The sequence below is a fragment of the Uloborus diversus genome, unplaced genomic scaffold (assembly GCF_026930045.1).
Source record: "Uloborus diversus isolate 005 unplaced genomic scaffold, Udiv.v.3.1 scaffold_1119, whole genome shotgun sequence".
Classification (NCBI taxonomy): domain Eukaryota; kingdom Metazoa; phylum Arthropoda; class Arachnida; order Araneae; family Uloboridae; genus Uloborus; species Uloborus diversus.
The window spans coordinates 1-63382 of NW_026557787.1; the positions used below are offsets into that span (position 1 = coordinate 1).

At 32.7% G+C, this 63382-nt stretch overlaps 1 protein-coding gene across 1 annotated transcript; it reads left to right on the top strand.

Moving 5' to 3' along the window:
- The first annotated feature begins 35237 nt into the window (after window positions 1-35237).
- LOC129232254 (alpha-glucosidase-like) lies at window positions 35238-57072 on the top strand. The gene is made up of 5 exons (XM_054866461.1): window positions 35238-35470; window positions 36590-36899; window positions 39272-39577; window positions 42434-43078; window positions 55679-57072. Exons 1-5 carry the CDS (start codon window positions 35238-35240, stop codon window positions 56156-56158), a joined length of 1974 nt encoding a protein of 657 aa, XP_054722436.1. The 3' UTR covers window positions 56159-57072.
- The last annotated feature ends 6310 nt before the right edge of the window (window positions 57073-63382 follow it).

Below are 63382 nucleotides of genomic sequence, written 5' to 3' on the forward strand. Positions count from 1 at the left end.
TACTCGTTCACGTTATGTTAATTTGCTCGTTCACGTTATGTTAATTTCCTCGGTAAAATTTTCTTAAAATTGGAATAAAAAAAAGAAAAAATCAATTTTGAAAAAATTCGCTTCAAGGTGCTAACCTCCTATGCTACGAACTAATTTTGTGACAAATTTCTTGAAAATCGGACGAACGGTGTATGTGCTATGCGCATAACAGACATCCAGAGAGACTGATCCAGAGACAGATTTTCAGCTTTATTATTAATAAAGATCTTTCACTTCTTCCTATGTACTCTGTAATGATTTAACATTTTTTTTAAAAAGTTTAGTTGGAATAACAATAATTCCATTAATACATATGTATTGCTATAGTATGAGCTTTAAATCCAATAAATACGTGATGTTTTATTTTTAATCCTTTACTTTTTCCTATGTAATGATTTAACATTTTTTTTTTTCAGCTTAGTTGGAACAACAATAATTCAGTTAATACATATGCATTGCTATAGCATGAGCTTTAAATCCAATGACTAACTTTAAAATGATTACAAAAGTCAAAAATTTATGCAATTCCTCCGCCGTAACAAAACTTCAAAGAGAAAAGTGAAAATGCGCAGTTGAGAAAAATTTAATTTTCTTTCTGATTACTTTCTGAAAAACACGGCGAAATGAAAACGTAGAAATAACACTTTAAGAAATAAATTCAAAAGGCAAAGTTTAAGGTACCTACTTCGAATTTGTAAAATGAAACTTCTGAAACTTTTCCATCACAGTTCGTTGAAATAAACAACTGCTTCAAAGATGAAACAACGAAAAAACAAATTAGAAAGAACGAAGACGCTTTTTTCCCCCTTTCCTTTCTACTCCCACTTTCTTCAAAAGATTTAATGTTTCTTCTTTAAAAGGCAAAGCAAACGTCAACTCTTTTATTTTTTGTTCCTTGCAGAACATTGTTTTATAGAAAAACTGCTTAATGATTAAAACAGTTCTTCTAGTAATGATTTTTTTTCAACTTAATCATGTGTTGATTCATGTACGAACACGATTTTGAAAATGGATTCGATAAATAAAGCGTGCGTAATTTTTTTCTTAAGAAAGCGTTTTTCTGTCAAATCAATATGCGTCGTAAGGATCTTTAACCTTCAAAATTTTCGATTTTCTGGAAAAAATGTGTGTCATGCATAGTTTAATTCTGAACAATTTGATACCTTATTTATTACCATACGCCAAAAACTTTTCAAGTTATCGTAAAAATACGTATACTTTCCCCATAGAGATTTATTTTAACAGCAGCTGTTTAAGCCTCTTTTTCTCATGTGATGATTTCTTCAGTTTTCTCGCTTTGTGCGCATGATATCTCAGAAAGCTTCTTATATATTTCCGAAAAAATTTTCATGCACCGTTTGTCTGGTATATTTTTTATGATCTGAACCCAAATTTCAACAAAAAAATGAAAGTTAATATTTACAAAAAATATATATATTTGCCCAAAATTTTGGAAATCTTCGATATTAACTTATGAAATTTCAAATAAATATATAAATAATTAAAAAAATAAATAAATTTAGGTTCAGGCCATAAATATAAACCAGATAAACATACATTAAAAGTTTTACGGAAATATATAAGAAACATTCTGAGATATCATGCGCGCAAAAACGAGAAAGCCGAAGAAACCGGCACCTGAGAAAAAGAGGCTTAAACAGCTGCTGTTAAAATAAATCTCTGTGGGGAATGTTTTCGCATTTTTACGATACCTCGAAAAAAATTTGGCGTATGGTAATAAGTAAGGTATCAAATTGTTCAGAAATAAACTATGCATAACATATATTTTTTCCAGAAAATCGAAAGTTTTAAAGATTAAAAGTCCTTAGACCCCTTAAGAATGCAAACGCAAAATACATTTTTTTAATAAAGTGAACATCTTACCCAACTTATATTACTAAAACGTGTTAGATGCTTTGCAATAAATTACTTAATTTATTTAAATAAATAACTTTAAGTACCAAAAGCATCTTTCACCATCTTCCAAGGTCTTATGCAATCTTTTAGCCAGAATCCGCGTTGATAATTATTTTGTTACGATTATTTATAACTAGAAATTCGCCCGTAAAGGTATGTCAGATGAAAATTGCTTCTACATTTGAACGAAGCAATTTCCTGTTTAGAGATATTTTGATCGTTGAAATTGTAACCCTAAACTCCAGTGGATAGCGTACATAGTTGATCATTTTTACTTCCTTTTACAAAAAATGAAGTATTGTATTCGCGAAATAATTTTCACTCAAAATCGGCCTTAATTTCTATTTTGCTCACCTCCGAATGAATGTTGAGTTTATTTTTCAACCCGACCACACGTGGATATATGCGTAGGAACGTACAGACACCCGAAATATCCATTTTGACGATCCCCGAGTTAATTACAACGAGTTTTTCGCGTGACGTCTGTATGTACGTATGTATGTGCGTATGTGTGTATGTGTCTATGTATGTCGCATAACTAAAGAACGGAATGTCCTAGAAATTGAAATTTCGTACTTAGACTCCTAGTGGGATCTTGTTGTGCTAGTTTGTGTTAGTGGGATCCTTCCTTTTTTGTTGCAGTCGGATACCTCAAAGGGGTCTTTTGCCCCTTTTTGGGGGAAATCATTGTTAATTTCAATGTAAACTCAAGTGGTGTTAAATTGGCGGGACACTTGGCGATATATAGCCAGTTTTTTTTGGTCACTAAGTTTTATCGCCAAACTTGGCGATAAATTTGGTGATTTTTTTTTTTTAAATCTGGTTTTAATTTGGCCACTGTTGGTGATATTTAGAGAGTAAACTATTGAATCACATTAAAACTACCAATAATGAGAAAATAACATTAAATGGAAGTAAAACGAAGTCATGTGATGCACACATCAGCTCGTTTCGTTTCGTCATTTCTCTGAAATGACAGTCTTACCAGTAAAACAGTTAAGATACCAGATCGAGTTCAGCCTTGTCACAATAAAACCTTTTCATGCATGTTAAACATTAACAAAACATATTATCAAATTATCATGCCGTGACGCGAGTTTTATTGTTGAAACACGCGGGGTTACTCGATCATCGGCTATTATATATAAGAGGATAATAACCGTAACTATCATAAAATATAATATAAATGTCCTAAAAAGTTTTATCTTGCAGTGTCGAGGTCCACCCTACCTTCATCTTTCGAGCGACTAGTGCTTGTGGCACTTTAAGCTCGGCGGTATTATGACTCAACTCAAGAAGCAAAAAGTCTCTAATTAATTTTGTTAAAGTCCGTAGTGACCTGATCAGTAACGCGTCGGACTCGTAACTGAAGGGTCCCGAGTTCGATGCCTACCGGTCGAAGATCCCTCGTGCTCGAAAACGGGGACTGGAGTACGTTAAATATGTCGTAGTCTCAAAAACCTCCAAATGAATCAAAACCTCTGGGGGTGCTGGATCGGCTATTGCTTTACTCTGGTCTTGATCAAAAACGCAGGGCTGTTTCTGTGCCCGAGCCGTTTAAACCACAAAGAGTGGCAGGTACGGGGATCCTTGGAGTGTAACATTTTTTTTTAAACATGATTACCAGTTTAAGTTTGACTACTAGTTTTTAACACGGTCACTTCCATACCTCATATCCGGATTCAATGTTTTTATGGGGCAATCAGCCCGAAATACTGCATTTGTTAATGGTTAACTTCCAGGGCCGACGGGAGGACATATCAGCCAAGTCGAAAATTAAGCACCCTTTTTTAGGGGCCCGGCTTGAAACTCGAGAAGTAATAATTTGACAAGTTTTATGTGGAGAGGAGGGGACAGCGACCAAACTCACTAGGGACCCCCCCCCCCCTTGACTCTTGGTAATCCTGTTAACTTCCGCTATTCACGTAAGATAACATATGTTGCGAAAATCTACATAAATGTCAAATATTGCAAAGAGTTTGACTCAGTCTAGTAAAAAAAATTAAGAGTGAATAAATAGTTGAGCTTTGCTCACTATTTACTCGTAACTACAGAATGTAGACAATTGCCTTTGTGCCGAATGCAGACTTGAACGAAAGTAAAAATTAAGGCACAAATTTACCATCAAAACATTAATAACTTAAATACTTTTCGACAAAATTATATTAAAGCATGCATATACTCATTGACAAATCGAAAAGGTTTTTCTCCCAACTAAACTTGCCATGAATAGTCTTTATAAATGCTTTTAACGGCTCTATCAGCATATTTCTTCCTTTGTAAAACGATTACAATCCACAAAGTTTAGTCAAACGAGTTGTCAGGCTTGAATTTTAAATAACAATTATCGTGAAAAAAAATGGTATTCGAAAGACATTACATTTGTTGTTTTCTAAACACAAAATGCCAAAGTTTAGAACTGAAAGTACATTTCGTTGCATTCTAAATGAACGATTCATTTGACATTTCAGTGCATGCAGATCTCTACTTCAGTTAGAAGAATAGCTGAGCAATTAAATTTTTCTTTGTACGAAATCTACACGAACCACAGTTGTTGGTGCTGAACATAACGCGAAACATAACGAACAAGAAAAACTATAGTTTCTAAAAGTTGTTTCGAAACTTTGCTTCAAATCTTCTCGGCATAATTTCATAGCAAAGAATAGTCTCTGAAAATGGACTTGAAAATTTTTATAAGGTCAAAGCATCAAATTTGCATACGAGAAAAGTGCTTTCGCGATAGAAATACAAGTTTCCGAGTTCAAATCACGAGCACAAAGAAAAAAAACTTACTTCGGAATAAAACCGGAACTGAGAGGCATTGTTAAAATGTTTTACCACAAACGAAACAGTAAAATATTTCTGTATATTTCCAAAAGACGGCAAACAAAGTAATATATTTGCCCTATGTTTTTATTAATACTGCATAATCAATGTGAAAGAAAATTGATTCCGTATTCGTTCCGTTCAATTAAGTATTTGTGACTAAATTTTCGAAACTTAATCAACGCATTGTGCTTTAGGGAACGTTTAAATCACAAGTTCCCAAACTTTTTTCATTCCATGGACTACTTCCCGGGTTTTCTTTTTTTCTTTTTTCTTTTTTTTTTTTTTTTTTGGATCCTCTACCCCAGGGTTAGTTCAAAAATTAGTAAGGCCGTTTGATTTGCATGCAATACGAGCTTTTCAAAACGGAGGGAATCAGATACTTTTACTCTAGGTATTCTAAAATTTTTAGATAAAAGAAAAATGTATAGAAATGTCTCAGGACAAATTAAAAATTTAACTGACAGTGAAAGTTTACATTAAGAGTTTTTGAATTATCTTAATTTTTTTATAATCAACTTTAAGCACATTTTTTTAAGAATGACAAAAGATAGTTTTACGGTTTATTGTAGAATGGAGAAATAAAAGAAAAAAAAACAACGAAACTTTTTATCCACTTTTATTAATATTAAAATAAAACGGCAAACAATGCTGATAATATTTTTGCATTAAATAGAATCCAAAAAATGTTTTTAATGGCAAGGATGAAATTGATGTTTTCCATTTTTATATTTGTGAAGGCTTAACAGGTCACATTGCCTGCATAATCTGTTTATGTTAAAGTTAAATGATTTGGCGTTGAAAAGTTAGAATCTATTTATCATAATTTTAAGTATACATACTTGTTTAGCAATTAATGGCTTATTTTAAATGATTAATAATATTGCCCATAAAAAATAATATTTTATTTTCAATCAAAAAATCCTAAACTTTTTTTTCATTTTCCATGTGTTTTCGAAATGTCTCTCTGTCTCCGTAAAATGACCACAACCACCAACACAATAAGTATGCACAGTCTATTGCTTAAGCACTTGATAGAAAATATTTTGCATGCAACCTCGCTAAAATAATTTACAAGAATTCTTTCATGTATTTTGTTTAACATACTTTAACATTATACATATTGCTTAGATATACGCTATTAACTAAAATTCGAACGAAATTCGATGTCTTATTCAAAATAACAAAAGTACCGTACGGTTTGGACCAAAAAAATAAGTATTTACTATTTTTATTTATTATTTTGAAGAAGTATATATACACAAACTTTTCTATGAAGATACATGTATTGAATGAATGACAATTTAGATAAAATTTTCTCTTGCAAAAAGAGCAATGGAGAAAGAGCGAGTTGCATGCATTATAATCGGATTTAACATTTGTCAGAAACATTGCACCTCAACTCTTCTTTAATTGGATTTCGTAGGAAAGCCATGCCGAAGTATAGCTTGGATCATGTTCCTGTGACTGGTGTCGTATTTTCCTTTTGTAATCGGATTCAGTGTTTGAGAAGTTGAAAATTCTCTTTTAAACTGAGTTAAAAGAAATACATACGTAAATTATTCAAACACAATTAGAAAGACTCAATGTATATTGTGTGTATTTTTCCAATCCATAACATACGAAAAACAATGAATGTAAAACAAAAACAAAAGTTAAGGTTTAGAATTACATTTCAAACTTTATTGATAAAACATATCCGGTATAAATCTCTTACTATTGACTATGCATAACATCATCATTATCAACTTATATGAGTCTACTGTTAATGTTGTCGAATATTATTATTACGATCATTTAACAATACAATTTATCAGAAGGTTGTATTAGATTAAAAACGTAAGGCTGCAGAAATAAAAACACATAAAAACATTTCTTTACATTATGAAATGACAAAAAAATGGTATTTTCATTAATCTAAAATATTCATGAAATTAGAAGTTAAAGTTTTTTTTTCTTTGCTTCTCGTAACTGATAAAAGCATAAACGTCTGCAAGACGTACTGTACAAAACCTTACTCAATGGAATCAGTGAGTGCCTCCACTGCTCTAGAGTAACTTAATTGATATAACTGGTGTAAAGTTACACCTCGCTTGTGGAAGGTTACACCATGGTGATTTTATTATAGCGTAACGTTTCAACACATTTTTATGTAAGGTGACACCAGAATTTTCTGTATGCTTACAGAAAAATTGCTTGAAAGTTTACACATTACCAAAAATTACGCTTTCATCAGACTTTCTTAAGCGATTTAACAAGTTCCTGCTTTTCAACAACCAATATACACCAATTATTTTAATATACAATATTTATTTATTTTAACATACAAATGAGACATTTTTTTACTACACTGAGGGAGGGAATGACCCGAGTCAGGTTTGAACCCAGAATGCAAATCTCACAGACTCACACAGAGAGAGCTTTACGGCTCGGCTACCAAGGTCGGTGCACGTCCAATCAGAGTTGCAAATTTCACAGTCTCTCACAGAGAGAGCTTCACGGCTCGGCTACCAAGGTCAGTGTACGTCCAATAGGAGTTGCAAATCTCACAGACTCTCACAGAGAGAGCTTTACGGCTCGGCAACCAAGGTCAGTGTACGTCCAATAGGAGTTGCAAATCTCACAGACTCACACAGAGAGAGCTTTACCGCTCGGCTACCAAGGTCAGTGTACGTCCAATCAGAGTTGCAAATCTCACAGACTCACACAGAGAGAACTTTACCGCTCGGCTACCAAGGTCGGTGTACGTCCAATCAGAGTTGCAAATCTCACAGACTCACACAGAGAGAGCTTTACCGCTCGGCTACCAAGGTCGGTGTACGTCCAATCAGAGTTGCAAATTTCACAGACTCGCACAGAGAGAGCTTTACGGGTCGGCTACCAAGGTCGGTGTACGTCCAATCACAGTTTTCTTGCTCTGTGCCGATTCTGATCCTTCCGCATGCGCTTTGAATTCTATTGAAACCATAGTGTAAGGTTCCTCCAACAGTCAACAATGATGCTATACACTTCAAAATTCGTGTAACGTTACACCTATTAATACTCTGGTAACCTTACACATATTTTTTTTACAGTGCGTCGATGCATTGGTTAAGGCAACGGAAGATTTTCCTATCTGCTACATCCATTACCAGAATAAAACAGCAAATGATTTCAGATTATTCCAATTTTACTTGTTTTTAAAATTGCTTTCCGTTTTGGTAATATGAATCTGGTAATCAACGACAGTGTTGTCTCTTCCTTGGTTTTATCTTGTCTCAACCGAGTATCTAATGAGTAAAAAATCGACTAATAATTGTCCTTATTTTTATTTATTAACTCTGGCCAACTCTTTTGATATAAGTGCACATGTACGACAAAACAGAACCTCTTTTTAAAAAAATCAAGAATGTTCAAAACACATATATTAGTTCCTTACACCGTTTTTGCATGCATATGTACGTTTCCTATTTCCCAAAAAATAATTGTCTAAACTCCCCTAGTGCTGTCTAAAATACATAGAAAGGGTGACCGAAAGCGGGTGGGTTTTCGAAGAACTCTCGAAAATTGTAGTTTTCGGATTTCTAAAGCAACAATTTCGCTTTTATTTCCTAGCAGGGTTCTTGAACTTCAAAATAAAAAGTTACTTTGGTACTATCTCAAAGTCAATATTTATTTATTATCAATATAAATATTTCAAAAACCCGCTTTGCCCTACCAGGAAGCCCAAAGCGGGTAAGCTTAACTAATTGGTTTGGTACATTTGCCAATCAAATATGAAGTTATAAATGATTAAAATAGTTGATTAGCCACCGGCCCATTTTACAAAAATATATAAAACAGTTGTACTTATCCAATTTAAAGTCAGTACATTTGTTTATACAACAAAAAGAAATAACTGATTAAATTAATATACTAATTAATTCCCATCATAAAAAATAAACTTTTAAAGTTATACTTTTCCCATTGAAAATGAAAATCTAAGTCAGCGCACAGGTCAAGAAATTATAAATAAGCATAAGATTAAATACTATTGCCGCTTTGCCCAAAGGTACGTTTTCTATTTCAATAATTATAACCTTAAATTTAAAAAAGAAACAAACGAAATGGCTATCGTAGTTTGTAGGTGGATAGTGTCAGAATAACGTAATATTAATGACAACCAAACAAAAAAGCTGGTCTTCGACTAATCACACGTTACAAAAGTTCTTTTTTCCAAAATGTATCATTTTTAAAAATTTTAAGCCTGGTTGCACCATGCCGCTTCACTGCTGCTTCGCCAGGACTGATTAGAACTCGGGGGTGTTCATGTAAACACGACATACGTACGCATTGCCACTTACGCACCATGGGGGGGGGCATACGAAGGCCTACCCACTTTGGGTGACCTACCCGCTTTGGGCCACCCTCCCTCCCCTATTTAATTTTACAATTGAATGTTTTTTTTTTTTTTCATAAATACAATACTTCCATGACTTCGTACAAGGAAGCAAAAAATGACTAGCATATCATGAACGCACGTGTACATTTACAGCAAAAAAATAAAGGCCTTTAAGTTACTATATTTATCCGTTATATTTTTTTGAGAAAAAAAATATATGAAGAAAATATATTTGTGTATATTTCCACAGAAAAAAATGTAATTTTTGGTTTTGTTAAAGCTACTATAATGTAATGAAACTGATCAAAAGCAAATAATTCTACTCTTTACTTTATAAATCTTAAGAGCTGCAGACAAAATCTTCTTGAGAGCAAAACTTCAAAGATTCCTTCCTTCCTTGAGTAAAGAAATTCGAGGATCGGTTGATACTACAACTTCAACTTTTCCAATAAAAAGCACGTTTTTCTTTCCTTTTTTTCCTCCGAGATATTTTCATTCAATGTATTTCATTTCATGATATTGACTTGATTTTCTTTTCTTTCTGTATCAGCATGTTCTTTGATGAAATCCGAAATCCTTGGATTTCGTCCAGAAAGGTAATAATTCGTAATAATTCATTTTTGAAGCCTTTAATATTATTTATTTCTTAGAATTTAATCTAAGGACGCAATTCCTCATATTTCTGCGGTAAGAAAAATGTTTAGTTTTGTTTAAGAGAATCATATTTTTCCATGAACGAATACTAGAAAAAAGTGGCAGTAGACGAAGTGGCTTACAGAAGCTCCGATATAGTTGAATAACATGAGCTTACAAAATTGTGATGTTGATATTTTTGAATGGATAATTTTAACTGCATTAACTGAATCGATCTGCTGTTTCAATACACTTTCAGCATTGTAAACCAATATCGTTCAATAAAAGCATAAACTATTAAAAAATCCTATTTAACTGTAAAAATTTATAGCAGAATGAACGAGAGTGAAAAAACGCAGAAGGAGAACAGCAGGTTCGATTTCAGGACCTTCGGATTGGCAGGCGGCTTTGTTGTCCACCATACGAGTTCGGATACATCGTGTGAGGGGAGCTACGGTTTTATCTGCTTCGCACTGTAAGTCAAGTGATGTATCAATTGGGACTTTTCTTCAATCGTTTCTTTTCTTTTTTTTCCTAACAGTTTACGGTGAATTTTTTTCTGTAATGTAAACATTCCATTTTACAGTAATATTTACCATAAAAGTTTCATTAATTTTTATCAGTGTAACTCTACATGAAATACACCAACCGCATCATTTATTCCAGCCAAGTGCTGAAAAAGCACCAAACTGTAGTAAAGGGTGTCCCAAAATTAACGCAAGATTTGAATTTGCTACAATTTTTGCTGTGAATTGTTGGCAGCCACGGAAAAAGAATAATTTGACAGCTGGGAGTTTAGGGTTAGTAAAAATGGAGTGCTATGCTATTATACAGCCAGCGAAACAATTCAATCACTGCATAAGGAATTTTCTGTTCGTGTACTCTCTCGTTTCGGTGATATGAATTGTACAATAGATCGTGTGATTTTACATCATTAGACTTCTCCCTATGGGGTTATTTGAAGTCAAACATCTACGCCAGCAATCCCACTACCACCTGCGCATTACCTAATTGCGATATCGAGCGCCAATAACAGTAAACTGCTTGACCCGCCCAAACTTCCATTATTTTTCAAATAATTGTTCGATAATGAAAACGCATTATAGAATAGAAAACGCTCCATTTGTAATAACCCTAGACCTCAGCTGCCAAATTGTTCTTTTTTCAAGATTGCCCACAATTTATTGCAAAAATGGCGGCAAATTCAAATCTTGCGTTAATTTTGGGACACCCTTTACTAGCTGGAATGACTGAGCTGGTGGTGTATTTCATGTAATTCAGCCTTAACGCTGGCTATAAGGCAGTAACTACTCGGCCAAATTTTAATCAGATACACTGTTAAAACTACAGGTTGCGTTTGGCACCTTTCAGTGGTGAAACGCTTGTTCACCAGCGACACCCGATAGAGAGGCCGAAATTGCACCCTTAGCAAGGGTGAAAAACTGGCTCCCTTCACCCAACGTGCACCGTAGGTGAAAGATGGTACTCTAGGTGAGAAAAATGGCACCTTTATTGCTTCCTAGAGAGATCCCCCCCCCCCGTGTTGTTTGCGTTTTTTAATACAATGTGTTTTATTTATTTTGATTTATATATACGAAGGCATTTGATCACATTTCAACTTTCGAACATAGTTTAGAAATGTTGATGACTTTAATTTGTCTGTTCGTGCACTAACTTTCTTATATTTACACTTGGATTCCTCAGTAATGAATATGTTGTTGACAACATTTACTGCATGATCCGTACTGAAAATGAATAGGGAAGGTAGTTATCAATCATTTGTCGGAACAACCAGAAATATTAGGTAACATTAGATTAGAATCATGGGAAAATAAAAGCGTTCATAAACGATTAAAATTTTAATCGAGCGTAACATATCAATACTTAGTATAAGATTTGATATTTGAGTATCCTTATGCGTACAAGATAAATACTGATTTAAAAGCCCTTCTTTCCAATGTCAAGTTTTCCGTCAGATTAAAAATAAAAACGAGTAGATAACTACATTCGCTTCATGCAATAACGCCTAAGAAAGATACGTTAACCAAAACACGATGTGAAACTCATGAGTCAAACGCTGAGTGAGAAATATTTCTTTTCAAGCGGTTTTTTTTTTTTTTTCCCCGCCTTTGCTGCTTTGTTCGTTTCCACTACGTAGTTATTTCATTTGAGAAGAAATAGATATTGGTATATTGGCTGCTCACGTCGATGCATTTTTATTCCGGAATTAGCAATTCAATTATCAGCTGATTTAAGCGTTTTTATTTTTAATGTTGTTGTTGTTCAAGATAGTACTGATAGATAGTTTTAGGTAACAGATTTGCAGGATATAAATAGCAAGATATTAAATATTTAATAAGGTAAACGGAACAATAAGCAGTTGTCAACATACTTTAAATATGTTCGAAAGCTCTAAGTGCTACAATATGATCAAATGCCTTTACTTACGCGATATTTCGAAGATTAATCCACGAAATTTTCAGTTATGTGCTTCATTCAATGTGAAAGCAAATTTCGTTGCAACTTCCTTCGTTCGCCATTCAAACTGAAGTTGTCGTTGGACGATTAGTCACAGCGCATGCGCAATGAGTCGCTCTCCTATTGAATCACTTTTGTTAACGTCGTTCACCCACTGAGGAACCAAAAGCACCTTGACGACACTTCCTAGCCTCCGTTTCACCCCGCGGCACTGTTTTTTCACCCTAGGATGAAATTCTTTACACCTGTGGCACTCCTGGTTTTAACAGTGTACTCGGCCAATGCCGAGTAGTTGTAAAAAATTGAATATTGTTCAAAGCAGATTTTACAATTAATAAAAAAGTGAAAGCATATAATATACTGAAATCATTTACAATTCAAATTTAAAAGACAAATTCAAGTTTTGAGAATAATGAAGTTTGTTATGCTTCAATGGAGCAAATCTTATAATTTAATGCCCCAAAGTTGATGAAACTTATTTATTAAAAATGGGGCAAAAAAAAAGTAAGTACAGAAAATATGAAATTTTATATTATTAAATGGATTTTTGAAGCATAAAAAAAACCTTTTTCTTAAAAAATAAAACAACGTTAAAAGCACAAATGTGCAGGAACACTGCAGACACGCGTTTTGGCATTACAAGAAATACTTTTTTCAATGCACAAAATGTGAGCTTATGGATTTAATGACATCGGACAAAAGTCGAATTTTTTTATATTTATTAGCTCGCATTTTATGCACTGAAAAAGATGTTCCTTGTAGTGCAGAAACACGTGTCTGCAGTGCTCCTGCACATTTGTGCTTTTAACGTTGTTCCATTTGCTTTTAAAAATTATTCACGTTTAGCGGACTAGAAGTATAGATTGATATAATTTGTTTTAATTCCAACTTGAGTAATCCTACTTTTTATGTATTTTGTTTATTTTTAGTTTAAAAAATGACTTTTTTTGTAAAATTATTGACACACAAACAAAATCTTTTCAAGAATTTCGTAATTAAATTTCGGCTGGAATTTTGCTTTAAAAACCATAATTTGGACACGTAGGTCTATACTACTATTCCAATGAGTTCAAAATTCGTCATGTGCGTCTCGTGGTTCTTCTTAAAACATAATTGGAACTCGGTACTCGGTCGGGTAGTGAAAGGTCGCGTACTTGGTACTCGGCTATTCGGCCAAAGTGCTACTCGATACGTCTTTAATTTCAACCACTAATCATTCGGTCAACAGTCGAACGCGCAAACCGATTTCGCTTCAGAGGCTTCGCTACAGAAGATTTATTAAACGTTTTTAATATAAACAAAGCTCTGCGCATGCATGTCGAAGACATCAAGTGGAACGTTTTTTTATAATGTTTTTCACCAATTCACTCCATACAGCTTTCGATAAAAAGCACAGCTTTAAACATTCGCTTTCCGTGTCATTAGACTTTTTATTGCCCCCCAACTCGTTCATAACTAAAACCAGCATATTTATAGCAAGTTTCGTACTAAAAGTAACTAACTTATTCAATTTTAGTACAATTCAGAATTTTACTGAACTAAAAATATTTTACATTTTTGTTTTTTAGTAGAGCTTAAAAATGAAGTTATTTTCTATTTTTCTCTTTATGTGTGCATGTGAAAAACGGAATATAAATGATCGTGTATATGAACATAATGCAAATTTAAAAACAAGAAGTTCTGTCTAGAACTAGATGAGCCTAACTTCCCGTATACCCATACTACTTTCTAGTACCTGATCAATATGCTCAAAAATAGCTAAAATCGCAAATTTTTTTCAAACATATTTTTAAAATACTTTAAGCTGATTTCTAGGAATAAAATATTCCCCACTCATCTAAAAAAAATTTTATGCGTAAAAAAAAAAAAAAAAAGAGTAGCAACTTTTAAACAAAGCAGCCAATACATTTTTTTCCATTAAAAAAAAACTTTAACAGCTTTTAAAACGAGAAAATAATAATTAAAATTAATCAGCTCATTAAAATAAATACATCATATAAAAAAAAATCGTTTCTTTTACCCTGTTGCCAAAAAACATTTTTTTAAATGAATTAATGCACTTACCAAAAAAAAAAACAATAAAATGTCAACTTAAAGAAATAATTTTCTTTGTCAAAAAAAAAAAAAAATCGTCTGCGCATATCTTTATGTAGAAACATAAATGACTTCGAGTTTATTCGCCAAAAACTGAGTACCTAAATTGAAACTTTAGCGTAAAAATAAAAACAATTCATATCAACAATAATTATTTCACAGTTAAAACCATAGCTGCGGAGTCGGAGTCAATCTCATTTTGAGATAAAGGAGTCGGAGTAAATATGTAAGAATCGGAGTCAGTCATTTGTCCACCGTGTATAAATTTTTGCCAAAACTGCGAAGTCAGAGTCAAAGTCGGGGAGTCGGAGTCCGATTAATTGTCGGCACAGGAATCGGAGTCGGAGTCAAGTGCCCCTAAATTCTCGGAGTCGAAGTCTGGAGTTTGGCGTCAAGAGTTATTTCCAATAAAATTTGTTTGAAGTAAATCCGCCTTCAAGTACGGAATCTACATTGACTTTCAGTTTCCCCGTAGGCACTATTGTTAAGGGGTTTGAACTGTTCAAAATTGAACGGAAAATTGTTCAAATCAAAAAGATAGTTTATACACAAGTTTTTCATCAAAATCTTTTTCCTACAAAGCTTGTTTGAAGCAAATTCGCCTCACAGTTCGGAATTGCCTTGAATTTCCCCGTAGGCTCTAATGTTAAGTTTTTTTGAACTGTTCAAAATTGAACAAAAAATAGTTCAAATCAAAAAGTGAAATATGGGAATGAGGTGTCCTCGCCGAGATCGTTCGAACAAAAAAAAGTTTGTTCGAATCGGACTATTCATTCAAAAGTTATTAGGGGGGGGGACAGACAGACAAACCGACAGACAGACCGACAGACAGACAGACCGACAGACATTTTTCCCCATCTCAATACCCTACTTTCCAATTTTTAATTTTTCAATATTTATTTAATTATTTTATTCATTTTTGACTTTTTTTTTGTTTTTCACGATTTTTTTAAGATGCATTAAGCCTTCTTTCATGCTTTTTTCTTCTTTTTCTGACTTTTACTGGGAAAGTAGGCTAAAAAAAAGAATCGACTTCATGCAGAATGCTTTGTTGGGTGAAAAACTATTTCATTTTTTTTTAAATAATAATTTGTGTTTTGTATTCTAAATTCTTGTTTAAGAAAATTAAAAGCATCAGTAAACATGGCAATACGTAATTGAAAGCCAGTAACCAACCTTTAATGGCATGCTACATTTAATGCAAATAATTTATCGTGTATTTCTCTTTCCTAAATTTATACACCAATAAGTTAAGTTTCCAAGTATTCAGTTTGGCGAACATTCAAAGAGGTTGTTTAAAATATTCATTTGTTAGAAAAAGAGATGTAGTTTGTCGAGTCCGATAAGAAATTTAACATTTTCTTGTAAATGAAGTCAACTACAACGGAACACCTAAGGGCAATTGACATTTAGGAAAATTTTAAACCATATTTGATAAGTACTATCTTTAGTTTTTCCCTTAATCCCTAATTTTTAAGCTTGGAATTACTACGGACTTAAGAAGCCCGGTGATGGTCACGTGGTTCCATGTTTTTCAGCAGAAAGCTGAATCAATTTAGGTCTGAAGGAAGTACATAGCAATATTTTATTATTAATATTAGCCTGCGTGCCCGGCGTTGCACGGGCTACTTAAAAAATGAAAGAGCTGTTCAATTGATGTTTTTGTATTATTCTGACATCAGTTTCTAAAGCGCTAAGGAGTAAATAATTACGCGTAATGCAAGGTTTGCAAAACACCAGTAGAGCATATTTTTGGCAAAAACCTCTTTAACGTTAATCATATTTATCAATAATACAAGTTATGAGTATTTTCAATTAGCACAAAAGATGAAAATATATGCATTATCAACTATAATCTCTGGTCACTTTAAACTGAATTAAATCTGATGGACTATATCTGAAATATTTATGTACAATTACGATCATCTTTTTACATAAAATGACACACACATTTGGATTGATTATGTGAAACTAAAGCACCAAGACTAAATAAATACCAATAAGCATTAATTAAATACCAAGTCATCAGATTCCAAGATAGCTTTAGTTAAAATCCTTAAAAACAATTTTTTTGTTCAACTCTGTTTCACTTAAAGAAATCCAAACAATCTTAATTTAACATGTTCTTTTAACGACACAAACTGTATTTCAAAAATAGAAACAGGAAAGAAAAAGAAAGTTATTGCAATTCGAAAACTCACCCATGTGACGGGAAAAAGTCCAACAAAATAAACATAATTAGTCGCACATTCTAAATGTATCAAAATATGAGGCCGGTGAATGATAAACTTACACTACAATCAATAAACATAGCTAAAGAAACAACTTTTACATGAGGAAAAGAGTTAAGAACGTTGAATGTAAAAAATAAAAAAAGGGCAGACGATAAAATAAAGGCTATATCCGAATAGAGCAACCAATTTTAAACTAATTTGAAATGAAATTCTGGATGGAAACGTTGTTTTAAGATTTGGACAGCAGCCAAAAAAAATCTCTTTTAAAACAATTATTAGAATTTTATTTGCTCATACGCAAAATGGCAACAGGAAAGAAATAAAAATTCCTGAATAACGTTATGCTAATTAACGTTTTAATTAATATCTCCGCTAATTAAAGTCGTACAATTATGAGATCGGTCCTATTGTTTTCTTTGGAAAACTTCGAATTGATCGGTATCTCGTTCGACTCTCGATTCGCAGCGGTTCTCGAGGAGATCGATCTTCAGACAGACAGACAGACAGACGGACGCGAACAGATTTTAATATTATAGTGGATTAGAGTTGTACATGCATTTCACAGTAAGAGAGAGTGCGCGCTGGTACTTGTTAATTTTAGAACTTGAGGGGGAAAAAAAGCAAATTTAACTTTTTATATATTTTTTCCTATAAAATTTCTCTGCTTAAATGTGTTATATCATGTAGTTTTTTTTTTTCAGATTATTAAAATTTAGTTAAAACTGAATTTTTGATCAAAGTTTGCATAAAAAATGTTACAAGCTTTTTAATAATCGATATTTGTTGTGTCGCGTTAACATTTTAAAATTCCAAAGACCCATTAAAATTTCTATTTAAGTAACCTCTTAATTTAGTATGTTTAGAACGAATTATTCAACTGAAAAGACACTAAAAGTGGTATGAATATCCCAAACACAATCACGTATTTTGAACTACAAGTAAATACCCGACAATCTTGGAACAGTCAAGGTATGGGAAATATGTGTCAAACACGTGTTAACTTAGGCAGTAAGAAACTGGCCGAAAATGAAATGATGTATGATTAAGGTGAAAAAACAACGTAAATAAAGCACAAATATTCGAGAAAACACAGCCTATAGCTATTTCAAGGCTACAATGGAGCCTCTTCATCAGTGCAAAAAGCTCACCAACACAACCAGAAGTTGCGACAGAACTGGCAAAAAACCAGGTGGACACCGGTATTTATACCAAAGAGGGCCAACCAATAAGAATACAGGGACATGACATCAAACAACCAATCAGCGAACAGCATGTAACTCCGGGCCCAAAGAAAGGCAAGAGACAACCAATCAGAAGTCAGGAGACTAAAATCAGAAGTCATGAGCCTTGCTTTGAGCCCGGAGTGTACATGCTGTTCGCTGATTGATTGTTTGATGTCATGTTCCTGTATTCTTATTGGTTGGCCCTCTTTGGTATAAATACCGGTGTCCACCTGGTTTTTGTCCTGTCTCTCGCAACTTCTGGTTTTGTTGGTGAGCTTTTTGCACTGATGAAGAGGCTCCATTGTAGCCTTGAAATAGCTATATGCTGTATTTTCTCGAATAGAAGTGCTTTACTTACGTTGTTTTTTTACCTTAATCATATTGTAGCGCAAAGCTTATATGATAATTTTTCATTTAAATGATGTATCAATAAACTTGAGGATGGAATGTCAAACATAATTTCATGCTAAATGCGTAAAAACAGCAAACAACAATAACAGATAGTTCATTACCTTCTCGAAACACTAATGTTAAACCGTAAGAGAAGTAATAGAAGTACTGTCGAGTCCGCTTATTGGAATAAAGGTTAAAAGAATATTCCGCTTAGTACAATACATTTTCAATGTACCAAACCAATGTAATGTGTTATTTTGATTCCGTTGATGGAATATCCCGCTAATTAGAAAAATGTTTCGTGGCAAAATGGCCATTCCATTAAACGGGTTCGATTGTATCAAAATTATGATAATAAGTATTGACTTTTACCAACTGAAATTCGCGTAAGCGGTTTAACTGCATTTTTGGACATTAAAGATTTTGGATTTTTTTAATGTGTATAAGAATGCATTTAAATATAAGACGGTGTGGGAAAACTTGTAAATTTAAACCATGTTAGAGGATGATTGGCCATTTTAGCAAATTCTCCTGAAACAATACCTAACATAAATAATTTAATGCATCTGCAGGAATCTTTACTAATAATAAAGCTGAAAGTCTCTCTGTCAGGATCTCTGTGACGTGCATAGCGCCTAGACAGTTCGGCCGATTTTCATGAAATTTGGCACAGAATTAGTTTGTAGCATGGGGGTGTGCACCTTGAAGCTATTTTTCGAATTTTCGATTTCGTTCTTTTTCTATTCCAATTGTAAGAACATTTTCCCGAGCAAAATTTTTATAAGATTGACGAGTAAATTACCAAGTTATCATAACGTGGAACCATAACATGGGCAAGTCAATTGGCGAGAAATTCACCATACATTATTTGTAAATATACAGGCGAACCAAAAGACCTTTTAATTTTCTACTACGGGCAAAGCCGTGCGGGTGCCACTAGTAGAGAAATAAAGTACGATATATCTCACTTCAGCACCGTTGCCAAACCGCAAAAGCCTAATAAAAATATCAAAAGTTGTAATTAGTATCGATTTCTAACGCTTCTGAAATTTTCTCATTTCAAAGGAAAAAAAATAATTTATTAGTGTCAAAGAAAAATTTATTCAAAATGCAACATATTCTCAATAAAACTTTTGCTAATCAAGTTTCGTGACGGACATATTTTAAACAACTTAGGTGTTGACAGGAAAGAAAACATCTCATTAACATAGCATGACCAGACTGTCATCCAAAGATTCTGTAAGGAATTGATTTCTAAATAAAAAAGTGTAATGGTGTATTAGAAGTTTTATTTTAGCAGTAAATACGTCTTCTTACTCAATTTTTACTATCATATTTAATTAAGATTAATGGAGTTCAAAAATTGAGCTTGAAAGAGAATATAGTTTTTATCTATAAAATTATTATACTCTATTAGTTGTGTTGACGATGTGCCTAAATATATTTATTGGTTTACCACCTAATGGGGTTGATTCCAGTCTAGTCAAAATTACTACTTTTAGTCACTGAAGTTGATAGAATGAGCAAAAAATAGCATGGAGCTAGAAAAATCGTTTATTTTCAAAACGTTTATTATTTTTTTTTTTAATTTCTGACTTTTCAAACAAACCGTGGTCTTTATGACGTCACAAGTGATGAAATTTGGAGCGCATTCCACTCGCACGCTGAATGTTTGCGCTTGCTGTCTACCATTTGCAGATTATGATAGTTCAGAAGCGAATTAAATATTTCGCTCTGCGGGAATGGCATCATTGAATGGGATTCGTATTTATCCGTTCAAAAGAAATATTTTTTCTCGATATCATCTTCAATTTAAGGTCATCATGAGGATCGATCGTTAACAACGCCATCATTTTTATTCATGCGGGTTTGATGCAACCATTTCGATCCGCAGAAGTTTGATAGAATTTTCCTATTGGCTTTCGTATTCAAAAAGCCATTGGTAGAAGAAAAAAAAACCAGTGGGGTCCTGTCGGCAATTCGTGATTGCGAAACACATAATTTGAATTCCTCATCATCATCATCATCTTCATGGATTAGACTTTCAGCCTGTTCCGGCTTCCTGATTTGCCCACCGCTTTATAGATCGACCGCGGTCTCGTTTGTCCTGGGGATTCAAGGCGTCAAAATTCAATTTTTTTTGGCCTAAAAATGCCGTTAGTTCCATCTTTAAAATGAGAAATGCATTTTATTGAAAGGTTAACTTTATGTGGCGGTCTGAAAACATTTGTATAGTTTCTGATTTTAAGTTATTTCATCAATTGCCGGCTGGTGGCGTGATGGTTAGGCGCTGGCCTTCTACGCCTGGGAACCCAGGTTCTGACCTGGAGGCCAGTCGATGGATTTTCGGGATACAGAAAATCTTCAGCGCCCATGTCGTATGATTATGCGGCAAGTAAAAGATCCCTTGGGTATTCGTTTGGCTTAGAATATCCCTCTGCTAAATTAAATTCCTAGTGCAGTTTCGCATAAAAGGATGGCCAAGGTGCCTCCATCTGGTGGAAACTGGGCGTCAAAAACACTACTGTATCATGCATCAGCGCCTTAATGGTGACACTCGAAAGAGTGATGCATTGTTGGGGAGCGCACCCAGACGCCTCTTGAGGTGGGTCTCTTATACAGCCCCATTGGAAAGAAAAGAACGATTTCACTTTCATTTTTCAGTTGCACGTGAATTTCACAACAACTGAATTCTTTGTAATATATTTTGACGCTTATAACGACTATTATATATCTATTTAGTTTTCTTTATATGATCCAGTATCAAAAAATTATCCGGTACCAAAACTTTCTTCACAACACTGCGTCTTATGATGCATCTTGTAAATTATGCGTGTCATGTAGAATTTGACGTATGGTATAAAATTCACTGTCATCTTAAAAGTCTTTTTTTTAACATCGGTATTCTTCACTTTCTTATGAATTATTTTCCTCGGCGTCACTCCCCCCTCCACTCCTTATACTTAGGACTTGAAGAAAGAGTCCTCATTAAATAATCTTCACTTATTTTTACCTGGTGTATTTTTGTTTCCATGAGTTAGATGACATTTTCTATTTCTTATTTCCTAGTTGTTTGTGGGTATCATTCCAGTGAATTTGAACAGGGCACTTCACTGTTAAAAAAAGTCCTGAAATTTTAAGGTAAAAGTTACAGGCATCCATGTTGCCAGTAACTTTTACCGTAAAATCCAATTTTACTGTAAAATTTTACGGTAGAATAAACGGGAGTTAAAAAACGCAAAATCCGATCCGCTGGTTTTATCTCAGGACCTTCGGACAGGCTGGTGGCTTTGCTACCCACCATACGAGTTCGGGCACATCGATTGGGGGGAAATATGGTCTTATCTGCATTGCACTTTAAGTCACGTGATATATCAATTCGCGTTTATTTCTCTCGGTACAATTTACTGTATTTTTTTTATGCTCTGAAAACACTATATTTTACAGTAAAATATTTCACGTAAAAGTTTCCTGAATTTTTAACAGTGTTCTGTTGTTAAAAATTATTAAACCGTTTTCTTTTTTTCTTTTTTTTTTTTTTTTTTTTTTGCGGAAAAACCTTGAAGATTACAAATAAAAGAACCTGGTTTTAAATCTTAAATTAGTGTTGTATACTGAATTTTGGAATGCTTCATGTTTGAAACATCTTTTTCCAATGCAGATGTATATAAACATAATCAAGTTAAATAACTCGAAGCAAGCTAGCATTTAGTGCAAGCTCAAAAATGCTTTGCACTAAACTAAGAGTAGAAATATGAAAAAACACAAAGCATCAAATTGTGCTTCGTTTTCGTTCTTTTTTTCCGTTTCAATAGCATTTGAAGAGGTTGGTATTACATCTTTATCTTCTTTACTAATAACTAGTGGTACCCGCACGGCTTCGCCCGTAACAGAAAAATTAAAAGGTCTTTTGGTTCGCCTGTATTTACAAATAATGTATTGTAAATTTTCTCGTCAATTGGCTAGTGCCCATGTTACGGTTACACATTATGATAATTTCGTAATTTACCCGACCATCTTATGATAGTTTTGTTCTTAAATTTGGAATAGAAAAAGAACCACATCGAATTTTCGAAAAACCGCTTCGAGGTGCACCCCCCCATGCTACATACTAACTTTGTGCCAAATTTCATGAAAATCGGCCGAACGGTTTAGGCGCTATGCGCGTCACAGACATCCTACAGACATCCAGACATCCTCCGGACAGAGAGACTTTCAGCTTTATTATTAGTAAAGAAGATAAAGATAAAGATTCTTTCCCATTTTATTAAATTTCTGTGAAAAATGGGCTTAAAATTGGAATAGAAAAAGAACAAAATCGAATATTCGAAAAATCGCTTCGAGGTGCACACCTTCATGCTACGAACTAACTTCGTGCCAAATTTCATGAAAATCGGACGAACGGTCTAGGCGCTATGCGCGTCACAGACATCCAACAGACATCCAGACATCTAGACATCCTCCGGACAGAGAGACTTTCAGCTTTATTATTAGTAAAGAAGATAAAGATAAAGATTCTTTCCCGTTTTATTAAATTTCTGTGAAAAATGGGCTTAAAATTGGAATAGAAAAAGAACAAAATCGAATATTCGAAAAATCGCTTCGAGGTGCACACCTTCATGCTACGAACTAACTTCGTGCCAAATTTCATGAAAATCGGCCGAACGGTCTAGGCGCTATGCGCGTCACAGACATCCAACAGATATCCAGACATCTAGACATCCTCCGGACAGAGAGACTTTCAGCTTTATTATTAGTAAAGATAAAGCGGAAAGTCTCTCTGAATGGATGTCTGTAGGATGTCTGTGACGCGCATAGCGCCTTGACCCTTCGGCCGATTTTCATGAAGTTTGGCACAAAGTTAGTTTGTAGCATGAGGACGTGCACCTCGAAGCGATTTTTCGCAAATACGATTTTATTTTTTTCTATTTCAATTTTAAGTACATTTTCCGGAGAAAAATTATCATAAGATGGACGGGTAAATTACAAAATTATCATGACGTGGAATGGGAGAGCGAATGAACATAGCCAATTGGTGAGAAATTCGTCATCCATAATTTGTAAATATACAGGCGAACCGAATGACCTTTTAATTTTCAACTACGCGCAAAGCCGTGGGGTTACCACTAGTAGGAAATAAAGGAGAGACAGATTAGAGCAAATGCTGTTACGCTAATTTAGGTAATCATAGGTGCTTTCATATTTGAAAAATACTGCAGGAGAATTAACTCTCAATCAAAAATAATAATACATTTTCCGTTGAGAAAGGAGATATTTTGATAAAATTTTCATAGCATCCATTCATCCGGGCGGTATTTTTTATGCACAATCATTCGACTGTCATTTAGAAATTATGTCACAAAATGATGTTGCAGTGTACAACTCATTTAGAATGTTTGTAACTTTCGAGTCTGTAAATTTCAAACCCCTGCTCCCACTGCCTTAAATAGGAAACCATATGATATATATTGTATATATTTTTTAAAACTTCCCTTTACGAAGTACAGAAAGTATTGTATTCGCGAAAAAAATGTCACCCAAAAATCGGTCTTAATTTCCCTTTTTCTCACCCCCCCCCCTCCAATTAATATGGAGTTTTTTTTTCAACCCGACCACACGTGGATATATGCCTAAGAACTTATAGACACCCGAAATATCCATTTTGACAATCCCCAAGTTACTTATAACGAGTGTTATCGTGACGTCTGTATGTACGTGTGCATGTGCGTATGTGTGTATGTATGTATATGCGTATGTGTGTATGTGCGTATGTATATAGCATAACTCTAAAACGGTATGTCCTAGAATGTTAAAATTAGGTAAGTAGACACCTAGTGGTGTCTAGTTGTGCACCTCTCCTTTTGGTTGCATTCTGATGTTCCAAAGGGGGTCTTTTACACTTTTCGGGGGAAAATTATAGTTAAGTTTAATGCAAACTTAAGTGGTGTTATAATTCGGCAAACACTTGGCAATATATTGTCAAGTTTTTGGTCGCCAAGTTTTTTCACCTTGGAGACCAATTTGGCGGTTTTTTTTTTTTTTTTTTTTTAATCTGATTTTATTTTGGCCACTATTGGCGATATTTAGAGAGTTAACCATTGAATCACATTAAAATGTCAAATATTGGGAAAATTAATCTGTATAAAACGTTTTTTTTTTTGCTTCAGTTCGCAACAAACTTGGGGTGAAAATATTTAAAAATTATTTGCTAACTCCAATGCACTTGGACCATTAAATTGGCGTAAAAGTGTGATGCACATATCAGATCGTTTTAAGTACACATAATGGCAAAAGGCAAAGATAAATCCAAAGCTTAAAGGGAATTCGAAAATGGACAAAGTGTAACCCAGGTCATTGCCTTAGACGTCCTGTGTAAGGAGCTTTATGTAACAACCTTTATTGTATTTTAAATGCATTACGCGACTATTATTCAAAATGCTTTATTAAGATTAGTTCGTAAAGCTTGAATAGCATATTTCATCATTTTCATTCCACCGAAAAAGGTGTACGTAAGCGATATTTTGAATAAAAAAATGTTTTGTAATTGCATAAAGAGCAACTTCTTGCAAAAATATTTAAAAACAAGCTGATGTGTGCATCACGTGATTTCCTTTTACTCCAATTAAATGTCATTTCCCCATTATTGGCAGTTTTACTGTGATTCAATAGTTTATTCTCTAAATATCACCAACAGCGGTCAAATTGAAACCAGATTAAAAAATAAATAATTAAATAAATAAAATCGTCAAATTTGTCACCAAGTTGGCGGCAAAACTTGGCGATCAAAAGACCGGCGATATATCGCCAAGTGCCCGCCAAATTATAACACCAATTGAGTTTACATCGAAATTAACAATGATTCCCCCCCCCCCAAAGGAGCAAAAGACCCAAGACCCCTTTAGAAACACCCAAATGCAACCAAACTGGGAGCTGCACAACTAGACCCCACTAGGAGTCTACGTACCAAATTTCAACTTTCTAGGACATACCGTTTTTGATTTATGCGACATACATCCGCACATACGCACATACATACATAAGTATACACAGACGTCACAAAAAAATTCGTTGTAATTAACTCGGGAATCATCATTATGGATATTTAGCGTGGCTATACGTTCTTAGGCACGTATCCACGTGTGGTCGAGTAGAAAAAAAAAATACTCAATATTCATTCGGGGGTGGGTAAAATGGAAATGAAGGTCGATTTTTGAGTGAAAATGTTTTCATGAATATATTACTTCCTTTTTTGTTAAAGGAAGTAAAATGTAAATAATAATTCGTTCATGACACATTTTTAGACTGAACTTCCAAGACGTTTTGAGTAAATTACAGACTTATTAATAAAAAGAAGAATACACTTTTTCTTTAGCTTTTTTTTAAGTTTATTTTTCTCTGTTTTAAGGCAAGTGGATAATAGAAAAAAAAAACTCAAACCCTTCTCATTGTAAGAAATTATACTCCTTTTTTGGAAAAAGTCCAAAATACCAAAGTTTAGTTTTGTAGAGGAAAGGAAAAACGTTTTTGACACAATAAGTGGAAGGCACAGCTAAGAAAAAATCTTTCTAACAAAAGAAGTTAGAGATCCTAAGAAAAAAGTAATAAATAAGAAAATACTTGTATCTTATGGGATAGCTTTGAAATTCGAGATCAATACTTAAGATTCAGTGCAAAGAGTTGGATGGAAATGTTTGAGGGTTTGGTTTTTTTTATTACCTTGTGGATCCAAGAGTAAAATTCTGAACAGTTCTTTAACTTATTTGAACAGATTCTTTCGAAGAAGAAAAAGCAACCCTTCTAAACTTAATGTTAGGTTCACTTCAGATTTGTGGGGCTCTATGTTGCTTTGAACAACGGTAACATAAGTTATATGGTGTTTTAGTAAAATATTATTGAAGGATAAAAGGAAAAAAAAAATGCTCTTTTTATTCGAATGAAGTAGTTAAACGATCAAAGAAAAAGTATGTAATATTGAGAATACACAGAATTAAAGTTCTTCTTAAAAATCTAGTCATACATTCTTAATAGTTGATCAATAATGTACCTGACCGCAAGCAATAAACATAAAACTATATGCAGGGAAATATGGGCAAAGTCAAACGGTAATATATTTTACCCCACTTCCAAGCGCCACCTATCTGAACGTATTTTAACTATGTAATGAAACATATAGTTGGTTCCACTTCAAAATATTTTACCTCTGAAGATCAAGATGTATAGTAGTGTAAGCCATTTTCAAACTCTGCAACTTAAACTGTGATAGTTTGTGGTATGTGAAAAATAATTTTAGTTATTATAAAGCAATGAAGTTATTTTTATTAACGTTCAGTAAAGTAATTGAGATTTGCTATTCATCAATACATCAGTTTTTTTAGAATAGACAATGCAATGATCTGATTTTACGTGTAGAACAGACTCTAACGTGCAGGCGGGGAAACACAGTCATTCAGTCCTTTACTCTATGTATTTATTACTTTACTAGTGGTACCCGCAAGGCTTTGCCCGCAATAGAAAAATTGAAAGGTCTTTTGGTTCGCCTGTATATTTACAAATAATGTATGGTGAATTTTCTCGCCAATTGGCTTGTACCCATGTTACGGTTCCACGTTATGATAATTTCGTATCTCGCCAATAGGCTTGTGCCCATATTACGATTCCACGTTATGATAATTTCGTATCTCGCCAATTGGCTTGTGCCCATGTTACGGTTCCACGTTATGATAATTTCGTAATTTACATGTCCGTTTTACGATATTTTTGTTCTTAAAATTGGAATAGAAAAAGAGATACATCGAATTTTCGAAAAATCGCTTCAAGGTGCACACCCCCATGCTACAAACTAACTTTGTGTCAAATTTCATGAAAATCGGCCGAACGGTCTAGGCGCTATGCGCGTCACAGAGATCTGGACAGAGAGAGATCCTGACAGACAGAGATCCCGACAGAGAGACTTTCAGCTTTATTATTACTAAAGATTAATTTTCTCATCACTTAATTTATTTATTCATTCAAAGAAAAATATTTTTTAAATCAAATAATAGCTATTTCCTTAGAAAAATCTTTTCCTTATTATTTCTTTTTGAAAGTACAGATTTACTCCAAAAATGAACAAAAGAAACATAAATAATAACAAATTCTTCTTCGAAGTACAACGCTCTACCTTCATGTATTCTAATTTTCAAAACCAGTTTCTAATTTCTAAATTTAAAAAAAAAATGGAAATTATCTCAACTCCTTAATTTTCCATATTTTCTCCTACTTTTACATTTAAGTAACGATAATTATTATTCCACACCGCAAATTGTGATATTCCAAAACAAAAGTTAGTTCTTGAAATTTTGGTACACTATTTATTTACTTTGGGGGACATCATTCTGAAATTACTGTTCGAACAATAAATACTTTTACTACCCATTTGTCTCTCAATTTTGAGATAAGATTTGATGCAAAATCTCAACCCTACTGATAGCGCAAAAGTACGAAAGTATTGCTTTCATTTGAGTGACCTAAAATATTTATATTTTATTCATTTAAACTAAATTAACCAAAGGAAAATGACTCTTTTTTGCGAAGGAAAAATGTTCTAAAGAGGCTGTCTCAAAATTAAAACATAAATATAATAAAATATTTCAAACTAAATTAATTGAGTTTTAGCAGTTCGGATTACAAGAATTTGGGCAATTTGAGCTTTCGAAGTTGGTGCGGTTGATTAAGAAAATGTTTCAGGATACAAGTACACTTAAAACTTTTTGTGCGGTGAATAGAAATCGCATAACAAATCGCATAAAACAATCGTTCGAAACTTCACGAGTGGTTACAAAAAAAAAAAAAATCTTGCAACCCAGTTTAAAAAAAAAAAAAATGCGGCGGATAGGGACCGCATAAAAAAGTTTTACGTGGAAAATAGCCCAAAAATTAACAAAATAACTAGGCATTGCTTCTTTAAGGGGAATTAGTACCCCTTATATCGTCAATGTCAATTTGCACATGTTCATGTACCTTTTTCTGAAAATCTATTAAAGATGCAATTCTGAAATTTTTCCTGTACCTTAAGTACACTTTTTCCTATACTGAAGAAAAATGTTATAGAAAGAAAGTTTAGGGTTTTTTTTTAATTCTAATGTATAAGTCATTGTATTTTTTCAAAAAATGCCATTTTGCAACACAAAATCAGCTCTATAAAAAAATCGAATATGAGAAAAAATTTACTTCAGTATATGCAGTGAGATGTATGGAATAGGTGGTAAAAATTTCAAAGCCTAACACAATTTAGTTTCTGAGAAAAAGAAACATTTTGTTTCAAAAATACCATTTCGAGGTATTTCGATTTTCAAGGGGAAAATCATACCTCATCAAAATAGATTTTACATTTTTTGAAGCTTATTTTAACTTATTTCCAATAATGATCACGATCAAGAAGTTTATATCATTTTAAAGGAATTGAAATGGAGTTTCAAAATAAATAAAAATCAAAAAATCGATTTTTTAAAAGTATTTAGGGTACTGACTCCCCTTACGCGAAATCAAAATAAACCAAGTAATGATAATTTTGCCAAACAGTCGAACAAAATTTCCCGAATAAGGAAATTTCTAGGACGTCACAGTAACCTCTCATCGCGGTGAACATGTCGTTTCTTGAAGATACTACCCCCCCCCCCCGCCACTTGTTTTATAAATAATTTCTTCATTTAAGTCCCACTTTGATTGAAATTGTCACGTACCACACAAAACAAATTCGCACAAAAACCGGTTTGAGTGTATAATGATCTGGTTCGCGTCAGGGACCTATATACGATAATGAATATGTTCCTGCAAAATAACAGACTTGTGTACCAATATTCAAGTATTGCTAATATATCGTTCTTGATGCTCCGGATTTTGTACAATAATATATGTATATATATATATATATATATATATATATATATATATATATATATATATATATATATATATATATATATATAGATAGATAGATAGATAGATAGATAGATAGATAGATAGATAGATAGATAGATAGATACACAAAAAATATCTTAAGCAAGGCAAAGGAATGGAGAAACAGAAAAAAAAAATCTTTTATTTTAGATCCCACAGCTTGTTTTTCATAATAAAAGATGAAAGGTTTTCGCTCACGTTTCTCCTGTCCTGAGAAATGATAAATCGCTCTTCCAATACAAAAGCAGATATGCATTGAGGGTTTTTTATTCCTATAATTAGATATTCCAAAGATAAAGAAGATGAGAAAAATGTGTGGAGAAATGTATGGTGAATAAGAAATGAAAGCTTATCTTTTTTTATTTCTGTTCACTAAATCGGAAGAAATGTATGATATTTCTTTTGTCATTCCATAAAAACTACGTTGAAACTTTGACTTAAGTTTCAGATTATGGAGTATTAGAAAACAAGTCACTTTTTAGTTTATTCACACATTTTTAAAAGAATGTTTTAGAGAAATTACATTTAATTTACGCAAGAAATAAAAATGTTATTTGGTTTTAAAGTAAACAAAAGCCGAACAATTTGTTTAATGTGGTGGATATATTTTAGAACTTTGATCGGTAATTTATTGAAAGGAATTATTTTTTTTTTTCAAACAAGTGCGAAATGTAAATCAAATATCATTTTTGTTCAAAACATTTTATGAAACACAATTCATGCATGTTAAATGTGTATTATGTACACACACAAAACTATATGTATATTAGAGAAAAGCAAATGGCGAAAAACGAAAAAAAAAAAAAAGCATAACAACAAACATAATAGTAGACCTAAAGTTTGAAGGAAAAACGAAAAAACAAGTGTAACTTTAAAAAACAGTCTACAAAGATTAAACAGCCAATATTCGTTGTTATGAAAGTAAATTCTCTGGAGCATATTTTTAACTATTGCCCAAGTTTTGATTTTTATTACTGTTAAATAGCAACAGAATTATTAATATATATATATTTTTTTCCCTAACATTCACCATTTTTCTTAAGCTTTTCTATTTTTCTTTTATTTTAAACTTTATACAGTGCCCGCCGCTTATTAAAATCACATTCGTTCGGTGGACACTTGATTTTATAAAGCGGCTGATTTTATTGACCGGCATTCAAAAAAAATGGAAGGTTTTGAAGTTTAAATACTCTAAAAATGAATTGAATTACTTCATTTATTTCTGTTTTAAGTATTTCAAAATACAGTTATCATTTTAACTAAACATGAGGTACATTTTTTTTATAATTATTTGCACTAGGATCTTAAAATGTTGGTGTATTGTTGTTTGCTTAACAGGATTGGGAGAACCAAGATTCAATATCGCTTGAGACTTTACAAAGTGTTTTGTAACGTTTAACATATTTTCCTTTTTGTTCTGAAGTGCATCGTACTAGATCAAGCGCTTTTCTTACATCTATTGAAAATGAAGAGGCAAATTTGACTCTGAGATATTCTCATCTTATGAAAAGCCGATTCCTTCACTTCTTTGTGGCGTTTAAACAATTTTTTTACGTATGATGTCCAAAAGTTTGATTTTATCAAACGGCGATAGTGATTTTATTAAAAGATGGTTTTAACATGTTTTGGTATTGCAATGATTCTGTTCTTCCAGATTTGGTTTTAAAAAGCGGCTGATTTTATAATCCAGTGATTTTATTAGTGGCGGGTACGGTAACTACTAAATTGAACACATAAGGTAAACACACCAGTAGTGTCCAGTGCTTAGTACAAGGTTTCTCCCAAAAGTAATGAGCCTCATTTTTTTGCAGTTCAAATATACCACGCACACCTGCGCGACCGGTTGTAAATGGTGGAAAGGACTCTAAACTTACCAGAGACAACAAGTTCAGTTGTCTACGAGTTTTCAGAGCTGTGGGAGGTCAATTTTAGTGAACCTCCGCACAGAGCCTCGTCATGAATAAAACTTTGGAGCAATGCTATGCGATAAAATTTGCGTCAAACTGCAAAAGACGAGGAAGAAAACGTTTGATTTGTTCACTCAGATCTTCAAGGATGATCGCTTGTTGTACTCGCAGGTCAAAAAGTGGCACAGGTCGTTTACGGAAGGCCGGGAGGAAGTGGCCAATGAGGCTCCATCATCATCGCGAACAGAAGATAATGTCCCTCGTGCGCGGGATTTGCTGAACAAAAGCCGCCAAATGAGTGTTCGTTTGATGTCAGAACAGTTAAATTTGTCGAAAACAGATGTTCATCGAATTGTTACGGAGGACTTGGCCATGCGTAACATTTGCGCGAAACTTGTGCCAAAAGTCTTGTCTGACCGCCTCCGTTGCCAACTCCTATCTCACCCGGACTGTTGTTTTAATGGTGCCACGGGTCCCCTATAGCCATGCTAGAATTCTTCTTGATCCCAAGAGTGAAAAGGAATCAGGAATGATAGAAGTCTTCTTGATCCCAAGAGTGAAAAGGAATCAGGAATGATAGAAGTCTTCTTGATCCCAAGAGTGAAAAGGAATCGGAAATGAAAGAATCTGGAAACCCTGAACAACATTCGTAAGACCACGACGAGTTCTCTGCGCTGAGGTTCACTAAAAACGATCTCCCATCGATTCGAGAGTTCGCAGGCGATTGAACCGGGCATCTTTGGAAAGCTTAGAGTCTCCTCCACCACTTCCAACTGGTTGCGCAGGTGTGCGTGGTATCGCTTGGCACAAAAATGAGGCTCATAACTTTTGGGACAAAACCTGTAGTGCTTCAATAGTGTCCCCTTAAAGGTTAAAACTTGAAAATGTGGATTCTAAGTTTTCCAATGGATTCAAAAGTGCATCAAACGTGCAGGAGGTATTACCTCATGCACGCTTAAATCCATTGGGAAACCTGGAATCCACTTTTTCAAACATAAACCTGGAAGTGGCCACTACAGAAGCGCTACTAAGCACTGGCCACTACTGGTGTGATTACCTTAATATTTGTAAAAATAAAATGGTTTGTTTCCTTCACGATATATATTTAAATATACTATGTTACAAAAGCAACAAATTTAGAGTAAAGAGAAATATTTTATTCATTTAGATTTAATTTTTTAAAACTGTTATGTAAACGAGTCAGTGTCATTCGTTCTTTAAATAATTTGACCTTCCCCCGACTTCTAAGGGGACACTGGACCTTGAAAACAAACTTTTTTAATAATTGATGGATTTGCATGAAATTTTAACCATATACTTTAAACACTGGTACAAGCATAATTATAAAATTTCATTAAAAAATTTTAATTAGAAGACCATTTATATAAAAAAATGTATATAACCTTAACGATAATTATCAAAACTTTGAAAAGTCCCTTGCGTAATTATTTTGATTTCACAACACTGAAACTTATTTTAAGTCATTCTCTATACTATAATAAATAAAACAAAATTTACAAAATTGTCCTCATATTCAAATAAATTCAAAAAATAAAATTTCAAAAATGCCCAAAAATTTGACAAAAATTTCTTCCTTTTGAACGTCTAGTGTCCCCTTTTAAATGCTACCACAATCGTGCAGCAATACAACTCAAACCAAATAACTATGCAACCTACATCGAAAGTAAATGGTCCAATCATAACAGCGGTTTAGAAACATCGAACATAACTTTCCCCGAAGCTAAGTAAAGCTATTGGATCGAAACAGCAAAGATGCCTAGGAGTGAATGGCGGAAAGCTTCTGTTAATGAAAGTCATTAATCACATTTCCGTAATTAATTATAACCTAGAGCAGATTTAATGAGAAAGTGCAACAGCGATTATTCGTTTTTAGCTGTCGAGTTTTTGTCTCTTTTTGTTGAAGGCACGAGCCGTTAAATAGCTGTGAGCATAACGACGGAATTCATTAATGGAGTGGTGTTGAGTTGTATAGCTTTTGTTCAAATTGTGATTTCATGCTTTGGTTTGTAATTATTAGACGGTACGCACATTAGTAAAGAAGGGTTGAATTTGATCTCAACGAAGATTAATGTAGGAAAGAAATGTTTGTTGTATTTAATGTAATGGCTAATTATTTTTACAGCAAGATTGATTTAATGGAAAATCTAAACGTAAGCGTAAATTTCCCCCATGCAAAGCCATCCAAAATTACCAAAATTTGTTGATCCAAAGATTTTTTTTTTTGTTAAATTACCCAAAAGCCAATAGTGGTGAAACTCTAATATATTCATTCATAAATCAATTTTCCAAGTATAAGTCGATATATAGGGAAGAGTGTTGTATCTTCGGACGGTTTGTACCTTGGGACACTGCTAATTTCTAAAAAAAAAATATTTTTTTTGCAACCATGTTTTTGTAATCTCTAATAGTAACCTTCACTACTAAATGGTACCATAGTAAAAACCAGAAGCAAATGAGAAAATTTGACGAATTTGAGAGATAAAGAAAATTTTATGACTCCAAAGTAAATATTTTCTACATTTTTAATTCATTTTCTGTCTTTGTATTTGTAAATTTAATGAACTGAATTTTATTTTGTTATAAATGAGTAGTACTTTAAATATTTTACTTATGAGAAAATAATGATACTGCATCCTGATTGACCATCACTTTGGTTTTTCATAAACAACGTGGTGATCGTACCTTAAGACAGCCAAACATATTGTACCTTAGGACACGTTCCAAAGTACAACATATGCATGGTTCTTAAATATTAAGATATGTTTAGGAGCATGGAACAATGTTCTAATTTTATGTAGTCTTTTAAACACATTTAATGTTACACAATACTTCATAATTCATTATTCTAATTTAGTTTATAACCATGGATTTTTTTTTTTTTTTTTTTTTGATTTTCTGGTGCAAAATTGGTTTAAATGTATGGCTGTTTCCTGAATCATGAATATTTTCCAATAGTACAACAGGATGTGTCTCAAAGTAGATTAGGATGATGTATCTTGGGACAGCTTGGAGCTTTTATTTAAATGGCTGTCAATATTCGATTTTCAAATTGTCTGAATTAAAAAAGAAAAGCATTGAATTACATTGGGGTATTTTAATGGGCTTTTAGATTTTAAATTTGATTCAAATAATTGACGTTAAAAATTTAAATATGAAAAGTGTCCCAAGATTACTCGCTCCCCTAAACACTTTCACGACATCATTGTTGCAGCATTTTTCTCATCTTGTATATGACATTACTTAAAAATGGTACAATAACTTGAAAAATGGCTGTTTAAAATCAACACTTTTTCATCAGGAACACATTTTTAATCTATGATATGAGTAACATAAACTCAAGATTTAAATTGAGATGATTATATGTTTTACTGTATTTATACCTGGAAAATTAAAAGATTTTCCTCACAAACTTAGCCAAACAGCAAGATAAGAGAGCAAGATGAGATTTAAATTATACAGAACCAATAGCTTGGTTAAAGTTTTTGTGACATGGATTCAGTCGTAGTCATAATCGGTTTGAATCAGCAAAAGGTTTTGTACTAAACATCTGAAATAGGGGAAGAAGGTCATCAAGTAAAATTAATAGTATTGTTTTTCAAATCGGTAATGTTTAAGTCGTGTGTGTTTTATCGTGTACGTTCGTGTTTTCGGAGAACTGTTTTAAGGCCAATGCTTTGAATCATCTAACTTTTTTTTCCGAGAATAAAACTTTAATCCCAAACTCAGTCACATTCTTAAACCTCCATTTATGAGCAAATTCAACGGCTATTTTCAGTTAAACACAGAACAGAAAGTTTATATAGTAAGCCAACAGCTCTCTATGACTCTTGAGCCACTTAGAGCAGCTTTTTCTTTTTTTTTGGTGAACCTTAAAGAAAAACATAATGATGCCCAATTTTTAAACGCTCACACATTGGCCGAGTTATGCATCCATACACCTCAAGTTTTCTGAGAAATAATGCTTTTTGTGGAAACATTGCACCTTTTACGGCATGACATGTGATAAACATGACATGATACAACATTAAATACTATAAATAACCGTTTGACAATGTGACTTTTGTTTTTCAGTGGCCATGAAGAACCCTAAATGGTATCCATCAGAATAAAGCTAAAAAATGAAATATGGTTAACGGTAGTTCTAATCGACTAATACGAGCCGTTTGAAACTTCAACACTAAAAATGACGTCGATGCTTCCAACGTTAGAAGACCTTCATAAAAAGGCAAGACTATCTCAAGTAATACATCCTAACCAGTACGTATCATTGGACACACGACTTTACCCGCAAACACCAGGGCAGACGTTAGCTAATGAAGACCAGAGAATACCTCCTGTGACAGTGACTCAAGAACAAGATGAGCATCGTAGGCCTGGGCTGCTACGAGACTGTACTACAGTGTTTGGGTGCGGCAGGTATGTTATAAAGCCTTTATTTTTTGAGAGTAAAATGGATAATATTTTAGATGATTGGTGCTTCAAGTACATTTCTGAAAAAGAAGCAATTTCTAAATGAAAAATTATCATATAAGCTTTGTGCTACAATATGATTAAAGTGAATAAACTAACGTAAATACATATAGCTAAATCAAGACTACAATAGAGCCTCTTCGTCAGTGCAAAAAGCTCACCAACACAACCAGAAGTTGCACCCCCTGCTTTGAGCCCGGAGTGTACATGCTGTTCGCTGATTAGTTGTTTGATGTCTGGTGTTCTGAATTCTTATTGGTTGGTCCTCTTTGGTATAAATACCGGTGTCCACTTGGTTGTTGTTAGTTCTCTTGCAACTTCTGGTTGTGTTGGTGAGCTTTTTGCACTGATGAAGAGGCTCCATTGTAGCCTTAAAATAGCTATATGCTGTATTTTCTTCAATATTTGTGCTTTATTTACGTTGGTTTTTTCACTTTAATCAAGCAATTTCTAGTTTAGTGCTTTATTTGACGCTCTGAATGAAATTCGAGGCCTCTCTGTACTGATACTGTATGTTCTGTTCTGAGTGTTTATAAAAAACTTCGTTGTTAGGAAGCAAAGTTTTTAATTTTCAATGCAATAAGGAAATTAGATTAATGTTATTTATATGTACCTAATGGGTAATTTTTCAAGGTTTTTAACATTTAGTAGTTTTTAATTTATGGCGTTGCGTGAATTTAAACGGTAATCGATTTCAATGTTTAGAGCATTTTTTTTAAAGAAGAGATTATCCTTTGCTTTAGGAGGTTTACATTCTGAATTTTCCTGTCATAAAAAGAATACGTAACGTGCACCCATAAAAGTGTATCATGGAGATAAATCCAGACTTCTTGGAGACCAAGAAATAAAACGTGGCCTCCTAGTTCACTTGTTACCGAGTCGAGTATCCAAGACTACCTCTTTACATAGTGTTAAAAAACAAAACAAATTGTAACTTGTGCGCTTGATAAACATTTTTTTTATCATTAACTTACCTGATCTCGTACCATTAATTTGATTTTTTTTTCAAAGCTCCGGAGATCTTTAATAGACACCGTGTATTTACTTTTCAACTTGTATTTGCAGGTTCAAAACGGATTATCCTAGCTATCGCCCGATTCACCGGCAGATGTCAAACAGCCACGCTGCCTCTTCAGAACATTTTGTTTGTTGGCGCGATTGGCCGAGAATTCGCCAAACTTGTTTCCTCCTCACTTTCATCTGTCTAGCAGCCATCATCTTTTGTGCCGTCATATCTGTGTATACATCCAATCATATTTCGAATTCTCATTCATCCCAGAGAAAAGATCTTTGGTGGTACAGAGATGCAACATTCTATGAAATATTTCCAGCGTCTTTCCAAGACACAGACGCAGACAGTTATGGCGACTTTCAGGTAAACGTGCTTTCAATTTTTACGAGTCATTTGTAATTTGCTTAGAGTGCTCTATCTGGGTATATATAAAAAATGCCTTTCAATAATTGTCCGTTTTAAGCCTTTAAAATCTTAAGATAAAATTTCTGTGAGAAAATAATGTATTAGTAGGAAAACAGAATGAAGTATGTTTAATACAGAAAGATATCATGAAGGATTAGGCTTGCCAAATTTCTGAAATGTTCCGCTGGGACACCGGAATGCCCTCCCCCCCTTCAGAGTTTTATTACTCAAAAGAGTACACACCCCTATGGCCCCTTGAGCCTTAACCAGGGGAAATAATAAATGACACAAGTCGATAAATTTGAACATTTTATTTTTTTACATGCAAACAATTCTAATCCGATATTAGTTTTTAAGTCAATGTTTCAAATGACAAAGTAAGTAGCCTAAATAATCTTTCACAGTTAATTATTTTCAGACTTTTTTGGTTTCAGATTTATTGTTTCTTATATCGTGAAGTAAACTGGCTGGGTCACTGGGATTTTGCCTGAAAACTGGGACTGCCTCGGTCAAACCGGCACCTCTGGCAAGTCTATGAAAGACCAAGATTATTGCTTGAAATTAGTAATGAATATGGGTTCATGATCCGTACAGTCTGAAGCTATCCAGCTCATCTAGGAGATCAAAATTAATTAGGAATCCCCATTTGGGTGGGTCGAAAAAAGAATATTTTCGAGAAGCAACTTCTAATAGCAAAAAAAAGTAAAAAATGGTTAATTTTCACATATTTTTATAAAAATCCAAAATTTTTGTTCTAATCCCATGTAAATGATTCTTTTTATAGTCTTTTAATGTATCTTTGAAAATATTTAATTGCTTTACAGTTTTTTGTACGCGCATAAGCCGCAAAGTTACGTGAAATCTACCAAAAATCGACGCTTTAGCTTATTTTGTATATTGCAGTATTTCTTCCTTTAGATCCCAGTTGTGTATTTTTTACAGCAAATGTGCACTATACAGCTCTTTGCTGGAACTTCAATTATATTGCGTTGCATTAACAACCTACTAACTGTTCTATCATCTATCGGTTACCGCACCGTTTTACCATTTTAAGCTGTTGATTGGTTGATTGAAGTATGTGATCATTAGCTGTCACGTGATCGGTTAACCGGTAGCTACCGGTTTTGCTCGTCGAAAGCAAGCATTGATTACTGGTCAGAAGTCAATAACAAAGAACTGCCGTTCGCGACTGTTTACGATACTGTTCAACTTTTTAACAAAACGAAAAGCAACCACTGGTTCAAGATCTGGTGTGTAAGATTTTTATTGCATTTTTCTAATGCAAAAACATATCTCACGATCGAAATCAATGCTAAAAATGACGCAAAAATATAATATTCACATTATTGTAACTGAAAAACTATACATGATAGTAAGCGTTTGATTGCAGATGTGGATTCTTCACACACAAGTACTAAAGGATAAGCAAACAGCATGCATGGTACAAACCATGTGTTTATCTGAGTATTTTTACTTTTGTAAAAGATTTTGGATGAAATTTTCGGCACACGCATTTAAAGATAAATTTGCACTTAAACTATGTGTTGAGGATATATTTGCACTCATTTTATGTAATAAGGATACATTATTGTTATTTTTATTATTTATTATTATTATTATTAATTATTATTATTATTATTATTTATTATTATTATTATTAATTATTATTATTATTATTATTATTTATTATTATTATTTATTATTATTATTTATTATTATTATTGTTATTATTATTATTATTAAATATAGCTTGAGGTTGTATTGCCAAATTAAATCCTTACAGGGCCTAATATGTCGATTAGATTATCAGTGTTTACCAGTGTATTTTTACTTCCGTAAAAGACCTTGGATACAATTTTCGGTATACGAATTTAAAAATAGGTTTGCTTTCATACTATCATACTATGCGCTGAGGATATATTTTTACTCTTTTTACGAGCTAAGGATACATTAACATTATTGTTATTGTTATTGATTATTAACCATTAATTATTATTATTATTATCATTAAGCACAGTTTGATGTTGTAGCGCCAAATTAAATCTTTACAGGGCATCATAAGTCGATTAGATTATCAGTGCTTATCAGTGTATTTTTACTTCCGTAAAAGACCTTGGATACAATTTTCGATATTCGAATTTAAAAATAAGTTTGCACTCATACTATCATACTATGCACTGAGGATATATTTTTACTCCTTTTACGTGCTAAGGATGCATTTACATTATTATTATTGTTATTGATTATTAACCATTAATTGTTATTATTATTATTTTTTAATTATTATTAAGCACAGTTTGATGTTGTAGATCCAAATTAAATCTTTACAGGGCATCATACGTCGATTAGATTACATCCGTGATCTCGGCATGACAGCGATTAGGCTCAACTCCATCTTCAGTGCTTTAGACTATCCTCTCGAATACGAACACATAATCGACCTCCACAGTGCCGATCCGCATCTGGGGAGGATGGACGAGTTTCGACTCTTGGTGGACGAAGCCCACCACAGGGGACTGAAGGTGGTCCTGGACATCAACCCTACCATTACGAGTGATCAACACACTTGGGCCTTACACTGGCAAAGAGGCATTCCAGGTTACGAGCATTTTTATGCATCGGCCAACAGATCGAAGGTAACCAACAACCACTTGATTTTAGGTGTATGTAGACAAAACCGCAAAAAGTATCGAGCTTCCTTTTATGTTAGCTTAAACTATTCTTTACATACAGGGTGTCCGGGAAAAAGACTCCCTGATTTCAAAATTAAACATCTCGAAAACAAAGGCCGTTATTGAAATAAAAAAAACGGTATGTTTATTGTGAAACTCATAAAAATTATGTACAGAAACTTGGAAATTAGTAAAGAACATTGCCAACAGGGGCACTGCACGCTCTAATTGATATAATATAAATAGTGCTGCAAAGGGGTTAGGCGCGTCAGCAGTAGTTTTGCCTCTCAGAGGTACTTTCATTTAAGCTAGAAATTATTGTTCAACCTCTTGCAGCACTATTTATGGAGACTTCTATTGCAATTACAGCGTGCAGCGCCCTCTGTTGGCCTTTTTGTTTTTACTAATTTCCAAGTATCAGTACATGATTTTTTATGGGTTTCACAACAAGCATACTGTTTATTTTATTTCAATATTGGCCTTTGTATTCGAGATATTGAATTTTGAAATTAGGGAGTATTTTCCTGTATTCAGCTTTCAAACGATACCAAAAGCTTGCTCTTATTTTCAGTATTTGTCAAGTTATAATGTTTAAATTAAGGCGCTAACATATAAAAGTCCGTTTCCAAAATATTAAAGTACATTTCTAACGAATCATGTTTTTTCAATGTTTCAGATAGTTCAAAGACTTTTTTTAAAAAAGTAATTTCTGTTTTTACCCCCTAGTTTTAGTAGTACGAGGTTTTCTTAATGAATTCTTTAAAAATACAATCATTTTGCGGAAATTATTATGCCTTTGAATGCGATATGAGCAACCATGGTAAAGATATACATACATATCATATATATAGCCATTTGTGTTTATGAAATAGTTTGGGAGAAAATGCTATCTTTGAATGAGAATCGAACCTAAACTGCTTCAGAAGGCGTAATAAAAGCAATTTTAGGAAATATACTCATTTTTTTTTAATTAACACGAAAGTTTGTGAATTACTCTGGGAGTCAAACTTCCAAATGTCCAATGTAAGGGAACATGGGGCAAAGTGAAATAACGGAGCAAAGTTAAATGTTCAAATGTCTACTCTGCTTTTAGCGACACCTGCCTAGTGATAATTTAACTATGTAGTAACACATGTAGTTTATTTCAGCCAAGAAAAAATTCGTTTAAAATTTCAAACAATATGATAATACAAGCAATTATCAAAAATTATTACTCATATTGTAATATTTTTTTGTAAGTCAAAAATTATTTTTGTTATTATTAAATGATAAAGTTATTGTAATTAATATTTTAAACATTAATTGAGACCAACTAATATACGGTGCAGTATTTATTTGCTTGATATTAAACTTATTTGTATTTTAAATGCTTTGTACAGTTAGTCAAGTGCATGCGGGGCAAACTGGATGGCGTAAAGTGAAATACACTTCATTTCATTTTCTTATTTAATCTTTCGTAAAATCATTTACGCATTGGAAAATTAGTTGTTCTGTTCACACTCTTTCATTTAAAAACCCCCTTATTTGTTTATTCATTCACATATTTTCTTCATTCGCTATTTTATGCAAACATTTAATTTTTCTCATTTATTAACTTATTTATACATTTATTTATTCGTTTATCGTTTCATTTTATTTTATTTCTTCATTCATTCTTTAATTTACTCATTTATTCTATCTTTAACAATCGAATAAAAACAAATTTCATTTAAAAAATATGTTATTTTTCACTTTGCCAAATGGAAAAAAGAAGGGAAAACTTTCCACCTATTTTTAAAGGTATAAATTTACTGTAAAAAATAAAAAATAATGTTTCAGTACACGTTTTATTATAAAATATAGTGTTCTTTCTTTATGTACCGTAGTTTTCAAAACAAATTTTCAATTCGTTCATTTTGAAAAAAGTAAGTGATCTTAACCATTTCACTTTGCCCCACATTCCCCAATACTATTTGAAATGTTATTGTAGTTAGTTAATTTGCTGTATTAATAAGGTAAAAATATGAATTAGTTCTTTAGTAAATCAGTGAATGGCAAGAAAACAGTCCGTTTTTTTTTTTACTGCATTTTGGCAGCTATTTTTGATAACTCTTTTCAAAGAAAGCGTCGTGCACTTATAAAAATAAAGAAAATAAAAAAAAAAACTGCACAAACTAAACTATAGCAGTAATTTTCTTCTTGAAAGTTTTTTTGCTAATTATCTTCAACGATCGACTTTTTTTTCTCATTGAAAAAATACTTACATTATATTCTTCGCAAACCTAAAAGCAAACCAGAATTATTTATAACTTTCGTTTTAGTAATCTGCTAAGAACTTTTCTCTTTTGTGTAAAAAGTACGTCCGTATAAATGAGAAATGTTGGCAGTATATTAGTTTTAATAAGATAATTGAGAAAAAGTAGAATTAATGGTTCAAAAACAAGTCATATTTTGTTGAAGACTTTCTTAGATGGTAAAAAAAACTGTAATCTTTAAAAAATATAACTTTTTATTTTATTTCGTGCTAATTGCAAAACGCTAGACATGCATTACTTTACTTTTAAAGTGTATCCATAACACAAAATATTATTCGTTATGTTTTATTAGGAAATGAAAAAAATGCAGTGGTACTGACAATTTACTGTTTGAAAATATTGTTAAGAACTTAACATATATGTATTAACTTAAAAAGAAAACATTTTTATCAACATTCATTAGGAAAAAAAAAACCGTATTATTTAAGCATTTTAAATGGCACAATGTCGTAAATACTAAAAGACTTAGGTACTTTTGATTCATTAAAATTTGTAAATACATAAGTTTCATTGAATTTTATTTTAGTCACCACCGGAAATGGAAAACTCAGAAGGACCACCACCAGAAGAATGGGAATTGACACAAAGGACATTCGGTGGCCACTATGTATTAAACTGGTCGAATCCTTTCGTTCAGAAAGAATACCAAAAAACCATTGCTTACTGGCTGGACACGGGAGTTGACGGATTCTACATGAAGCATCTCGAAAAGATACATGTTGTTGATTTTCACCACATAGCAAACATCATGCACCAGTGGAGGACAGTTTTAGATAGCCCACCATCCATTTGGAACATTGGAAGATCTGCTGCAAGACGCATTCTCATAGTGTCATCAAAATTTGCAGAAACCATCATCACAGAACTTGGGCAACCTGCGAAAGATATCTTGAAATATGTTGACATGCTGGATTACCCTATCCTGGTTGGGAGTGGAAAAGAAATGGCTCAACAAGTGTCAGCATTGAAGGAAGTGTCTGGATGGCCGAAGGACCACCCCACACCTATGTGGCACTTGGGAAGTTCAGATACATTCCGTCTCGCATCGAGGATAGAGTACCGGTACAACATGGCGGCTTTCTATCTTCTCATGACACTTACTGGTTCCAGGTCTGTTTTTTACGGAGATGAAATTGGATTACGTGACAGCTACGATGTCCTCAGTGGAAGAGTAAGTTTTACCTCTCTGTGTACAGTTGTTTCTTTTTTCCTTTTCTATATTCTACTCAAATGGTCTTTCAATTTAAAACAACAATTAACAAAATAACAAATAACTCTATGTATTGCTGCCATCTGTTGTTATTATGAAGCAAAGCGGGATTTTATTTCTCCGAATGTGTTGAATTGTAGCCCATGTTCCGAGGCTTGGATATTACGTACCATACTACTGCAGCCATATAGCCTAACGTTTTTCTCTTGTTTAACTTTAAAACATTTGATATCTCAATCTTCAACTTTATTTCGTAATAGTCTATCATTTGATGATTTCTATGCAATGCTGGCTAATGTCGTTGTAGAGAAAATTCTTTCAGCTACTCATAAAACTATCTACATCTTTCTAGCCCGTTCATTCTTCTTTTCTTTATATATTAATAGGCAAGCTGTTTTTTTTTCGGTACCATTTTTTCATCTGTCTGTGAACCGATTTTCTTCATTATTTTTTTTGTTCAGTAGCTATTGCCGAGTTTTAGTGTCATCAATAATTATTTTTTGAAATTAGACGCTAATTAACGGAGATATTAATTAAAAACGCATTTTCGTCCTAAATGGCTCTTTCTACGCGAATGGATGGTCCATATTTTCGAATTTGATATGTTTGGAAAGGTCTTTAAAAGTTCTCCAAACGAAAAAAAAATGTTAGAGCGCCTAAAGTCCAATAACCTAAATCCACTAGAAAAAAGGTTAAAAGCGTTTTTTCGTTAGCAAAACTCAAAAATTAATTTTGACTCTTTTTCATTCTTGAAACTCATTTTTGGAAGTGTGAAACATTAAGTTTGAATTGATTTTTTAAACCGCTCTTTCTGCATGAAAAATGCATTTTAATACTTGGAGTTTGATATGGTTGGAAAGCTCGTCAAAAATACTTTGAAACACGTTCAACCGCACTGTTTTACGGTTTCAAAACGCCAACTCGCTAAATTCACTAGAAAAAGCGCTAGAAGAAATTATAAGAAAGCCAAAATTTATTTTATTTGCTTTTTCACGCGACATAGCATGATGAATTTGCTGCATAATATTATGTGTTGCCATTTCTCGTTTGAGTTTTAAGAAATTAAATTTGTTTTTCCGAGATTTAACGTATTAACTCAGTTTTGCGGTATCATTTTATTCAATAAGATTTCGATTTTTCTGGGAAATTGGCAATCTTTATCCATTGGCGTCAAAATTTTTTACAGTGCCAGCGCGACAATTGTTTTTCTTTTGCATACGTAAACAAATAGTATGGAAAAACAGGGTGTCCGGAAATTTATAACAAGAGAACGGTTAATGATAAAAAAATAAATTCTTGCAGAAAAATTAATGTGGTTGACTCCAAAATTTTTTTTTCGGGTTCCAAATTTTAGTTCAAAAATGTTTCAATAGATGACGCTGCAGATAGTAAGCTTATAAGCCAAAACAGAAGAATTGAAATTCACCGATTTTTTCTCCGATTGCGACATGGGATTAAAGCCGACGATTGTTTGAAATTATTGTTTTGTTCTTTTGTTCATTATTTTCGAAAAATTATGATATAATTTTCTATCTCTTTTTTATTTACGGGCTTAATATCTCTGCCGCCCTATCTATTTGAAAACTTTTCAACTAAAATTTGGAACTCAGGGATAAAAAGGTTACGGGCCATCACATGAATTTTCTACAGGATTTTTTTTTTTTTTTTTTTTAATCATTTACCGTTATCTTGTCATAAATTTTTGAAAACAGTCAGGGTCATTGCATGTCAAGCGATCCAAAATTTGAGAAATTTTTTCACTCACATTTTTGCATTTCTTTGAAATTTGGCTCATTGATTGTACCCTTCAAGGTAATCAAAAGTCCAAATTTCTAGATTTTTATCTCTTTTATTTTTTTATTTATAAGAGTTTTGGAAAAATCCTGTTTTATTTCATGGACGCTTGAACATAAAATGGACGATAACTCAGCACCAAATATAGATAGAAAGATTTGGTAAAAAGCATTTTAAAGTACATTAGTTGCTGTTTAATAGGATTTGCAACATGACTAATTTGTAAAAAAAATATTTTTAAAAATTTAAATTAAAAAAAATTAAATTTAAATTAAAAATGTAAATTTAAATTAAAAATTTAAATTTTTCAGAGAACATATAATGATTTTTTTTTTAATCCCAAAACATTTTGTGTATTTTATCTTCATTTGTAAAAAATTTTAAGTTGGGATCTCAATGGAATCATATTTTTATGAATTTTTGAATAAAATTTGACTTAAGAAATAATGATATTTTCCAGATTCTATTTAGTCAATTATGGGGCTCCATTTCTGGTGATAGTGTAGTGAGTACTAAGTAAACATGACTATGCTTGATATGAGCTAGGATTAACTTGCAGATTGGATTAAAAAAGTAAAAAAATAATAAATAAAAAGTCCGTTAGAAAAAAGCATGACTAGCACTACTGAACTAGCACTATTTTCGAAAGAAAAAAATTCCAATCGATCGACTCTAAATGATGATTTTGCGGTTTTGTCTGCACCGTATATGCAATGTAAAGTTTTTCGCCTGTGTTAAAAGCGAGAAAAATAAAAGAAAAATAAAAAATCCTACAGAAAAAAGCATAACTAGCAACACTGAACTATCACTACTTTCGAAGGAATAAACCCAATCGATCGACTTTAGAATGGTGAAATATTCCACGGCAATTACCAGACGCGTCGGTACGACAATTTTCTCCCCAGCCCGTCAATCCCCCGACGACACTAAACGGTGACATAATCAAATTATCGCTCGGTCGATAGCTTGATTTTTAACGGTTAGAAGTTATGTCATTTGTCGCGGGAAATATTTGATGTTCTTGTAAAAGTATTATTTAATAAAGAGAAGAGTTAAGGCAATGCTCAAATATTTTCAAACCGTTCTTAAATCGTTCAATGCGTTTTTGTCATTAAAATATTAATGCATATAATTTACTTTCAGACTTCTTAAAAAACTAATAAAACAACATTTTTTAAAAATTTGAGTATATTTTTCGTGTACTGAACACTTGGACAATAGATTCTCTATTTTAATTCTGACTATAATTGTTAATTTCCCACTAAGGCAACGTAATTAAATTTCAAACTGTCATTGTTTATTCAAATATTATTAAACTATACGAATTTCAAGTACTTGAAGAATAATCACTTCAGAAAGTCAGAAAATGTCGAAAAAAAAGTTCTTTCGAACTAAGAAAGAGTACTGGAACGAAGTAGTAATTGTAATAAATAAAAAATCGTGTTTTGTGGCTTGGCCATTGTTTTAGCAATTAAACTGGGAAAAAAAATCCGCTTCTTAAGGCTAAAATGTAATTGATATTTTAAGACATATCTAAACTGAAATTGCAATAGTGCTGATTGTGGTTTTCATAAAAGTAATCCAAAGAAAAAAAAATATTTACTTGAGTTGAATAAACACCTTTGTGCACAAAAAGTAAAATATGAAATAATAACGTCAAATAGCACAAATTTCAGATTACTTCAGACACGTATTTTGGTTTTACAAGGATCGCTTTTTCAATGCAAAAGAAATGAGCGAATGGATGAAAAGACATCCGAAAAAGGTCTATTGCTTTTGCATTGAAAAAGACGTTCCTTGTGGTGCCGAAACACGTGTCTGAAGTAATCTGCAATTTGTGCTGTTTGACGTTGTTCTTTCTTTTTTCATGCTTTATTTCTATTTATTTAATTATCTCTTACGACTTAAGAAAATAAGATTTAAAATAAAAATTAATCTGAAACTACATTTAGTTTCATTGAGAACTTAAGCTGGCATTGTTTCAAAATTTAAGCTACAAATATTCAAACCGTTTTTGCTGTGGTAAAATGTACTTTTTGATGCAATTTAGGAACGGTATATTAATTCTCATTGTACGATAATAAACCTTATTCATAGCAGAAGATAAAAGAAAGAACGAATACATATTTTATTAGGAGCTACTAAAACTCCCTTAGAATGCATAATCTGAGTCATTAAAAGAAAAAAAACACATTTGATGTCTGTGTGTGTGTGTTTAATTATTTTTTTAATTGCTTAATGATTCCCGCTGCATAAAACAGCATGTTAAAAACAATGATGACCTACGTAACTTATTCTATATTTAGGCAGGGTTGCCAACCATGGAGGAACAATTTGAGGAGCATCTGTAATTATTTAAAATTTTTATTTTAAATAATTACAGATTTTAAGCTATTTAAAATTTTGCGGAGCAGTTTAGTGTTTTGTATTAAAATCAATGAAAATAATTAAAACCTCCTATTTAAAATGGTTTTTGAGCTCTAATAATCGTTTTAAGCACTAGTAAGAAACAATTATTTTTAAATTAATAAAACAGCCTTAAACAATATATAAATCTTTGAGTATAAGCATCTTGAATTTCTCATATTTACATGTTTGTCATAATAAAATAGCAAAATATAAGCTTGAGAACGTTCGGTTGGGAAATGCGGAGCAAAATAACTTCTTTGCGGAGCCGCGGAGTTTCGCCATTTTTGAAGAGCAACCGCAAAATGCGGAGCAATTAGCATCCCTGATTTAGGCTATTTTGAGCACTATCTATTCATTTTTGCTGCAAGACAGTTTTGTTGAAAATAAAATTGATATTTGAGCATTCTTCATTCGTTTTTGTTGTAGAGTATTTCATTCAGAATTCGGGTTTCAGTACACTCTTTCATTGAAACAGAGTTTTTTGTAGAAGTTTTATTTCAGAAACTTATGAAAAGACTTTACTCGGCGTTCATTGAAAAGCAACTTTCTTTCTTTATTACGTATGGTGGCTGAGTATTTCTATCATTTTTGTCTCCATTACCTCCCCCTTCTCCCAAATACATGCCAAGCATTTGTTCTTGAAATATATATATAATACAAATTTACTCTGCATGCTGTAGTAGAAAGTAACGTTTTTTTTTTTGCTTATTTCGGTCTAAAAGCTTCTGAAAGATGTAAACATACACTTTTCAAAATTATTTGCATCAATTTGCTAAATTGAAACTTGTTGAGTGCATTTGTCTCTTCATCTTTATTTTAATACACTATTTGCTCAATATTAGTTTACGTATGTTTTGGTTTCGTTTTGATAACGTTCTATCTTGTTCGTTTTCCATTTTTTGCATGTTGAAATATACATAGTTGGTTAGTTTATTTGATTTTTATGGCGCAAGAGCCCTTGAGGGCTACATTGCGCCAAACGATCTAAAATATACTTATATACATATATATATATATATATATATATATATATATATATATATATATATATATATATATATGGATAGATAGATAGATAGATAGATGTAACTACAAAAAAAAAGGGAAAAAAAAGAAAAGAAATGAGTAAAAAGTATAATTAACTGACAAGTAAACCTACTCAAGTGTCACACGTCGAGAGGAATAAAGCTTTGCACATGGAGAAAACCCTAAAAATATTGAAGTTGCTTTTCTACTGCTACAAACGCTTCTAACGGGGTGAAATCAACACCTAAATATTGAATTTCTTTTATATTAGAGGGTATGTACACACTGTATCCTTTTAGTTTAAATTTTAATTGAATCGATTATATCACTGACATGCATATTATTTTGATTCCATTAACTGCTACATGAAACCAAAATGTCTAAAATTTCCTAATTTAAAACATAAAAATCAGAAAATTGATTGAAAAACATTCGCGTAAACGTACCTTGGTCTACCCCACTATTTACACTAAAATAAATCGTCCAGTTTCTAGAGTTCCAATTTTGACTTTAAAAAGTTTTAATCATAGAAGTTTTGCTTGTTAATTTAGAAACACTGAACATGGCAGATTTGCTTTATTTTAGTTTTAGTGAAACATTTTCGTAAATTTAACATGTTACTCATTGTTCGTTAAAGAAAAAAAAAATCTTAATTGTCAAACAGAAAATTTTATTGAAAATTATTTGTACTACAAGGTTGCCTTGGTTTATAGCCTTGGCGATAAATTTTATTTTTATGAGGTGACATTTTGTTTTTTTTAAATTAAGAAAACAATCTGCAGAAAACTAGCTTTAAACCTTCCGATAATAAGCACATCGTGGAAGTTTTTATTGGTAGAACACATTTACAGTGCTGGTAAAAAAAAATTGCATCACCCTCGCATTTTCACAACAATGATATTATATATGAAGTTTTGGTCGACCGATTAACGATGAATGTATGTGAAATTCTGCAAAACTTATGAAATAAACATTTAACAGCGGGAATCCGATACGTGTTTACATAGATCGGGGATGTTCCCGGACCAAAGCAAACTGCTGAACCCATGCTCATTTTTCCATTAATTCACCTGCGTGTGAGTTTAGAGAAAAAAAAAATACTTAACCCCATGGCAATTAAGTCTAATGGCAGGCAGAATAAAGGTTTTTAAATTGTTACTTACCAGTTTTGCCCTATGGCACGAAGCAGAATCATCCTGGAAAATGACGTTTGGAACTGAAGTAAAGTGTTCCCGGTTAGTAGGAAGCAATTTCTCCTCCAAAATGCCAATATAAACCTGAGCGTTTACTGTTCCTTGCACAAAGTGAAGCCCACCAACTCCTTGATCAGAAATACATCCCAAAATCATCTGGGATACGGGATGCTTGACTGTGTGTTGAATGCAGTCTGGATGATATTCCTCTCTTTTGCAATGCGGGTGATGCAATTTTTTTTACCACCACTGTACTGCCTTCCCATTACCTGAGAGTTTTATGTTTTCGACTCTTTCTTCAACTCTCAACAAAGCCGAGGAGCACTGTAATGCTTGTCAACTTAATATAAAAAAATGTTTCACTTATTTCCTCGCCAAAGAACCACACAAATTGTGCAATAACGAAAAACATCAAAATAAGTAGCAATTGAAAAGAGCATATGAAGAACTTTTCTTGTGGTAAAACGTTTTTACCCTCGTGCCCCAGTTACCGATAAATAAAAGGGCTTGAAGACTCCCGAAATATAAAGAAAACGCTAAGTTTAAATATTTGACGAGAAATTGACGTAAACGATCGCTTTAATTACGCACCATAACTCGCCAAACTTGGCGACTTTTTAAAATTTTGATGCATTTTTAAAACTTCTTATTTCGCTAACGGGGACACTAAGGTAAACAATTAATGCACTCAGAAACATTTCTTACCATGCTCTTTTAATTGCTAGTAGTTAAATTTTCTTTCATTATTACACTATCCAATGGTTTCTTATTCGCAACTCCAATAAAATATAGTGGGCGCTTCAACCACTGTCTAATGGCGGATGAAAAAGGTAAAACAAGCAAATGCCGTAACTTATAACTTGCTTTGACGCTTAATAAATGACAGTAATTTTTCATCGTGTTTGTGGGAAGTATTTTTTTCTATTCTTCTGAAATTACATTACATCATAAACTGTCTGAAGCCTGTAATTTACCCCAAAGAAAACACGTGGAATAGAATGTTTTACCTTATTTTTAGTATTATTAATCATCGCAAGGTAGCGTATTCGAGCTCTGGAAATGCGAATTTGGAAAATAACTTACATGGATAAAAAATGGATTTAACCAAAAGTTAATTAACAAACATCATGTTAACCTAAATTATTATTTGATTGATTTTAATTTTTTCGTTTTATGCCGAATATCTTCGATTCCGTTCGTTTGTACAGCTGTGGGCTTACGTCACGTCATCTGGTATTGAGAAAACTTAATCAAAAACCTTCCGAAAAATTCCGCCGATCGAAAAACAGAACCTTTCTTCGTAGCGAAAGCCCATATCTTCAGCTGTCAAAACACGAAGACTGCATTGAAATCGAAAATCAATTTTAGCCGTTTTCAATGACAGAAACTATGTAAAAAATTGTTTTTCGATAAAACAGTGGATTTTCTTCTCAGAAAATGCAGGTAAAATATTGAAATCTATAAGAATGTTAGGCGGATTCGGAATTAATTGAAACCTTCTACTTGTTATTTTTGCAATTTTGTGTCAAGCAATATCTTCTTCAGACATCCTGCTGCACATGATCAAGCTTCTTATTGACTGAAAATGTGCCATTTATGTATTGAATGCCAAGATCTTCTTGCATTTTTGTTTTTAAGGCACATATTTTTGTAAAATTTAATAATACAAGATCACTTTTAAAAACACAAATTTCAGTTTAACCTCTTTTATCGTTTGACTACGATTTTAAAATATACTATTTTTTATTCGTGTACGAACATTCGAAATATGTGCTTGAGAAATATCCTCATACATATAATATCCAAAATCACTGATCGAGTAACGTTCTGACGTCACCAGCAATGAAGTTACTTATAAACATAAATTGCTGAACAATTAAGAATTTTTATCGAGTTTTGTTTTGATTTTCAGAGATTCTTGATATTGTTTTGAAACTGTTGCCAATTTTTGGCACCAAAAAGATGTACTTCGACCTCGCTGATTTTGCCAGAAAGGAACAATTGGCCATATTTATGCGACCCGAAATTTCAACGATCAATATATCCCCAAACAGATAGTTGCTTCCCTCAAATGAAGAAGCCATTTTCGCCCGTCATATCAAAACCACGAAAATTTGAGCAACAGTAACGTTAATGCATACATATAGTGTTTGCTTTTACTATCTCTTTTCCTTTAGTTTTACCTTTCTTCATAATTGTGACGCAGTTAGTAACATAAATGTTCCAATCTATAAATGTCCCTCTCATTTTCTTTGAGACTTAAGTTGTACCAAAATATCTAACTAAAATGACTGGTCTCACAATTGTGAAAACTGCAGTATGATAAAACAATGCTACCTAGATAGTCTGCATAAATTCATTGCAAATTTAATTGTCACTTTGATTTTTTTACGTTTTCTCTTTATGCATAATACGCGAAAAGATTTTTTTTTTTTTTTGCTTGGGATACACCATTTTTATTTAAACTGTTCGCATATCGCACACCTATTACAGCACTACCACATTTGCAAAAACTAATTTTCGAGAAAAATCAATTTAAAAGCTTGAAACTTAAACTCTTATTGTAACACACTGACACATCTCAAAAATAAGGCAAAATTTGTTTTTCGTTTGTGAATGTCTTACATTTCAATAGAAATAATCCAAATGCATCAGGTCCTGTATATAACTCAACTTAGTGCATTGATGTATTAGGTGAGCGATCCAGCTAAAAGTAACCTTTTAACCGTGATGAAGTACTAAGTATTTGTTTCGTTGCTCTCTCCTCTTCAGCCGTCAGAAGAGGAATCCAAAAGTCTTCTTAACAAGAACAAAGCAAACTCCTAAAAACTTCTTATCAGTTTATAAATACAAAAAGTCCCTAAGAATAAGTGTTGGAAAAGAATCAGGTAAATAGTTTACAAAAGAAATAGAAAAGTAAAAAAATAAAAGTTCTGAACAATAAATCGTCGTTGGTCATTGTTTAGCTTCAGGCTTCGAAGATTTCTATTATATGAAATGTTCTCATCAGTAAAAAAAAGCAAACACATACATACAGAGACTGCTCTTCAACAAAGTATCTGTTCTTGTCTCGTAAATGCAACTGACGGTAAGATGATTTCAAGTAAAAGCATTTGGGTACTTTTTCCTTTCGCCATCTAGAGACAGAAATATTTTAAATGGGGTCGTTTCCAAAATTTAAAACTATTTTTTTTTCTGAAAAAGCATGCTTAAAAACATAGGATCTGACCATTTTTTGATAAATGTGTTTACGTTTAATATTTTAAAAAAATTACTGAAATCGGAGCGCTTTCATTGTTTACGGCTTCTGCCGATGACATCACAAATGATGATATGTCATTCAGTGTTGCCATTCAAAGTGCAAAATATTTAATTCGTATCTTTACTCACGTGTATTGGCAACGATATGGTTGATAGCAAGCGTAGAGCGCAATTTTAATTCGCTTCTTGATTATCATAACGTGGAAACGCAGTGAAAAATGCGGAAAAGTGCATCATTTGTGCCGTCATCAAGACCACGCCTTGTTTGAAAAATCGGAAATTAAAAAAAATTAATTTTAAAAAAACTGTTGGGAAAATGAAAGTAGTTTCTGGGTTCATGTTATTATTTTACCCATTCTATCCATTTCAATGACTAAAAGTAGTACTTTTGACTGAAAGAAACCACCCCATTGCAAATCTAAATGTTCCTAAAATATTTTCTAACGATTCAATTGCAAAACATTTGAGCCGCTCAGAAGTCAATGTGGTTAAGTCCAAAACACAAAAATTGAGAAAATTAATGTTTTTTGATACATTAGTTTTTGAAATTCTTTGTTTATTAATTTAATTAGAAAAGTGTATGCAATCTTTTTTCGAGGTGTAAACTCTGCAAAACCAAACAAGATATGTACAGGATGTGTAAATAAAAACGTAAGTATTTGTTGAAATAATGACAGCATCTTAAAAATTTTCGGACTTATACCTTTTGGCAGCTGAAAAAGATAAGAAATTTATGTAAAAATAATAGAATAACATTTATTGTCATAAGTTTTATGCTTATTAATCATAACAAACACCATCTTCTTCCCAGTTATTTAACTGTAAATCTTGATCTCCATGTGTTGTCCTTAATGTCCTGTAAAAGTTGTGTTTAATTGGAGATATATACTTTAATAAACACATGATGTCTTTTTTGTTTCTCTTGAAATTGTTCTGCCATTAGGATATAATATAAGTTGAGTTATATTTTTTAAATTTACTGGCCTACCTTTTTTTTTTAATATCAGTTACATAAAAGGTATCATCCTCGTCAAAATTATGTTTGAACTTAATGCTGCTTGGGTTTGACCTTTCCAATTTTATCCATCTCATAAGCCAATTGACTGCTAGTCCACTTGTTGATTTTTTTTCTGTTGGTAACAGCTTCTTCCAATGGTTTTGTGGATAGAAATTCTTGTGGATTCGTTTCGACAACTCTGAAAGAGTTCTTTCTTTTACTATTTTGTATTATATGATACCAGTCACTAGGGTTATAAATATACGGTTTTTTTTTTTTTTTTTTTTTGGCATAAGCTTTTATAACTGAAAAATCAGCATCATTGGGCGAATAACTGTGCCCACTTAATAAAAATTTAAGCTCAATTGATTCAGCTTTTATATCTTCACTCTGAACCAATTTCAGTAAACTTAACACAGTTTTTATGTTTCGATTCTGTCCTGAACATGAATCTGAATACATTATAATTTTTTGAAAATCCTTTGCGTACAATTTAATGTGTTTAGTTAAACACGATGACACTTCTTGTGAACCCCGCGATGCTTGGGTTATAGGTCAAACACATGTAGCTCTCGTTAGTTTTTAATTCATGGCAACAAAGATTCATTGTAAACATATAAGTTTCTCTTGTAATAAGCCACTGATGTGGATTGTTTCGGAAATGGTAATGCTTTTTCTATATCAAAACTAAACACGTATATTTCGTCTGCAGCTCTTAGTCGATCATTAGCCATACTATTACGGGCAATTTCTGCATTTCGCAAGTGTTCGTCATGTTCAACTTCAGCTGCATTTTTTTCTTCATTTATTGTAGATTGTTTTTTTATTACCAAATAATCAGATTTTGCACAAGTATCTTTTGAAGGTTCCTTATGTAAAAAAATATTGATAAAAGTTGGACTTATTCAAAATGGCTTCTGAAACTATTATACAATATATTCAGAAGCTATTAAAAAAAGTGCTGTCCAACCTAGAAAAAAGTAATCAACAAATAAATCCTTTAATAACTAAGAAGATTATTATTTATTTCATCAAAATTTTCAAAAATCAGAAAATATCAAAAATGGACTTAACCGTATTGGCTTCTGAGCGGCTCATTTATCAGAATACATTTTTATCGGTTTAACCCAATATCTAAATCTTTACTAATATTTTGATCATCATAGTAAACATTAAACTTAACTTAGACTTTCATTTGTAGTTCACTTTCCAAAAGCGAAAGCATGAATGAATGGCTACTGACTAATCAAAAAGTTCTACACCTACGGATTCACCGTTGACTGGACGTTTGTGTTTGCAACAAACAAAACGTAACGCTGAAAAGAAAAAAAAAAGGCTGTTTACTAAAAATTTGCTAGAAAACTCTGCTTTCTTTAAGATTTCTTGTTAAAATTAAGATTTTTCTTAAATAGCGCTACTTTAAAAGGAGCTGTGTCGTTATTAGAAACCTTTAAAAAAGTCCAGTTTCCGACAGATTTTCTTGAAAACAGACATTTTTTTTCCTTACAGTGTATTTGACTTATTTTGTCTCATTAAAGTGCAATTACGCTTCTGCCATAGCTGCGACGCATGTAAAGTTGCAAATAGCCGGAGGGGAGGTGGGGAGGGTCTCGCTTTTTACTTTTTTTAGAGGATTTCAATTTGTGCTCAATATACATATGAATAGGTCATTTTGGAAAGACATTGCAAAAGATAGGTAATAGCTCTTCGTGCCTGTAAAAATGTTGCTAAAAGGTCCGACGGCTCTGGCCTTTCCAAGTTTAAACAGACAACCATATCATGAAACGGAGCAATGTTTTGTTTACCACGTTTCATTTCACAGACAATTGCAACTAATAAACATAAATTGTGGCATTATTTAAATTCTTATCTTATTTACAGGTATACCGAGGAGGACAACTAACACCAATGCAATGGACAGCTGATAACTCTTCTGGTGGATTCACGGACAACATGACCAATCCATGGCTTCCGTTAAATCCAGACCACTATTCGACAAACGTTCAGAACCAACAAGACCGTCTCAACGAGTTTAGGAATCTCACAGCATTTCGATGGACACTGCTGAGGGACTTCAGACACGGCATTCAAAGACTCGACGTACTAGAACCCAACATTATTGTCCTGGAGCGAAAACATCGACGCGAGTACGGAAGGCGAGTCGTACTGGTGGCGAATTTCGGCAGCAGCCATGAAGACAGAGAATTTCCAGAAGCGTATGGCGATGTGTCAGCGATTTTGGCAACCCGGGGACAAACGCAGTGTCGGATTGGGAAAAGAAATTTTTCAGTCAGCCCTGGAGCAGCTTTTATTACCGATGTACGGCTGATATCAAAACCGACACATAAGTTTATTCTTTAAATGTTTCACTCATTTTCTGAGGCATCATTCATTTGAAGAAGCTCGAGAGCTTTTTGAGAACTTTCTTCAGTGCAAAAAAAGAAAGCTTAAAGACTCACTCAAGAGCTTTATAGTGTTAAGTCTCAAGGCTCAAGAAAAAGCACCTGATTAACTTTACCCCGTTTATAAATATGTGGAATAATGAACTATTCTTTCTTCGTGAAAAATTTCATAAATTTGGTTAAACAAAAAATGACTAAAACAATGCTAACTAAATACCAATCATAATTATCTGCCAAGATGCTGCTAAACAAAACCTATATGAACAGGCTGTTTCACCATCAGTTCATTAAAATAATTTTGATGTACATTTCTAATTACAAAAATGCAGAATTTTCTCTAGTAAAAATGATCTTCAAAATTAAAAATAGATTATTTGTACATAATACTTAATTAATTTTCGAAAATAAAATGGCAATGATAAGTTTGGTTATTAATCAATTATATAACCAAAAAGTATCCCTTATATATATTTAAGTTTTTACGTTTGACGTGTTTTTATTTTCTTATTTTTTTCCTTAGTTTATTTAGGCTGATGAACCTCATTATGGAAATTAAGGTTAAAAATGGTAAAAGTAATTCGATTTTACTAGAAGAAAAATTCATAGTGCTTAAATAAGCATATAAGATATTGAAAGTTTCGTTTCTTGGGCATTTTAAAGCAAATCATTGTATAGATATATTTATGGATTGGAAGATATCACTCTTAACTTATTTAGGTTACCTGAAATTAATCCAAGTATATGAGTTGAAGTTTTGTTCATAAACTTTGTATCTAAATCCTATTATATTAAAATGCTCAAGTTGTAAATAAATGTAAAAATAAAATATCTTGTTTGATTTTAACATGTCTGTAAACTTTGACTAAAAATATCTGTAACAAGAGAGAAATAAAGTTTTTTAAGGAAAAGGTGAGAGTTTAAATTATTTTAGAGGACAAAATGTACCCAAAATGTGAGGAAATATTTGTCCATGTCTCATTTTGAAGATCCCATGGAACTCCATAAGACATCTCTTAAAATTAAAATCTAAACAGGTTCTTTTAATACAATACTAGTAAAATAATTGGGGATTTTTAAAATTATTATTATTAAATGCTAATACATATTTTTATTATTATTGTTATTATTATTATTATTTTTTTGATATTCACAGATAGATATTTAAGTAGTAGCATTCATATTCCGTACGATTGATAAAAACATCTGCAAACGTGGCCGAACCTAAGAGTAGAAATTAAAATGGAAAAAGCAAGTCCATTCATTGGCTTAGCAAAAACTGAATCAAAGACCCCAAGTCACACGATTCAACAACGACGATTGGTTGGCATGTTTTGCGTGAAACAAACGGAAGAAACCTGATTTATTCCAATGCTTTGATTTAAAATATATCACATGATTTGGGAGTCTTGGGTTTTACGAATGAAAGTCTTCACTACTTCCATTTTATCTATTCTTAATTGGTCGGACCTGTTCAATTCGAAACCTTTCACGTTGCATATTCAACCAATCAGGTTTGACAACGCTTCAGTTTTCAACAAAGCCCAAACTTGATCTGTGAAATCATTGTTTTCACTGAATGTGTTAAGATTCTCAACTTGATATACTGCACGTAGGACATCTAATGTCTTTTTTTTTTTTTTTTTTGTGCAAAGCAATTTTAAGAGCACCTTACTGATATTGATCACATTTAATCTTCAAATAGAAAGTAACCTAGAATGAAAGCAGAAGAAATAAATGCAGGTGCATTTCATTACCAATGTAGTCAAAATAAAATTTCAATGTACTTCTTATACAAAATTTATTTTTGAAGTAAACTTTTTTTGCGTGAAACTAGCGAGAGAAACGTGACTTCTCCCAAAATGCTTTGCTTCAAAATCTGTCACGTGGCTTGGAATCTTTGCTTCACGAATGAAAGTCTTCGCTCCCTGCATTTTGTCTCTTCCCACGACTTCACCACTGCTTTTGAAGAGTTTTCCAATATAAATATGAAATATATCAATGAGGGAGGGAGTCAAAAAGAAGGGAGAAGTTTTTTCAGATTACCATGAAAACAAAAACAAATTTAGTTTGTTGTTTTAATATTCAATAAGATGACACGTTTTCGTCGTCAAGGTTAGAAATCGTTCATTCTCGTCGTGTTCATTCAAGGCTTAAGTACAAAACTGAACTGTACTAAACTTTCTCTTGTTCACTGTTCACCAGCCTCCGAGAGCCCGACCGCTCCTGGGTGGTGGCGACTATGCACTACACACAAATACACACATGCACACGAACACACGCCAACATGCATACACACACATGCCTACATGCCCACACATCTGCAAACACACACACGCCTACAAGGATGCACAAACACACGTCTACATGCACACACACGCTTACATATACACGCGCGTTTACATGCACTCACGCACACTCCTACATGCACACACACACTCACACCTACATGCACGCACACGCTTACATGCCCACACACACAAAAGCCTACATACACACACACACAAAAGCCTACATACACACACACACAAGCCAACATGCACACACACGCCTACATGCACACACATCTGCACACACACACACACCACTGCACATACACACATGCCCGCACACACACTCCTGCACACACGCACACTGACTCGTGATGACGAAAAACATAATTTGAATTCAAGATGTCAAAATAAAATTTTCTCTCTTTTTTTTAGCAACAGTGTAATGTTTTGTAGAGTAGCAGGGACACAGAAGGGGCCATGAGAGAAGCTTCATTTGAAGCTAGTCTGTAGACGCTCTTGCCCAATAAGTAGTTTATGGAAAAAATGAGGTAAAAGCAGGGAATATGTTTTTTTTTTCGTGCTAATAACGTAAAAAGAAACAAGAAACAAAAATACAGATAAGCGAAAAACTAAGTTTAGGATTCTGGGATAAGGATCCTTTCAGTTCAAAAGCATAACACAAAACATTTAGCTACGATTTTTTACTTAAAAAGAAGAAGGTTTGTTTACACGGGATGCCTCTTATGGTTTCCAATGTTATTTTTATATTAGCCAATTACAAAAATGACATCTGAAAACAAGGATCACATTACACAAATAAACCATAATTATTATTTAATGATTTGGTGTCAAAGGTGTCTGATATTGCGTTCTGTTCCAACATCATTTACATTCTTAATACATGTATTAGTTTTACTTGAAATCAATACTAAACTTAGGCAAGTATCAAACTTATTTATTCTAGAATAATAAGTTTGAATTGAAAAAAATAAGAAGAAGAAGAAATCGAAAGTTTATTGCTTTAAAGTTAAACTATATTCTTTAGACTTTAAGGTTAAAATTTCTTCTGTTTAAACTCTGGAGACAGAACAGCTTGAAATTCTCGACAAATTTCATTTGCTGCTTATTCGCCAGCATGAATTGATCGTTCCTCTATGTAATTTATTTTACAACAGATTTCCCAAGGCAATGATTAACAAGTTACTACCCTCAGATGGGCAACGTCACCATAGGAAGTCTCTCAGAAGCTCATCTAGTGGCCACTGTTTCGCAAAGACTTAATTGCTTTGGTCCTCCAGCGGTTTATTGATGAGTTTTGAACAGTTTGAAGTGATGTCTGATGTCCGCTGAAAAGATTTGCGAACGAGTTTAATTTTAAGCTGCGCTCAAAGCTTCATTTATATTTAAATAGACTTTATGCATCTGTGAATAGTTTCCTACTTTAAATGATGCACATTTTACGTTTGGCCTGGTTTGGGTATGTATTACATCAGTAAAGAGTAGTTCAAAAGTCCTCATAAAGTCAAAATAAAACTTCAAAAGTCAAAAATAATGATCCTGACCAATCAAGTTCCTGCAATTGTTGAAGAAAATTCATATGCACAATATTGTTTAAGATCATCTCGTTGATGGTTTACGATTGTTTTGCAGACTACACTTCATAACTGTCATGAAGTCTTTATTAAATTACTTTAAAAATGTGTAAGTAGTTATATTTTTATTAACATAAAATTGATTAAAAACATAGAAATGCACATTTAAGCGTAAATGAATAACAACTAAGAGGTCAATATTTTCCCTTAGAACGAAAAATAATAGAATACATTTACCGAAAGTAGCAAAAAAATATTAAGAAAAGTTATTAAATAAAGAAGTTGAAAACATGTAACAACGCATTATTTTTGACTGAACAGAAGACTGAAGTAGACAATAAAATAGACTGAAAAACAATAAAATAAAAGATTATTTTTGTTTCTTCTACTGTCAAAAATAAGACAATAGAAGAAACTGAAATATTTTGATCGAAGTTGGTAAAAATTTAAAATTTATAGAAATATAGTCTGCCCACAGATTATATAAAATTAGCAAACAATCTCACTTAAAACCAGTCTTTCTGAATGATGGGAAGAAGTTAAAATTTGATGCGCGTGTTCCGCTCAATTGAATATGACTCTGCTTAATTTAGAGGCTAACATATTTCTGCAAATGCTGGCATCCCTGAAAGCTAATAGATGCGTCCATTTCGGCCTGTAAACCGGAAGTTTGTCTTTCCATCTAATCCGTGGTCAGACTGTTTCTTATTTTCTTTACAGGAAAAATTGATTTACCGTGAATTTTATTATAAGCTTTAAAAATGAATCAAATAAACACACTCCTTTTTCATCGTCACATGACATTACTTCCTTTTATTATTATTATTATTATTATTATTATTTTTTTTTTTGCTTTTCTTTACTGCTTAGTATTTAGCTTAGTTTATTTTTTAACCATATTATACATTAAGCATTTATTCAGTTTATGTTTTAATTTCTTTTAATTATTTTTTCAAACTTCGTCTAGGCAGTGGGTTAAGAACAACACTGATGATCTTGAGTGCATTTAAATAAATCAATATTTTTAGTAAAAGTTTTGATAGTTTGTAGGAAAAACATTAACTTTACAGAACGAAAAGAAAATTGTTTAATAAACACTTTCAATTTTAATATTTAACTACTACTCGTTGTGTAATATGTCAAACTACAAATATACGTTGCACTCTATATCCTACATCTATTCTTAAAAACTATGTTAAACTGGTAAGATATGCCCTATATTTGCGTAAATTGCACGTCATTTCGGTTTTCCAAATGCATTAAACAACGAATAAGAGTAACATTTGAAATGTTGGTGGGCGAATAAAAGATAAAATATAATGCAAAATGGAGTACATAGCATGAAAAAAAATGTTGAGATGGGCTGATGGAATTCGTAACTCATTTTTCTTCAGAGTATATGCAAATAATGCTTAGAATGTGTTTTGTCTTTGCGCTTCTAAGAGCTATTTAGTGTTGGATATTTTTTTGAGGAAAATGGGTTTTTGCCGCATTTTTTTTCCCTCTTAGGACAATGGATATTGTGGAATATTACTGTCTCTGTATTATTCATGTTTATTTTTCCAGAAAGCGTATCATTTATTTTTAAGAGTTGTTTGCTTTTAAATGCGGAGTTTTATTACTGTGAAAAAAAAAAAAAAACGGAGAGAATAACACTTACAAGAAAAATAATAATTTACTGTGTGAAAGAAACAAATTTAGTTAAAATGAGCTTGCTTACTATTTTAACTGCTCAAAATACCTGGTTGGCAAAAATATTGCATACATCTTCAAAATTTGTTGCTTTTGCATTTAAAAAGCTACAAAGGGCAAATAAACTATATATTGTTCCATTAATCCAGCTTAAGTTAAAGTTTTTGTCCCATTTTAGTAACAAACGTGAGGAAACGTAATATTTATATTGATTACAATGGTTATAAGTTATTATTAATATTACTATAAAACAGGGGTTCTCACGTTTTTCGAATTTGCAGCACTCTTTGAAGAATTATAATTTTCTTATTGCATTCTCTTTCAAGTCCACCTCTAATAAAGATATACGTTACTATTATAGTTCGAAATATGGTAAATGTTATCATTAGCTGATGACAGAGCAAATTTAAACTTCAACAAAGTTATTATTACGCTCGGAAAACAGTTCATTTTTATGAGATGAATAAATGTAAATAATATTATTTAATAGAAAGAAAATATTTAAGTTTATGTAAATGTTTAAAAGAAAATATTTGTTAAATAAAAATTTACTGATAATTTTGTTGTCAAACATAATAGAAAGTACATAAAAAGTAAAATCCGCCTACTTAAGCAGCTATTTACCCTCCCTATTTAGATGTTTGGCTCGGGCTAGTGAACATCAACATTCACCAGCGAAAGACATGAGCGAAAAGTCGAATATTTCCGATAAATAACCGGGAAAATTTACAATCTGCCGCTTCGTTTCTTCACAAAAACAAGGTATATACAAAAACATATACCGTGGAGTATATTTTACCACCGTGGTATACCCTGGTAGGTGCCGAAAAGTCCTTCTACTCTCTTTGCTGCATTAAATTGAAGAACACAAGCGAATATTTAAGATATAAATTTGAAATATGTATCAAAAGGCCAATAAAACGTTGAACATCCATTAAAATACTAAAACAAGCACAAAGGAGAGTAATTGAATGCTATGAAGAATCATTTTCAAAACAAGTAATAACTATTTTGTAGTAAGTTACCGCCCTAAGCCACAAATACACACATCCGAGGACTGCACGAAACTGCAGTCCTCGAATGAAATAACTGAACTGGCGGTGTATTTTAAATATTTCTGCCTTAGCCCTGGCTTAGGGCGGTAATTTACTACAAAATACAATGCTTTGCCATCAATTTTTGAGTTGAACCGCACCATTGCTGCATTTACTCATCAAGTGTGCTGATTCTACATTAGCTACCAGTTTGTTTGGCTCTCTTTGCTCCTTTAAGAGGTTTTTCTCCTCCAGCTCAGGTAACTCCTATTCCGGGCTGATGAGTGCTAAAAACCACGAAACTGCAGTCTTCGGATGGAATAACTGAGCTGGTGGTGTATTTTAAGTAAGTAATAACTATGATTGAAAAAGGCAGAAACATAGATAAAACAATTGATAATAACTACAACATCTGATTTTTCAATTTTTTTTAATATAGTTGAATAAAAGACGCTCGAACATTAAAAAATGTTTTAAAAAAATTTTCAGAGAGCAAGTATAATTGCGTCTTTGAAACATTACAAGTTGTACAAATCAAGTAGTACAAACATCAGTTTACAGTTTTTTATCATAAACATGCGTCAATCATTTACAC

Excerpts from the sequence above, each read along its gene's own strand:
- LOC129232254 (XM_054866461.1), top strand. The coding sequence starts at position 35,238 with ATGACGTCGATGCTTCCAACGTTAGAAGACCTTCATAAAAAGGCAAGA. Across the intron at positions 39,578-42,433 it reads CATCGGCCAACAGATCGAAG|TCACCACCGGAAATGGAAAA; the intron begins GTAACCAACAAC and ends ATTTTATTTTAG. Across the intron at positions 43,079-55,678 it reads ACGATGTCCTCAGTGGAAGA|GTATACCGAGGAGGACAACT; the intron begins GTAAGTTTTACC and ends TCTTATTTACAG.